The sequence below is a fragment of the Netta rufina genome (assembly GCF_964035555.1).
Source record: "Netta rufina genome assembly, chromosome: 35".
In the NCBI taxonomy this organism is placed as follows: Eukaryota; Metazoa; Chordata; class Aves; order Anseriformes; family Anatidae; genus Netta; species Netta rufina.
In genome coordinates, this window is record NC_140159.1 from 586,745 (window position 1) to 638,582 (window position 51,838).

Sequence of the window (51,838 nt, forward strand, 5' to 3'; positions counted from 1 at the left end):
CAACGGCCAGGTGAGGGGTGATCCCTTTTAAATAGCTTTATTTGCTTCTTGGCTCTTGAGTCAAAACACCCATAGCTACATTGCAGGACCAGCAACATGCCTGCTCCGGTTGCTCCAGCCAGAGCCACACTGTGATATCATCGTGGTGACACTGGGTCGTCATGGTGACGTTTGAGCTGCTGCTCCTGCTCCCTCCCCACACCACGTCCTCCCTTCCCAGATCCCCCTGTGCCCAAACGCAGGAGCTCCGAAGGCTCCCTCGGCTGCCCTGCCTCCCTTCCGTCACTTACTCTTTCCACTGGCCTTGCTGGCAGTAGCCTCTGCTGCAGCCATTTTGCAGCCGTACAGCTGGCAGCGCCTGGCAGCCCCACACTGCCCGACCTGCACCTGCGACCAAGACAGGGCAGCTGCAGGCGACAGAATGGCACCCAGGCATGGCACCCGCTAGACACAGCAGGGATAGCAGCACCCCCTTACAGGTTCATAGTCTCTTAGTTCATAGGTTGATTGTGCTGAAGTTAATCTGTTTTAATAATAAAACTTTTGCAGTTCCAGTTGTCTTTTTTGTATTATTCTTAAATGGGGAAATCTCAGATTGAATTTGTATTTTGTCTCTCAAAAGGAAGTAGAAGCAACTGTTCTAACATCAGTTTGATCGTTTTCCAGAACAGACCAGCTCTCTAGGTTCTTAGCCATAGAGAGTAAAAGACTGGAAAATGTCTGCATGCCACATGCACCGAGGATGCTCTTCCTAATGACTTCTGACGGAAAGTTAGGAGAGAGTAATTAAATAACAGCATTTTAATTACAGAAAACTCAGAAAGGGAATGTCACAGAATCACAGAATTGTAGGGGTTGGAAGGGACCTCAAGAGATCATCGGGTCCAACCCCCCTCCCAGGTTGCCCAGGTAGGCATCCAGACGGGCCTTGAATATCTCCGGAGAAGGAGACTCTACAACCTCCCTGTGTAGCCTGTTCCAGTGCTCTGTCACCCTCACCGCGAAGAAATTCTTTCGCACACTGCTGCGGAACTTCCTGTCATCCATGTTGTGGCCATTGCCCCTTGTCCTGTCCCCATAAACCACCAAAAAGAGGTTGGCCAAATCCCTCTGCCTCCCACACTTAAGATATTTGTAACATTAATAAGATCCTCAATTCACCTTCGGGTGAATGCTTGCAAAGTTCGCACTAAATTGGCAGGCAGTAACAACCCTTGATTTAATTTCTGAGTTAACTTTTACGAAGGAGCTGAGAAACCAGTGGCTTTGGAGAGTCCAAAACTGAAAAAACAGAGACCAGAGTTCAGAAGCTATGAAAAGAGACATATTGAGCCTTTACTCTTATAAGAATATTATAATGGATACAAATTTGAGAAGTATTTTAAATTGTAAAACCCCATTCCTTTAACATACCACATACCATTGCTTTGGATCTTCTGCTGTGAGTCTTGGGGAAAATCAAGTAAAGAGATGGCCTGGTTTCAGCCAGGATAGTGTTCTTTTTCTTCATAGGGGCTGGTATGCGCATTTTGGAGGAAAGTAACTCCAAATCCCAAATATAAACAACTTCTATAGATAGAAATGTGAGGAGTCCAAAGTAGTGAAATCTGAAAGACAGCTAACTTTGCTAGGTTTTCTATGAAAGAGGTCATCATTAATCCAATATTTGAGATCCTTCTATGGAAAGCAAGAAATTTTTTAAATCCAGATGCCAGGTGCCACAAAGAGTAAAGAGATTTGATGTAAGGGTATCTAACAGATTTAAATGTGGGTAAATATTTTGGTACTACCATAACGTCCAGTCATAATCAGTTGCATGCAACTTTTTGACCCTTTTTTTTTCTTTTTTTTTCCCCCCAGTCATTTACCCTCCCACATAGAATGCAACAAAAACAGATTTAGTAATAGAAGTAAGTATTCAGATAACCTTATAAAAATGTTTTGGATATTCCAGCTGGTTATAGGAAAGCACCCAAAGATCAAAACATGCAAAATAGCACAGAGAAGTTGATAAAAGTGCAAGTGAGTCTCAAAAGTGCATGACTGCTTCACATGCAACCAAGAATCGTACAGCAGTGTTCTAGGTGTCTTTGCTGAAGTGCATTGTGTTTCGTCATACAGGATCAGACTGGAGGCTTTGCCTTTGGTTATTCCATTTCACCAAGCATCTCCTCACTTGTCTTAATGTTGGTGTTGTCCAGAGCCTGTTGGCTTTTGATTGTGAAAAGGCATGGAAGACAAGCTGTGGTAATGCAGCTAGAGCTAGGAGCTGCCTCTTCCCGAGTAATGTCATCATGCCTCTGCTGTGACCTTCTCAATTCACTTTTGACCATGTTCCAACATAATCAAAGCATCTCTCCGGCTCATCTCTCTCCTTATCTTCTGCTTTTCCTTCTATCTCTACCTAGTCCTTAGTTTTGAGCCAAAATGCCACGCTGCAGTTTCTCTGAGCTCTTTCCTTACCTGTGTATGTCTTTTTCAAGACTCTGGGGAGACACCCTCAGAACTGAAAGTGCAGTGAATGTGTTATTTCTGGATTGTGGAATGACAAACAAAAGTAGGCCTCCTTTGATTTTCATGACAAAGCTTATCCCGCTTTTGGCTCAGAGAGAGTTCATTTCGTAGTAGCTGGTGTGGTGCTGTGGTTTGGATTTAGTATGAGAATGCTGCTGATAACACAGCGGTGTTTCAGTTGTGACAGAGCAGTGCTTACCCAGAGCCCAGGATTCGTCAACTTCTCGTGCTGCCTTGCCAGCGAGGAGGCTGCAGATGCTCAAAAACAAGTTGGGAAGGGACACAGTCAGAACAGGAGACCCAAACTGGCCCAAGGGATGTCCCATTCCGTATGGCATCATGCAGAACAACAAAACTTTGGGGGTTGCCCATGGATGGAGAGGTGCTGTTTGGGGCCTGGCAGGGTATCAATTGGTGGATGGTAAGCAATTGCATTGTGCATCATGCCTTTTGTAGATATATTATAATTGTAGTTGTTATTGGTTTTCCTCCCTTTACTGAACCATTCAACTGTCTTTATTTCAACCCACAAGTTCTAACTTTGTTGTTTTCCCAATTTTCTCCCCCATCCCACTGGGAGGGTGGGGGAATGAGCGAATGGCTGCGTGCTGCTTAGCAGCCTGCCAGGTTAAACCACAACAGGAGAGTAACACCACTGTATATACACTGCCTCAGAAATGTTTTTAATACAAACGTGTACTGTTTGGGGCAACGTAATTGAAGTCTAGTCTGGCATTCCACCTAGCATGATGTAGTGCTGGCAAGTGACACGACCCTACAGGAAAAGAGCCACAGACTTCCTGGCTGACAACTGTAACATTTTCAGAAAGCATTTCATCATTTAACCATTCTGCTTCCTACCTGGAAAAAAAGAAGTGCTCCTGTAAGTCCTGCACTAGTGAAGTAGCTACAACCAGATGATGGCATGGAGAATGTGAATTATATGGTAAAAAAAAAAAAAAAAGACAAAATGTTAAGTCTTGATGAATCACTGGAGTACTAACTGGTAAGGTCACTGTGTCCTCTTTGCTGTCTTCCTCCTATATGGGAGACCTACAGAAAATAAAAGATGATAACCTGGTAGATAGTCATCTTGCATGTAACCGTACTGTGTTCTGACACATACACCAAAACCATGATCTTCAGTCTTGATTAGTTAAATTCTGTACCAATATTTCTGAAGAGAAAACTGCTTGTTCAGAAATGAATGAGTTCCCCTTGATGTAACACACTCCTGAGTGTTATTTCACAAAAAAAATACTTTGGATTATTAAATTATAAACAAGGGTAATGTTTTAATGTGTGAGATAAACCAAAATACTATGGAAACAGTATTTCTGTGCAAAGTGACAGTTGCCTAATGGATATTTCTTTTCCCCTTTAGCAATGAACAAAATGGGTGCAATCATCTGGCCAAGCTTTTTGTTAGCAATGATGCTGCTACTATCTTGAGAGAGCTGGAAGCAAGTTTTCCTAGAATAAGATAGTTCAGTTGGAAGGGACCTTCAAAGATCGAGTCCAACTGTCTGACCTCTTCAAGGATAATCAAAAGTTAAAGCATATTCTTGAGGGCATTGCCCAAATGCCTCTGGAACACTGGAAGTCATGGGGTGTCAACCACCCCTCAAGGATGCCTGTTCCAGGGTTTGATCACCCCACAGTAAAGAATTGTTTCCTGAAGTGCAGTCTGAACTTAAGCGTTGCAGCTTTTCACCATTTCCATGCATTCTAGCATTCTTGCTTCAGAAGATGTCAAGGCTGTAAACTACTGTTTCTCTTAGCATGGGTCCAGATGGCTCTGGATGCTAACTGGAAGTGTGCCGCCCTGCCAGATGATTTGTGTATGACATTTTGTTTCATTATTCACTGGACTGGAGTAAAGTAAATGAGCTATATCCAGCATGGGGATCAAGCAGTTGCAGAAGATGCGTAGTAATTGGGTACTTTTTTCTCCCAAACCACTGCAAATTTAGAAAAGAGTATGCCTAGACAATCCAGTGTTTGGAAAACTGACTGAAATATGTGGTGTATTAATCTCCTGATGTTGGTGGTTGCCAAGTTTTGTCTGCCTAGAATATGGTAATCAGATATATGATGCTGGGGATATAACAGCATCCTCTTCTGAATAAAGTAAAGTCAAAATTGTGGAAAGACTGACTTGTAGCTTTTTTCTCATACTATCCAAAGTGTATCTGTATTACTATGCAAATAATACTTGTAGTGGTTTAACCCAGCCGGCAGCTAAACACCACACAGCCGTTCTCTCACCCTCCCCCCTCCCTCGCTGGGATGGGGGAGAGAAATGGGAAAGTGAAGCCCATGAGTTGAGATAAAGACAATGTATTAAGACAGGAAGATAATAATAACAATAATGATGATAATATTACTACTACTAATAATGTGTACAAACAAGTGATGCACAATGCAATTGCTCACCACCCGCTGACCGATGCCCAGCCTAACCCTGAGCAGTCCTGCCCCCCTCCCCCGGCTAACCACCCCTATATATTGTTTAGCATGACGTCAGATGGTATGGAATACCCCTTTGGCTAGTTTGGGTCAGCTGTCCTGGCTCTGTCCCCTCCCAGCTCTTGCTGCACCCCCAAGGTGGCAGAGGTGGTCCAAGATATAAGCAGGTAACTGCAAGCTGAGGTGGACCGATGTGGAGAGGCAGGGCACTGTGTGAGGGTGTCATCTGGGAGCCTTGTGGGGAAGGTCTTCTGACAAATGAAATGACAGCAGGTGCCCAAGTTGAGGATAATTGATCAAGTTCCTGCTCAGGCTGTTCGCAGAAGCCCCTTGCAGTATTCAGCTGACTCAGTGGGGTACTAGGGAGCTCAGAGAATTACGGAATAGTTTGGGTTGGAAAGGACCCTAAAGATCATATAATTTCTTTGAAATGATATCCCCCCTGCCATGGGAAGGGACACCTTTCACTAGACCAGTTTGCTCAAAGCCCCATCCAGCCTGGCCTTGAACACTTCTAGGGATGGGGCATCCACAAGTTCCCTGGGCAACCTCTTCCAGTACCTCACCACCCTCAGAACAAAGAACTTTTTTCTAATGTCTAATCTAAATCTACCGTCTTTTTTCAGTTTAAAACCATCACCCCTTGTCCTATCACTACACGCGTTGATGAAAAGTCCCTCCTCAGCTTTCCTGTAGGCCCCCTTTAGGTACTGGAAGGCTGCAATGAGGTCTCCCCGGAACATTCGTTTCTCCAGGCTGAAGAACCCCAGCTCCCACAGCCTGTCTTCATAGAATAGGTGCTCCAGCCCCTTGGTCATCGTTGTGTCCCTCCTCTGGACTCGTCCTAATACGTCATGTCCTTACACTGGGGGCCCTGGAGCTGCATTCACTACTCGAGGTGTGGCCTCCCCAGAGCCAAGTACGGAGGAACTTCCTTAGTCCTGCTGGCCACGCTATTCCCAGTAGAAGCCAGGAGGCTGTCGGCCTTTCTGGCCACCTGGCTCCTGTTCAGCTGGCTATCGATAAATCCCCCTAAGTGACTTTCCAACTGGCAGCTTTCCAGCCACTCTGCCCCCAGCCTTTAGTGCTGCATGGGGTTGTTGTGCCCCAAGTGAAGCTGAAGGCTCCTGTGAGAACTGGTGTTGCTGCAAAAGTCTGAGGCAAAGGCAGCAGTAAGCATCTCAGCCTTTTACTCATCCCTTGTCACTATATTTCCTTCCACATCCAATAAAAGATGAAGGTGCTCCTTAGTCCTCCTTGTTTTGTTTATGTATTAAACAAGCAACAAACAAACAAACACAAACATTTTATTTTCTTTAACAGCAATAGCAGACTGAGTTCCAGTGACCTGCCCCTTCTTCCAAAGGTCATAAACCCTCTTTCTGTTCCTGAGATCTAGCCTCAACTCTCTGTTCAGCCAGGCCAGTCTTATTCCACACCGGCTTCTTTTGGTACATGGGAACAGCCTGCTCCTGTGCCTTTAGGATTTCTTTCTTGAAGAGTGCCCAGCATTCCTCCAGGACAGCCTCCCAAGGGTCTCCGCCAACCAGTCTCCTTAAAAATGCCACAAAGTCTATCTCGGGAGATTGACACTGTCCATGAGAAAGAAATATTACTCCAAGGACAATGTTGTGGTGCAACAGGTCCCCCAGAAGGAGACTGGATCCAGCCGTGGTTTTGTGTTTCAAGGAACCATCAGGGAGCATGGAGTCATTATCCATAAAGGCAGGAAGACGTTCAGGTGAGAGCAAGAAGGGAAAGAAGGTTGAATGTCTACATCCCACAGAGAAAGAGGCACAGGTTTGGGAATCCATAGGACAGTCTGGCGTGCAGAGGATCAAGGGCTGTGGCAAGGCTAAAAACCCCAGTAGAGCCAAGGTCTTTGTCTCCTTCTCTATGGCTGCTGTCTGTGCCACTGAGCATTATGAGACGACATCTTAGCTTTCAAGCTCTTGGGCCTCATTGCCTCCTCACCCACACCTGCAAACCAGGAAAGTGTCGTACCATTCTCCTGCACTTGGCAGTGTGCATCCCCATATCATATTGCCCTAGTAAGAGCACACAGACACATGTGAGGGATAGGATCTCCCTTCCCAGGGGCCAGGGGTCCAGGCTTGGCCATCATGCTTGGTGAAGCACATCAACGTTTTCTAAGCATCAGAGCCACTTTAACATTGCCTTTGTCTTCTTGTCATCGCTTCCTCCAATTTTCTGCTCTAATGAGCTCCAAAGGAGTCTTTGTCAGTAATGGCCCTCAGTGGGACACTCCAAGAAACTTGGGAGTTTGCATCTGACTTGGACTTGAGAGATTTCTTGAAACTCCTCTCCGTGCCTGAGGTTCATGGGGTCATCACCAAACACACCAGAGGAGTCATTAAAATGACCTGGGAGCAGACTGAGCGTCTGCTCATGAGCTGGGCTGGGCTCCTGGGACAGAGAAAATTCCTGGCAAGTGGGCTGGGCACCTCTTAAGAGGCAAAGCTCTGCCCAGGAGCAGCTCCTCTGCAAAGGGCAGCAGGGTTGGGGGCACTGCCTGCAGGTGAGAAGGGGAGAGGAGAGAGTGAAAGAGAGGTGAGGGGCAGGCTGGAGTGGGTCGATGTTGAGATGTCGCTAGAGGAGAAACCATTACCACCCTTGAGACGGTAAACCTCTGGCTACAGGGCTGTAGCTGCCCCTGGAAGGGTCTACAGAACTGTGTGTAGCTCAGACCCCATCAGGTATTTCAGAAGGACTGCCAGGAGGTCTTAGTAGAAACATGTAAAGGGCTGTGAAGCTGGGGGTGCAGGCAAGGGTGCCCAGGGCGCTGTGGGGAGAAGTTGTGGGTGGAAGGGGCCCCCCAGGCAGGACAGGGTCCTGCTGCTTTCCACAAGGTGTTCTGTGTCTCTACTCACATTTGTTATTCACTGTGGTGACAAGGACGTTCAGAGGATGTTCAGAGCACCTCTCACATGAAGACAAGCTGAGTTTTTCAGCCTGCTGTAAAGAAGGTTCTGGGGAGACCTCATTGCAGCCTTCCAGTACCTAAAGGGGACCTACAGGAAAGCTGAGGAGGGACAGTTTGTCAGGGGGTGTAGTGACAGGGCAAGGAGTAGTGGCTTTAAACTAAAAGAGGATAGATTTGGAGTAGATATAAGGAAGAAATTCTTTGCTCTGATGGTGGTGAGTCACTGGAACAGGTTGCACAGAGAAGTTGCTGATTCCCTCATCCCTGGGAGCATTCAAGGCCAGGTTGGTGGAATTTTGAGCAGTCTGGTCTAGTGGAAGGTGTCCCTGCCCATGGCAGGGGCGTGGAATTATGTGGTCCTTCCAACCTAAACCATTCTATGATTCTATGACATTTCTGCTGGGTGCTCTTCCCTAACCCCCTTTCTAGGCATTGCCTGGAAGGGAAGGGCGCTGTGCTTTCAGTTTTCTACTCTTGATTCCCTTGTTGGGGGGATGAAAAGTAAAACTTTAGGTGCTGAAAGCAAAGGATGGGAGGGGGGATTTGGACACCTCCCGGTCAGTCCTTCAGTGAACATGCTTTTCCCCCTAAAAGCCCCCCTGGTTTCCTGGTTAAGGCCATGGGGACCAAGACATAAGCTGCCTCCTCTGCCATCTGAGCCCCAGCAGAGTAGATGCTCCCAAACATCCATCTGTCCCTCCCTGGCCTTGCGTCCCTCCCCTGGCAGGAGCATTGTGACAGTTCTCCTTCTCTCTCCACTCAGTTGTCCTGCTGCTGTTCTCCTTCTCAGGTTTTCTGGGGACAGAGAAGCTCAGCTGCAGCTCAGGCGTGCTTCTTGCAGGTCCTGCCATGCAGAAGTGTCCTTGCAGTCAAGGTGTCCAAGTCCCCTCCTAACCTGTGGGGCTCACAATGCAGTCCTTGGCTTCGCGAGGAAGCTCACTTTCTATTAAGCAGAATTTTGGAGATACACTATTTAAAATTGCACAGCTCCCAGCACTGCCTAGTTCCCTTTCAGGGGAACACCCGAGTATGACCATGAACTAGCTCAAAGAGTTGCCAGCACAAGGCAGTTGAGAGCGAGACAGATGGGGAGAGAGACTCTCCTCACTCTGCACTAAGATTCTGTCCCACTGCCTCCCAGGAATACCAATATAGCACTTGCAGGATGGTGGAAATGCCAAGGCTGTCTACCTGCAAAAAAGGCTCCTCAGGTTTGACCAGGGCAACAGGAACAACAGAAACAAAACAAAATCCCCACAGCGTGGCTCTGCAGTCTGGTGAGTTGGGAGCAGCAATACTGCAAAGGTCTTTGATGTCATAAGCGTATCTAACCAGAAATCACTAATCACTGCTGGGTCCAATGTTCTTGCTGCAAAGCAGAATGGACTCCTCTAGAGCCCATAGCAGTTCCCTGCTCCCCACTGCACCCTCGGGAAACAATAATTCAGAGCTCCATCCAGGAAGTTGGATGAGGTTCTTTGTGGAAGGATGGAGGCTGTAAGAATTTGGTTAGTCTGTCCTCACTTGTCATTGACTTCTCCTCCTTGGACAGGAGCCCATGGTCAGAAAAATCAAATGGTCAACAGCAGCTCTATCACCGAATTCCTCCTGCTGACATTCTCAGACACGCGGGAGCTGCAGCTCCTGCACTTCACACTCTTCCTGGGCATCTACCTGGCTGCCCTCCTGGGCAATGGCATCATCATCACAGCCATAGCCTGTGACCACCGCCTCCACGCCCCCATGTACTTCTTCCTCCTCAACCTTGCCCTCCTCGACCTGGGCTGCATCTCCACCACTCTTCCCAAAGCCATGGCCAACTCCCTGAGGGACACCAGGGTTATCTCCTATGCAGGATGTGCTGCACAGATCTTACTGCTTCCTTTCTTCATCACAGCAGAGTGTTGTCTCCTCACGGTCATGGCCTACGACCGCTACGTGGCCATTTGCCAGCCCCTGCACTACGGGACCCTCCTGGGCAGCAGGGCCTGTGCCACCATGGCAGCAGCTGCCTGGGGCAGTGGGTTCATCAATGCTCTCCTGCACACTGCCAACACATTTTCTCTTCCTCTCTGCCAAGGCAATGCTGTGGACCAGTTCTTCTGTGAAATCCCCCAGATCCTCAAGCTCTCCTGCTCAGACTCCTACATGAGGGAAGCTGGGCTTCTTGTGGTTAGTGGATGTTTAGCCTTTGGGTGTTTTGTTTTCATTGTGCTGTCCTATGTGCAGATCTTCAGGACTGTGCTGAGGATCCCCTCTGAGCAGGGACAGCACAAAACCTTTTCCACATGCCTCCCTCACTTGGTTGTGGTCTCCTTGTTTGTCAGCACTGGCATGTTTTCCTACCTAAAGCCTCCCTCCATCTCCTCCCCATGCCTGGATCTTTTTGTGACTGTGCTTTATGTGGTGGTGCCTCCAGCAGTGAATCCTCTCATCTACAGTATGAGGAACAAGATGCTCAAGAAAGCTCTCCAGAAAATATTGGAACAAACGCTAGTTCAAGATCACTAATGTGCCCATCAGCCTTGTATGGGTCTCCAGGAACTCACAAAAATCCCAGCCTTTTTTTTTTCTTTTTTTTTTCTTTTTTTTTGGTTTCTTTTCTTTTGTCGTTGTTGTTCCTTCTTTGTTATACCTGTGACTAGTAATTCCAATTAAATCATGTTAATCATCTAACTTCATCCTTATCCTTATACCTATAGCATTATTCCTGATCAACAAACCTTATATACATAAGGAACCAGGCTGCTTGGAAAACTACAGAAACCAGGAGAAAATTATCAGTTTTCCCTCTCACCTCTTCCCATCTCCTCTGGAGCTGGGGAGCAGCCCCAGCATTCAGGAGGGGCTGAGTGCTCTGAGCTCAGCTGGCACAGGGAGGAGCAGCCCGGGTGGCCTTTGGAGCTGCCTCTCGCTGCCCAGTGGGTTCTCCCTCTCTGCTGCCTTCCATCTGGGGCTGCTGCTTCCCTGGAGCCATGGCCACAGACTGCAGCAGGATGTGGTCTTGTCAATACTGCTCAATGCAGGCTGCATTCCTGTGCATTTTGGTAATCTCTCGGGTCTCATGGAACTTGGTCATGGTCCTGCTATCTGTAGAGCACCATCCCTGGGGCTGCAGGCAAGGCGGTGCACCACTGCATCAGAGCTGGTCTCCCTGATACTGTAAGAAAAGGGGCTCCTCAGGGCAGAGCCAGGAGACCGGACACCTCTTCCAAAGCTGGTGTCAGGAATATAGCTTAGGAGTTGTCCCCTGGAAAGGCTTCCTGCTTTTCTGAGCATCTCCATGGATTGAAGGGGACAGGCTCACAGTCCCACAGTTGGACCTAGATGATCCTAAATGGTTCTTTCCATAAATAATAACAATAGTAATAGTAGTAATGTTAATAACAATATGTACAAAGCAGTTGGTGCGCAATGCCATTGCTCACCACTCGCTGACCGATGCCCAGCCTATCACCAAGCAGCTGTAAACCCCCCACCCAGCCAGCTGACCACATAATTGTTCAGCGTGACATGATATGGTATGGGATATCCCTTTGGCCAGTTGGGGTCAGCTGTCCTGGGTCTGTACCCTCCCAGCTCCTGCTGCACCCCCAGTCTGCCCACAGGCAGGACAGAGCAAGAAGCTGAAAAGTCCTTGGCTTAGTGTTAGCACTGCTCTGCAACAATTAAAACATCAGTGTGATATCAACATTATTCTCATCCTAAATCCCAGGACAGGGAGTTAAATAGAGGAAGCAAGCAAGCATGGGGCTAGGACATCTTGGTGGCTGAGGAGCATTAGGAGGTCTTTGAGAAAAAAATGGGCAAGTAGTGTGGAACTCATAAGCTATGGCAAATCCCCAGAAGACCAAAATTTTTGTTAGAAGGAATAGGTGGGTGGAGGTGCAAAAAGCTTGGGAGATGCCAGAGTGAGGTACTTAAGCACAGGAGTGGCCAAAGCCTGCAGGAGAACTGTTTGCAGACATGGGACAGCATGGGAGAGCCTGTGGTGTGGATGGCCAAGGGCCTTGGTGGGGCTGGGACTCCCCCAGCAATAAAGATGTCTTTGCTCATCTATGACTGTTGTCTTTGCAACCAGCAGGGATAAGGGGACATGCTTATCTAAAGACTTGCAGCCTCCTTGCCTCTTTCCAGTGTAATCCTGTTTCAGAGCGCATCCCGTCATGGCTTCATCATCAGCGGTGGCCCTCAGGGAAGCCACTAACATGGAGGTTTGTGCCTGCCTTCTTCAGAGGCTTCTTCAATCTTCCTCCAGCAGCTGCAGTTCAGGAACTTGGCACCAGAGAGCTCATGAAAATGCACAAACCCTAACAAGACAAGCCTCTGCATAACTTACCCTAATTCTTCTGCTCTTGTGTGGTTGATTAGGGAGTATCCATGACTATAGTCTAACCGAGAAGATTTCCAAAATAAAGAACAAGAAGTTTTCTTCTGTTTTCCTTTTTCTTTACTTTTCCACTTAGGGAATATGCAATCTCAACCATCTCCAATTCATAGTGATCCGTAGTGTTGCATGATGAAATCTGAATATGTCTTCACCCCAGCCCTCCCATCTGCCATTTCTCTGATCAGTCACCTGGGATTTCCATTAGTCCTGTTAAAATCACAGCTTTTCCCACCCAAGGCTTCCACTGAATGTTTCTGCACCAATTTGTACCTGCTTTGTTTGTGGAACTGGCTGCACACAAACACAGGGTTCCTCTGTCTTACCAGAACAAAAAGAAGGAAAAAAATGATAAAAAGAGATTTGATTACAAAATAAAATGCATTCCTCAGCTCTCTGTTAAGTCCAAGTTGCCTCTACTGAAGTCCATTTTCAGCCATGCCCCACCTCAGTGGAAAATCTCCAGTGAGAAGTATAGGAAAGGACAGACAGGAAGGCAGGTAAAGAGCTGGCTGCAGAGGCATCAGGCAATAACAATAAGAACAGCAATAACAATAAGATAATTACCAGCAACAGTTATCATATTATATTAGCAGCTGCTAAGGTCTCTTCCTATGATGGGACAGAAAAGCTCTGGTTTTGCAAAGCTGTCTTGCAAACGTTTCTCTCTTTTGCAGCGCAGCTGAACAGAGTGATGCTGAGTGGTGGCATTGTTCTCTGCTGCCTGAAACTGTCCCTGCTGCCAGCTGCTTCTCTGTCCCCATGTCTCCTCCCTGACCAGGCTCACAGAATCCATCCCACCCACTAAGCACTGCCTTAAAGACATCTTCTGGCATCAGAACACTGTGCAAAACACATTTCTTTGTGTGAAGAGACTAAGGAGATGCTCAGAAACATGCTAGCAAGAACTGGAGCCTCAGTGTTTTCTCCAGAATGGAGAAAGAAATTCCATCTCCCACTGCCCACGCAGCCATCTGAAAGGAGAAAATCCAAAGCAGACTCCTACATTTTCTGGTACACCCAGTTTTACATTCTTTTGCAGGATAATGTTCCTGCAGCAGGGAAGCCCCGCTCTGGAGCACATCCTCCTCCACACTGCAGAAACCACAAAAGACACCCTGACAGGTTCTGCCCATGGAGAGATGTGACCAGTCTAGGAGACACTTCAAGGAACTGCATTGTCCTGTGGCAAAAGATTTACAGCATAAAGGTCTGTGAAGATTCCTCCTGTGATGAGCTCATCTCTGCTCTCACCATCCCAACTGCCTTTATTCCCCTTCTGCCTTGCTCATCTTCCCTCTGTGCCTGCAGGCAGTGCCACCAGCCCTGCTGTGCCGCGCAGAGGAGCTGCTCCTGGGCAGAGCTGTCTCTCTGCGGTGCTGCCCACTTGCCAGGAGCTCCCTTGGTCCCAGGAGCCTGACTAAGTTCAGCAGCAGAGGCCAAACCCGAAGCATGATTTTGCTGCTCCTCAGGCTCCCTGGAGATGTTCCATAGACCGCAACCCTCTGGCTTCTTCCTTTCAGCCAGTTCACAGTCCACCTCACTACCCAGTCGTCCAGACCACACTTGTTCAGTTTAGCTGTGAGGATGCTGTGGGAGACAGTGTCAAACACTACTGAAATCAAGATATCCACTGCCTTTCCATCATCTATCCACCTGGTTATATCCTCATGAAAGGCTATCAGGTTGGTTAAGCATGCCTTCCCCTTGGTGAAGCCATGCTGACCACCCCTAATGACTCTTTTCCTTGATGTGTCCAGAGACAGCAAGTGGTGCCCTCACTGGTGTACTTGCCGCAGCATGGACTTGTCCATGGCCAGAATCCCTTCAGGGTGAGCCTGCTTTACCATGGCCTTATTCCGTGGCCATCAGAAGCCTTCCTGCTTCAGCACAGACTAATCCACACCACACACTCTTCTGTGTTTTCTGGCACAGCATTATTAACTGCCTTAGAGGCTTCCAGATGTACCTGCCCCAGTGTGGACATATCCTCTGGCCAGCGTGCCTTCAGGGAAGTACCTTCTGCACTGTGGACATCTCCATAGCCACAGACCCTTTGGGGTAGACATGGCCCCACGTGGACTTATGCACAGGCCACAGTCCCTCTGACTCAAGTACCCATGCAAGTTCAAGCCTGTCCATTACAGAAGCACAAGAGCAGCAATGCCCTGGCCATCTGACAGCCCAGGTACGTGGCTATTGCTGCTATCAGAACATTCCTGGGCACAGCAGAGTCAAATGATATGGCAAACAACAAAAGCAAAATATAGTCACGAACAAATATAGGGCAAGCAAGCCCTGTGGCAAGAAAAGGAGCCTGCCAATTCATAGCTAAAGAGCTACAGCAGCTGTTAATTCAGTTTAGCAGACTCTGATCAAATCTGTTGTCATCTCAAAACCATGGAGCTGCACGCTGGGCACCAAAAGGGACTGCTCTGCATTAACCCCCATAGGCAGCTAAGCACCACAGAGAGGTTGTGGAGTCTCCTTCTGTGGGGATATTCAAAACCCACGTGGATGCCATCCTGGGCAAGGTGCTCTAGGTGATCCTGCATGGCAGGGGGGTTGGACTGGGTGATCTTCGGAGGTCCCTTCCAACCTCAGCCGTTCTGTGATTCTGTGACCACACGGCTGTCAGTGGCTCCCCCCAGCAGGATGGGGGATAGAAGCAGAAAAGTGAGCTGAGTCTAAGGGAGCTGAACAGGTAAAGCAAAAACTGCATGCAAGTGAAGGAACAGGCCTCTGCAATCCCACCTCTTTAAGCTGGAGGATAATTGCACTCAGGTGTTACCCTGATAAGACACTGGATACAACAGAGAGCAGAGAATCGAGGGTTGAAGTGCAGTTTAACAGGATCATCACCTTTTCTTAGGGTACCCAAGGAGGGTCTCAGCTCTTCTAGCAGGGATGCAGAGGGCTCATTCCAGCTGCCCTCATGCAGACATCCAGCAGCATTTATATGTCCTTAGCATTGCGGTGTCCTTCCCCTTTCGTATCCTGCCGGAGAGCAACCTGCAGCCCAGGAAGACACTCCAAAGATACAGCTGGATGTCCCAAAGCTGCGTGTCCTGATATCCCAGCTCCTCTCGCTGCAGTGTCTAGAGGAGTCACATCGTCTCCCTGCCCATGCTCACAGCCCCTGGGGCACAGCAGGGACCCTGCTCTGCGCCACAGCCCTGGGCTCTCCTGCCCTGCCACAAGTCTGTGCTCGGCCCCGTGCCACACCTGAGGTGCTGCAGCCCAAATGTGCACAGCCAGGACGAGCTGGAGCCTCATGGCTTGTCCCAGAACAGTGATGATTTTGGGTGAAGGGACATCGGAATTTGGATTAAGGGGTGTGATCACACATCTTGGCCACCTGCGGTGCTGAAGTGGAGGGATGCAGGCTCTGCCAGAGAGAGTGTCAGGGAAGATGAGAAGGTGAAGGTGAAGCTCAGATGCATGGAGCTGCTTTATGCAATTGACAACAGATTGGGTTAGCTTTTGTGATTGAGGAGGAGAGGGGCTCCCTTCCAACCAGATCCTTTCTATGATTCTATGACCCATCGTGTCAATGAACACGCTGGCCCCAACTATCCCATCCTCATCTACTCCCCATGTAACAACCTCTGCAACCAAGTAAAGGGACAGGTGAAAGTTCCTCCCTCTCTTGTGAGAGGTGCTGAGGCACCCATCTCCCAGCCTGATCCATTCCCAAGAGAGATGTGTTGCCTACCAGGGGCTCGTATTAGGAACGATGCAATGAGTCTACCAAGCCTTGTTCTTCGCTCAGACTACTATCCACTGCTGCTCTGCTGGGACTCTCCCTCCACCTCTGCACACAGGCAGAGGAAGCCCCAGAAAAGGGCTTACAAGGGGAATGTCAGACCAACAAGTCACTGAAGGGTCCTTTATTTTGTTTAAATTCACCAAGACTCCTCATGGACGGAGTCTTTGGACTCCTCTAGACAGCCATGCACTGAATGAGAAACGGGATGAAGAATCAGAGACTCACAGAATGTTTTGGGTTGGAAGGGACCTCTAAAGAGCATCTAGTTCTCAACCTCCCTGTCATGGGTAGGGACACCTTCCACTGGACCATGTGGCACAAAGTCCCATCCAGCCTGATGATCTCAACATTTCCAGGGAAGATGCATCCACAACTTGCTAAGAGGCAAAATCCTAATGACATTTTAGTGGACAGTGTCAGGAGAATGAAACCACAGATAAAATAAACACTGAAACCAAAGCAAAATAAAGACAGAAATGACAATACCCAGAAATACGTTAGAATAGGAGCTGTGCCTTTAATGAGCCACGTTATGTGTCTAATGCAGAAGTTGGGAAGTTCATTCCTTCTGAAAAAAATTATTTCATCAGTTTCCTGAGGGCATCCTTAATCTCCTGGTTCCTCATGCTGTAGATGAGAGGGTTCATTGCTGGAGGCACCAATGAGTACAGAACTGCCATCACCAGGTCCAAGGATGGGGAGGAGATGGAGGGGGGCTTCAGGTAGGCAAAAATCCCAGTACTAATAAATAGGGAGACCACAGCCAGGTGAGGGAGGCATGTGGAAAAGGCTTTATGCTGACCCTGCTCAGAGGGCATCTTCAGCACAACCTTGAACATCTGCACATACGACAGCATAATGAAAACAAAACAACCAAAGGCTAAACAGACAATGACCACAAGAAGCCCAGCTTCCCTCATGTAGGAGTCTGAGCAGGAGAGCTTGAGGATCTGGGGGATTTCACAGAAGAACTGGTCCACAGCATTACCATAGCAGAGAGGAAGAGAAAATGTGTTGGCAGTGTGCAGGAGAGCATAGAGGAAACCACTGCCCCAGGCAGCTGCTGCCATGGTGGCACAGGCCCTGCTGCCCAGGAGGGTCCCGTAGTGCAGGGGCTTGCAAATGGCCACGTAGCGGTCATAGGCCATGATGGTGAGGACAGAATACTCTGCACCAAAAAAGAATAATAAAAAGAAGACCTGGGCAGTACATCCTGCATAGGCAATGGCCCTGGTGTCCCTCAGGGAATTGGCCATGGATTTGGGAAGAGTGGTGGAGATGCAGCCCAGGTCGAGGAGGGCGAGGTTGAGGAGGAAGAAGTACATGGGGGTGTGGAGGCGGTGGTCGCAGGCTATAGCGATGAGGATGAGGCCGTTGCCCAGGAGGGCAGCCAGGTAGATGTCCAGGAAGAGCGCGAAGTGCAGGAGCTGCAGCTCCCGCGTGTCTGCGAATGCCAGCAGGAGGAATTCAGTGATGGAGCTGCTGTTGGACATCTGCTGTCTCTGGGCATGGGGGACCTTTACAAGGAGGAAAAAGCAATAACCAGTTAGGAGAGGTTCCTCTGAAAAAATCCTATGCCATTTCTCACAGAAGTCTCCCAAAGTACCTCTCTCCTTTCAAAGACCTTCTCGTGGCTCCCTTAATTAACTGTAGCATGTGCTGGCTGAGGTGGGCAGAGGGAGCAGGGATTCATCTGTGGGTCAGTCCTGTACAGCAGTAGGTTTATGGGAACCTGGGGTGATCTCAAATTAAATCCACTTACAATATCAAAGAGCTTCTCAGTGTTCTTATTCCCAAATCACCCAACAGCAGGGCAGAGCAGAACCTGAGATGAACCTGGGTACTGCTGATAGCCTGGGATTCCTGGTTCAAAACACACACCTCCAAACCCCTCACCCTGTCTTCGTACTCCACTTCCAACCACCACGAACAACAAGGGCTTATTTCAGTTCCCTTCATGCATCTCCCCAACAGCATTTCTGTGGCCTTGGCACCTCCACTGATTCTTCGAGGCTTCCAGCATCACAATCACTCTAATGGAGAACTGTGTCCATTTGGGACGGATAGGATAGGGTAGGATAGGATAGGATAGGATAGGATAGGATAGGATAGGATAGGATAGGATAGGATAGGATAGGATAGGGCAGGATAGAAGAATCAAATCGAATCAAATCAAATAGAATAGTTCAATTGGTAGGGATCTTCTAGTCCAACTGCCTGACCTCTTCAAGGACCTTTTCAATCAGAAGTTAAAGCCATTTATTGAGGACCCTTCCAGCCCTTTTACCAGCGTTGTTGCCCTCCTCCAGACTCTTCCAAGGACTTTTTTTGTACAGTGGAGACAAGGACTGCACATAAAATTCAAGGTGAGGCTGCTCTAATGCTAAAGGTAGTGGGACAATCACCTCAACTGAGCGGCTCTGCTGTGTTTAATGCATCCTAAAATGCATTTTGTGCTCTTCACCGTGAGGGTACATTTCTGACTCACAGCCTGCTGTGAGCCTGCTGTCAACCAGCACTCCCAGATCCCTTGCTGCTGAGCTGCTCCCAAGAAAACTGAAAGCACGGAGTCTGTCTTTATCAGGTAGCCCCTGAACAGCTGTGTGCACCAGAAATGTCACTGCAGCAAATTACAAACGCAAGCAGACTGCTGACCAGACTCTAGGCAGCAGCATGACCCTGCCCTGCCCTGCCAGGGGGCCTCCTTCCACCCGCAGCTTCTCCCTGCAGCGCCCTGGGGACCATACTCTGCACCATAGCCCTGAGCACCCCTGCCTGCACCCCCAGCTGCACAGCACTTCACACTTTTCCACTTAGAGCCTCTGGGCTGGGAGTCCTCAAGAAAGGTCCCAAAATCTGTGGGCTATGCTGCCCTTTGGAGATCCTTCCAGGAACTGCAGCAGCATTGCCCTGCAGCCAGAGACTTACCATTTCAAGAGCTGCAATGTTTTTCCTCCAGTAAGCTCTCTTCATCCTCCCGAGTGCCTTTAACCTTTCTCTGCCTCCCTCCCCTTCCCTTATCCCCTTGGGACCCCCAGCCCTGCTGCACCATGCTGAGGAACTGCTCCTGGGTACAGCTGTGACTCAGCAGAGCTGCTTGCTTGCAGACAGATCCCTCCATCTCAGGAGCCCAGCCTAGCTCAGCAGCAGAGGCTAAGCCCAATGTATGACTTTTGCTGGCCCCTCGGGCTCCCTGGAGATGTCCCTGGGGCTCCAGGGATGACAACTCCTGAAAAGCAGCAGGGTCACCCCTGGGGAACATGATTTGAAGCAGACTGAAGTAATCACCAACTGCCCTGCCCTAAACAAAGGACAGAGACTGGTTCCAGCAGCATGATTTGTGCTACCAGAGCACAAGATGTCCTGGTTCACCTCTGAACACCCATAATAAAAGGATAGAGAAACAAAGGGAGGCTTCTCTGGTTTCCCTTGGTCAGGGCAGTGATTCAACTGAGGGAATGCAGGCATCTTCATTGAGCAACCTGACCTAGTAGCAAGTATCCTTGCCTACGGCTGGTATGTCAGAGCTAGATGATCCTTAAGGTCCCCTTCAACCAAAATCATTCTATGATTCTAGGATCTCATCCCAAATTGGAAGCCCTCAGGCTGAAGCAGGATTCAGCTCCCCCATGCATCCTACACACCCTACATCTGGGATTGCTCTTGGTTCAGCTCAGGTAGACACAAAGTAATTGCTAGTGTGGGCTCTGAGCCCCTGGGCTTTGTTCAACCTGGGGGACAGCTGGTCCCACACAGACGTTTGGTGATGGCTCAGGTGCCAGGGGAGGTCAAAGACGTGTGCCAGTGTTTGCAGGCTCTGATGGAGAACTTTTCTGAGCATCAGCTGAGGGCCAGACAGGGAAGGGGGATGTCCTTGGCTGCCCACAGGGACACCAGACTTGTATATGTAGGACACCTCCGGATGTGCCTTTATCCAATATCTCCTCAAAGCATGCAGAGCTATTGAGCTGACCAAATGCAGGAGAGGTCCAGAAAGACTGCTCAATTCCCTTCCTGCTCTCCAGCCTTGGACACAGCAGGGTTTGCTCTCTTTGTGGTGCTCTCCTTTGCTCTTTATGCTGTGATTTGCCAAACACTCAGCATGTCTAAGCTCACAAGCAAACCTTTTGCATGCATGTGATCCTGGGCCATTGTAAACCATGTTTCCTTGTCACAAGTCTGTACTTGGACCCAGAGCCACAGCTGAGGTGCCCGGGGCTGTGCCCAGCACATTTCTGAAGGGACTCTTCTAGTTAACAGAAGGTGCCTCCTGTTTGAGTTTTTCCTTTCCTTGATCTGGGCTTCAAGTTTACTCTGTTTCATCTGGGTGGCGATGTAAAAACATCTCTCCCAATTAGGGAATGGGCTCAGATACACAAACTGTTACTCTGAGCTTTACCAGGCAAGTGCCTGCACCACATGCCAACCTCCAGACAGCACCAGCATCACCTTTCCAAGCTCATCAGAGTTTGTGCATCTGCCCTTTAGCTCCTGCTCATATGAAGAGGTTGCTCCATGAGATGATTGAAATGCTGATGATGAGCTCAATAGGACCGGGTCTGTGAGCATGGACAGGGTGTAGATGTGGGGATCACAGAATCATTTAGGTTGGAAGAGACCTCCAAGATCAGTCCAACCTCTGCCCTAATACTAGCAAGTCCTCCACTAAACCATAGCACTAAGCTCTACACCTAAATGTTTTCTAAAGACCTCCAGGGATGGTGACTCAACCACTTCCCTGGGCAGTCCATTCCAATGCCTAACAACCCTTTAAATAAAGAAGTTTTTACTAATATCCAGCCTAAACCTCCCCTAGATGACAGCAGAGATAGACGGGGGGTTCCTGGCAGTGCAGACAGTGGTGCTGGAAAATGATCTGGCTCTCCCATTGAGCGTCCTGACCTTTAGGGCAACCACCCTCTGGTGTCCTTAGAGGCACAGTGCTGCTGCTCAGAAGGGCACAGCTCTCCCATAGAACCCCTGAGCTATCAGAGAGCAATTTTGAGAAACTGCAGAGAGGCTAAGGTCATGAGCATGCTTCTGGGCAGCTTCAGATGTATGCCGCTGACGCGAATCCTCTTGTCCTTGGCTGTCACAAAGGGATGAGACTTTCCCTGGGTGTAGCACCCACACAGTCCTTGGTCTGCTCACTGGAGTCAGGAGCCAAGTCCTTCCCCAGCAGGGCAGGTCCATCCTCCTATGAACAAAGTGCTGCAGAGCTGAGGGCTGCTTGCAGTTCCAGCTCACCCTTGTCCTGAGGGGATCTTTCAAGAGGATGAAGAAGGCAGGGACTACATTCTCTGGAGGGAGCTTTTCAGAAGCAGTGCTTTCAATTTCCTAATTGCTGAAGGGAAAAAAAAAAAAGAGAAACGAGAAATTATTTGCACAAGAGACAGACTGCAGACAACTCCAGCTTCCTCTTTCCATCCTTGTCAGATTAGGTCTGGCCTCCCCCTGATAAGCTGCAACCACAGAGATGCCCTCGGACAGTGCCAGACAACCAAGAGGTGCCCATAGGGCAGAGCTGAGTGCAGCATGTGGGGAGGGGGGGGGGAAGAGTCTGTGAACACTGGCACCAAAGAGATGGGGGGCAGAGAAACATCTCCCAGGGACAGCTCCATACAGCAGAGAGGTGGTCAGAAGGAGAGGAAACTCCTAAGAGCAGCATTGTGCCTTGGGGACTGGAGCACCACTGTGTCCTCTCCAGCATGGATGCCTTCCACTGAACAAGACCCCCTTGCCTCTCCTCTCCCTCTCAGCAGGGTCTTCTGCCCTCATGGCCACGATGTTGACCTTGCAGCTGGGAATGCATAAAGTCTGAAGAGGGTTCAGAGGAGGTCTACCAAGACAGGGGTAGGCATCATGTGTGGAGGCCAAGAGGCCTGGGCTTCCTAGGCCTGGCGAAGCACAGGCTTGGCACAGTGTAGTAGTAGCTCCAGACAGCTTGGAAGTTGCTTTCAGAAATGATGGCACATTTTTGGTAGGGGCATGAGAAAGGAAACCAACCATAAACTGCCATTTGGGAGGTCCTGGTCATGAGGAGAAAGAAATATCACTCCAAGGGTACTGCTGTGGTCACTCAGAGGGAGTCTGGATCAGCCCATGGCTTTGTGTTGCAAGAAATAGCCAGTGAGGACAAGCAGATGCCAGTAGAGGTAGGGAGATACTGTGGTGATGAAGTAGGTTGGGTGTCTACAGACTGCAAGGAAAATGGCACCGGCATGGGGCAGGGTAGGACAGACAACGGCCAAGGGCACTGGCAAGGCTGGAAGGCCCTGACAGAGCCAAGGTCTTTGTCCCCTTGGCTGTAGCTGTTGTCTGTCACTGAGGCCTATGAGAAGGCACGTTGTCCCCTTGGCCCTGGAACCTTGGGGCCTTCTTGTACCCCCCGGTGGTGTTGTACTGTTGTCCTTCACTCCGCATCACACACCCCACATCCCACTGTCTCTTGAAGAGTCCTGAGTCATGTGTGGGACAGGAGCTCCCTTCCCAGAGCCCGGGCATCAGGCCTTGGCATCTGGTTGGATAAGGGCTTTACTCAGCATCAGAGCCACCTACATGTTGCCTTTGCCTGACTGGCATCACTGCCTCCAATTTCTGCTCTAACAAGTCCATGGGGAGGTTGTGTTGCTAATGGCCCTCAGTGAGACCCATTAACACTCCAAGAAACTTTACTGTTTCTTCTGGCTTTACCTTCTTGTTCAGCCTGTTCTATCTCCTCTCAGCATCAGAGGTCCATGGACTCAGCACCAAATACACCCTGGGGCTTGTTACAATACAGAGAGCCCTCATGTGCCTTGTTTCTTCCCATCATTTTCTTCAAGGATGCAGGGCTTGTACATCTAATTGGAGAGATTTCAGAAGGGTAGTTAAAGAGGCAGATTTCAATGAACAATTGAGAATAAGGGCATTTCCTTTAACTAATTTATTTATTTATTCAGTTTACTGACATTTCTAACTGATATTGATGCACAGGATCTCCTAAGGAGTTGTGGTCAGCTTGGAAAAGTAGTCCCTTGAGGCCAGACACTCTGTGGGCATCCTTGCTCCTCACCTCCCCAAGCGCTCCATTTCTCTCAGGAGCCGCCTGGGACTTGCAGCACTTCTCCTCCCATCAGACTTCTCCACTCAGGCCTGCAGCTGCATGTGACAGCTCCCTTGCACCAATTGCTGTCTCTTTTCCCCAGAGAACTGCCTGCACACAGGCACAGAAGGGATTCTCTCCATTGCAAACAAACAAAAGTTAAGCGCTGTACAATTCAATAAACTTTAAAACATTCTCCTCAACTGCATGCCACGTGCAAACTGCATCTAACGAGGTTCACCTGGCACAAGGGACAGCTGTACAAGAAACGTTTTACACAGAGAGATAAGCGAGGATAGAGATAAACACAATTAAGGCGTTCACTACAGAGTTCATTAGACTTCTAAAGGATGGCGATAGTTTTTATCTCCCTAAGCTTTTATCAGATAGCTGGGAGGTGTCTGAACAAAAAGCAAAGAGAGGGAGATTCTGGAGAGCGATGGGAAGAACACACGTCCAAGGAGTCTGCTGAAAAGACACCTTCAGACATAACCGCTTAATCATTTTATTTAATCATTTAATATTTTGAACTACATGATCTTTAAGGTCCCTTCCAAGCCCAGCCATTCTATGACAACCAGGAGAGGTGGGAACACCAGAATGATGAGGGTGACTGGACACACAGCATAACAGACAATATTGGTAGTGCAAAGAGAGGGAAAAATCAATATTTCCTGTACAATAAGTGCACTTCTTGGTGATTTCCATTCCGGCATGGTAAGAACATATTGCCGTTCCATAAGCAGAACTCACGTGTTTCAGGTAATGAAAATGTGCTCATATATACATGCATTTATATATATGTGTGTCCTGGTTTCAGCTATTATCATTATTATTCTTATTTTCCTTTCTTTTCTGTCCTAATAAACTGTATTTATCTCAACCCACAAGCTTTCACTACTCTTTTTTTTATTTTATTTTTCATTCTCTCCCCATCCCAAAAGGGAGAGAGGGGGGAAGGAAGAGGTGCGAGGATTGTGTGTTGCTTGTCCCTGTGTCCCTGTGACCCACATCTTACCCCAATTCTGAACATCACTTTCACATTCAAAAGAAAAAAAGTGGACAAGAAATCCACCCCAGGTCCCATACCCACCCTTGAAGATCCAGGATATTAAAGTGAAAGAAAGCAAATGCACACCTAAAAAAAAAAAAAAAAAAAAAAAAAAAAAAAAAAAAAAAAGTAAAACCTGAAATTTTAATGAATAAAAGGTCTTTGGTTTAGATCTTAGTCTTTGTGGTTTGGTTTGGTTTTCCTTTTCATTGACATTTTCTAAATGTTTCTGTTATTATTAGGTTTATCAGGTTAATAATAAGGTTAATAATAAGGTTAGATTAACCTTCCCTGCCCAAGAATGTCCATGACGCCTCTCAGTCTTTGCACAAAGCCAGCCACACTGAGGTATCGACCTCTCTGCATTGATGGAGGAAAGCAAGACAAGCTTCCATGCAACCTTCTGCTTTCCAGCTGAAGAGTCCTTTAAATGTGGAGACAGAGAAACCATGCTCAGCTGTCCTTTACCACCAGGATAGTGCGTGCATTTAGCTTCGGGTACAAAAGAAAGAGAAAAATGGCATCATCTAATAGAGGAGCAGAATGCAGAGAAAAAGAATTAAAACCCCAGAAAAGCCCCAAAAAGCTCCCTGCCCTCTGCCCGGCTGCACTGGTCTTACCTTGCTGGGCAGCTGACCTCCACCACAACTGTTCTCTCTCTTCCCATCCTCGGGAGAGGAAGGGAAGAAGAAAAGGAAAGAAACAACTCACGGGCTGAGATAAGGATAATTTAATTAGAGGAAAAATAGTTATTAAGGGAAAATTGTTACTAATTACATCATTTAAATAAAGGGAAGGAAAAAAAAAAGCAAAGGCCATGTGGAAGTGCAGAGGAAGGAAATTTCTCTTATTACTAAGAGCAGAAAGGGCAGGTGAGTGCTGAGCTGCTGGTTTATTTTTTTATTTTTTTTTTTTATTTTTTTGTGTTCTCATGGATGCACAGACAACATTGCTTATTGGCTCGGCTCTGGCCAGCAGTGGGGCCCTAATGTAACATGGGGCAGTTTCTGCATTCTTGTCACAGAAGCCACCCCTATGGCCCCCTGCTACCAAAACCTTGCGACGTAAACCCACTACACAGATCACCCAGGGGCTCTGAACCTGTCCCCCTCCATCCACAGAGAGCCCCAGAAGAAGCAGGAGGCCTCTTCAGGGAGCAGCTCCTGCTGACCGCAGCTTCGGAAGAGGCCTCCAGCCTCCTGGCCCTGAAGAGCCCCTTTCGGTACGGTGCTGCTAGCAAAGAGGCCAGCTGTGACACACTGGTTCACCTTGATGCCTCCTGTCTACAGCCCCAGGAATGCCACGGAACAGACAACAGGACTGTCACAAGGCACACGGGACCTTAAGGCTGACACAAACGCAAGGGCTACATGGAAGAGAAAGGAGACCAGAGCTGAAAAAAACACGTTCTCCTATTCATGGCTGTATCCCCGCAAGCTCCAGAAAAGGAAGGAAGAGATGGGAATTGATGAAAAGTACTTTACTGCAGGCTTCTGTAATTTGTTTATACAGAGAGGGATGCTAACAACATCAGTACCTGAGCTCTTGGAGGGAGACAAAGCCAGGGAGATATGAAAGAAGAAGTTGAATAAATTACAGTATTTTTCACATACAGTATTATCATAATTACGAGAATACATCAATCAATCAAACAAAAAACAAACAAACAAACAAACAAAACAAAACCGGCTTTGCTTCTTTGTGGTACAGTGGGAAACCTACAAGTCTGATGGCTACGTTATTGATGATGGGATAACACATATCCCAATACATCCCTGAGAGCATCCTTGATCTCCTGGTTCCTCATGCTGTAGATGAGGGGGTTCAGTGCTGGAGGCACCACCGAGTACAGAACTGCCATCACCAGGTCCAGGGATGGGGTCACGAGTCAGAAGGGGGCTTGGGCACCCTGTTCCCATGGACACATCTGTATGGCAGGATTGTATGGGTTGAGTCCCCCATCTCCATCCTACCTGAGAAGAACAGCACCTGCAGAGCTGGGTGGAGAAACAAGGAGAGCTGTTACGATGCTCCTGCTGGGGAGGGACAGATGGACACTCAGGAGACCCTCCTCTCCTGTCCTGGACCCTATGGCCTTAAGGGGGCTCTCCTGGGTGAAAGAGGAGACCCATCAGTTTGTCTGGAGAAAGGCATGCTCACTGAAGTCTGACTGGGGGTCAGCAGCAGAGACCCAGCCCAAAACATCTCTTTTTCTGCCACTATTGTTCCATGGAGATGTCTCTGGGGCTCCAGGCGAAACCATTGTGAAAGACACCGACATAACCACTTATCTCAGCTGGGGAGAGACATTTCTTTCATGCAGTGTCATTGCTTATATCAAAGAATTATGTTTAAGAATGATCTTTCCTAGGAGGGATCCCCTTTACTGCTGCTGAGGAAAGAGATTCAACTGAGTCAAAAAAAGCATTCTAATCTGGGCTTGCCATTCTGGAGGTGGAAGGAGACAGCCCCCTCTCATGCACCACACAAACCCTCAAAGTGGGGTTCCTCTTGCCCCAGTTCAGGCAAGCACAAAATAATTACTTGCACTTGAGCTCCTTGTCTCATGTCCCATGCTAATTAATGGTGATGGAGAGTAGGGCCAGTTGGTCTGATGCAAACACCTGCTGACATTTGTGGAGCCAGTATTGGTTCAAGGCATGTGCAGGTAATTAAGAGCTAAGGGATCATTATTAAGTATGAAAGAGGCTTCCTTTGGCCACCTGAAATAGTAGATGATGCCCACATTTAGGACAAGTGAATCTTGCCTTGTTTGTTATTTTCTGGGTAGCATAGGCAGCTGTCATGATTTTGGCATGATTATTGGCAAATTACCTTTATAGAGGCTCATATGACATTACATTTTAGATGTTTGATGAAAACAGCAGTGATAACACACTGATGTGTTGGAGTAGTGCTCACACAGAGCCAAGGACTTTTCTGCTTCTCCTGCTGCCCTACCGCCAAGGAGACTGAGGGTGCATTAGAAGCTGGGAGGAGACAGAGCCTGGAGCTGAGCAGGACTGATCAAATTCAGTCCATACCGTGCAACATCACGCTCAGCAATAAAAGGTGGGGTAAAGGAGGAAGGGGGGATACTGGGAATGATGGCATTTGTCTTCCAAGAAACTCTTCTGTGTGATGAGCCCTGCTTTCCTGGAAGTGGCTGATCATCTGCCTGGCAATGGGAAGTAGTGAATGAATTCCTTGTTTTGCCTTGCTTGCACACATGGATTTTGCTTTACCTAATGAACTGTCTATGTCTTAACCCATGAGTTCTACCACTTTTACCTTTCTGATTTTCTCCCCATCCCACCTGGGACGAGTGGGTGAGTGGCTGTGCCATGCTCAGCTGCCTTCTGGTGCTAAACCAAAACAGTTCTTTGGGGCACAAAGGGTTTGAGACAATGACAGATCTGAGTGTGGAGACCAGATTTATAGATATCAGAGCAGTTTGGCTCCTAATTGGAAGTCTCCTGTGTTTGCAACAGGGCTTCCTTGCCTTTCTGTATGTATATGAGAGTCCAGTGCTTGTTAGTGGCTGCTTCTGAATCTGCTGTTTGCTCTACTCCTTATCATCTTTCTTTGCTGTGCCTGGGAGCATTCTGATAACAGCCATGGCCATGTGCCCGGACTGGTGGATGGCCAGGGCACGGCTGCTGTTCCTGTGCTGCCTCTACTGGACAGGCTGGAACTCCAGTGTGACTGTGAGTCAGAGGAACTGTGACCTGTGGGTGATTCCACATGGCAGCGCATACAACCCAAAGCATCTGTGTCCATGGACAAGTCTACTCCAGAGCAAAGTATGCCTCGAGGCCTCTGTGGCCATGGAGAAGTCCGTGCCATAGTGGGTACACCTTGCAGTGTCTGTGCCCTTGCATAAGGCCATGGCAGAAGACCTCAAAGCGTCTGTGGCCATGGGTAAGTCCTCAACGCAGCAGGTAGACTTCTGAAGGGAGTGTGGTTTATGGATAAGGCCATGCCGGAGGAGGTACACCTCTAAGAGGCTGTGGCCAAAAGACACTGGATGGAGCAGGGGTGAGGGGAGGAGTTCAATGCAATGTTAAACTCTGTAGCCTGGTCTGAAGGGACCAGGGATGGAGACTGTGATGGATGTACTTCTAAAATGGTTGTAACCCATGATCGGAGTTGCATGTTATAGGAAGTCCAACAGCAGAAATGACTGGAACTGATAAGAGTAGGAACAAGATGCACTCTAAGTAGAATCACTGAATATCCCAAGTTGGAAGGGTCCCACAAGGACCATGGAGTCCAACTCCTGGCTCCACACAGGTCTACCCGGAAATTCAGACCGTATAACTAAAAGTACAGTGCAAATGCTTCTTAAACTCTGACAGGTTTGGTGCTGTGACCATGTCCCTGGGGAGCCTGTCCTGTATGCACCACCCTTCTCGGTGAAGAACCTCTTCCTGATATCCTGCCGGAACCACCTCTGTCGACCTTAAAGACCATCTAGTTCCATCCCCCTGCCATAGGCAGGGATGCCGCCCACTAGGTGAGCATGCCCAGAGCCTTGTCCAGCCTGGCCTTGAACACCTCCAGGGATGGAGCATCCACAACTTCTCTGGGCAACTTGTTCCTGTGCCTCACCACCCTCCAAGTAAAGAATTTCCTCCTAATGTCTAATCTAAATCTCCCCTCTTTTAGTTTAAAACCACCCCCTGTCATTATCTGATTGAACACAGAGTCACTCTCCATCCAAATACCCTTTAAGTACTGAAAAGCTGCAATGAGGTCACCCTGGAGAATTCTCTTCTCCAGGCTGAACATGCCCAGCTCTCTCAGCTTTTCTCCATAGGAGAGGTGCTCCAGCCCTCTGAGCATCTTTGTGGAACTCCTCTGGACCCGTTCTAACAGGTCCACATCCTTCTTGTGCTGGGGGATCCTGACCTGGACTCCAAGTGGGGTCTCACAGAACAGAGCAGAGGGAGACAACCTCCTCCCTTCACCTGCTGGTCACTCCTCTCTTGATGCTACTCAGGATGCAGTTGGCCTTCTGGGCTTCAGGCACTCACTGCTGGCTCATGCTGAGCTTTTCATCCACCAGAACCCTCAAGTCCTTCTCCGCGGGGCTGCTCTTGATGAGTCCTTCACCCAGCCTGTCCTCATGTCTGGGACTGACTTCATCTTGCACTCCCCTCAGCCTTTAACACCTCTCTCCTTCTTGCCCACTCATCTCATGCAGGCAGTGCCCCCAGCCCTGCTGTGCGGTGCAGAGGTGCTGCTGCTGGGCGAAGCATCCCAGGAGCCCAGTCCAGCTCAGGAGCAGAGGACCAGACTTTCCTGTCTCACCACCCCAGCCTTGAGCTGTCCCTGGGGCTCCCAAGGAACCTACTTGGAACTAGACTGAAGTAATCACTTTTGTTCCCTCCTTCAGCTGTGGACAGGCAACTCTTTCCAGTAGTGTCATTTCTCCATCAGAGACAGAGTTAGGTAGGCGAATCACCTTCCCTTGTACCATGACAGACCTGGGCAGTGACAGAAAGATCTCTTTACTCCTGCTCAAGAAAGGGATTCAGCTGAGCCAGTTGAGGTATCTCATCCTGGCTGTGTAGTCCTGGGGCTGGAAGGGGGTTCAGCTTCTTCCATACACGTCTCAGGCATTTATCTGGCCTCCCCTCAAGTGTGCACAAAATACTCTCGTCTAACCTCCCAAGGTAAGTAATAGATATTGTAGGGTAGAAGTGAGCTGGTCAAACACAAACTCAGTGCTAGAGGTGATCCGAGATATTTGCAGGTATCTGCAAGCTCTAACGCAGCATTTCTGGGAGTCAGGGCGGCAGCTGGGGCCTGGTGGGAAATCCCTTTGGCAAGTGAAATGAAAGCAGAGGCACACATGGAGGACAACTGAACCTTCTCCCTACTTGTTATATTCAAAGCAACCTGCAGAGGTATTTATCTGAGGAAATGGAGTCATGTGCCTTAGGTAGAGGTAAATCTATGTTAGTTCACTGTGGGCTGTGCTTTCAACTAGATTTCAGATAGATTTAGACTAGATTTGAAGGGGGAAAGGGATAAAATCAGGCTTTCCAGTCGTAAGCTATGGGATGGCACACCAAAATTTGAGGGACTGTGTGCTAGTGAGGTCCTTCAATCTGCTCCACAAGGCGCTGGGTACAATAAATTACATTTGAAATGTTTCTGCACCGATGTACACAGCACGACAGAGAAGCAAGAGGAGCTAGAAACCTTGGCTCAGTCCCTGCGTTGCAATACATTTGCCATAAGCAAAACTTGGTGGGAAGAGTGCTGTGACTGGTTGTTGTGGCTTAACCTGCCAGGCAGCTCAGCACCATTCAACCCCCCTCATGGGAATGGGGGAAAAGCATCAGGAAAAAAAAAAGGTAAAACTCATAGGTTGAAATAAAGACCATTTAATAGGACGGGGGGGGGGGGGGGGGGGAGGGAAAGGATAATAATAGTAATGATAACAGAATGTACATCACAACTGAATTGCTTACCAGCTACTGACCAATGCCCAGTCCATCCCTGAGCAATGGCAGCCCCCTCCAGACAACTCCTCCCAGAGAAGCTAAGTCATTGACTTAGTAAAAGCTCTGCTCTGCAGCAAAGGAAACGTCATTGGGTTATTTGCATTATTCTTATCCTAAATCCAAACTATGGCACCATAACAGCTACTCTGAAACAAACTAACTCTATCCCAGCTGAAACCAGGACACTGGTGTGCTGCAGTAGATGGTTATAGCCTCTCCAAGAGGAATAAGCAGGGCAGGCAGGTGGTGGGGTGGCGCTGTATGTAATGGAGGGGCTGGACTGTACAGAGCTTGCAGTTGGTGATGATATGGTTGAGAGCCTCTGGGAAAGGACTAAGGGAAAAGCAAGTAAAGCATGTGTTGCTGTGGGAGTCTACTATAAGCCACTCAGCCAACAGGATGATATCAGCATATATATATATATATCATCATTCTATCGGAAATTAGGGGAAATCTGTAGATCAGCTGCCTTTTCCTTATGGGTGACTTCAACTTGCCAGATTACAGCTGATGCAAACTGGTCCAGGAAATTCCTAATTCACACTGATAACTTCTTGGTACAGATATTAAGGGAGACGACTAGGAAAGGTGCCCTCCTGTATTTGCTGCTTTTAAATAGAGATGGTCTCTTTGGTAAAGTGGTGATTAGTGTCTGTCTTGGCCACAGTAAGAGAGAAACAGTCAACTTTAAAATCTTTGGTGATAGAAGAAAAATTGCCACCAAAACGTTGACCTTAGATACTGGGAAAGCAGGTTTCAGGCTGCTCAGAGAACTAGTTAGTAAGGTCTGCTGGGAATCTACTTTTAAAGGTGTTGGGGGTCATCTGTGCTGGTTGCTATGGAAAGAAAGCAAACAAAGACAAAACAAAGAAAAAATGGGAAGAAAAGAAAAAAAAAAAAACTATGGACAAAGATAATCCTGGGTTTTCATGTGAAATTCTGGGAATCATATGAGCAGCAGAGTACTTTATAAATGCTGAAATACTGTACGTTGCCACATTTTCTTCAGGGCGTCCTTGATCTCCTGGTTCCTCATGCTGTAGATGAGGGGGGTTCAGTGCTGGAGGCACCACCGAGTACAGAACTGCCATCACCAGATCCAGGGATGGGGAGGAGACGGAGGGGGGCTTCAGGTAGGAAAACATGCCAGTGCTGACAGACAGGGAGACCACGGCCAGGTGAGGGAGGCACGTGGAGAAGGCTTTGTGCCGCCCCTGCTGAGAGAGGATCCTCAGCACAGCCCTGAAGATCTGCAAGTAGGACAGCACAATGAAAATAAAACATACAAAGTCAACAAAGACACTAATCACAAGAAGCCCAGCTGCCCTGAGGTAGGAGTCTGAGCAGGAGAGCTTGAGGATCTGTGGGATTTCACAGAAGAATTGATCCACAGCATTGCCTTGGCAGGAAGTTCCTCTGTACTTGGCTCTGGGGAGGCCACACCTCGAGTAGTGAATTCAGCTCCAGGGCCCCCAGTGTAAGGACATGACGTATTAGGACGAGTCCAGAGGAGGGACACAACGATGACCAAGGGGCTGGAGCACCTATTCTATGAAGACAGGCTGTGGGAGCTGGGGTTCTTCAGCCTGGAGAAACGAATGTTCCGGGGAGACCTCATTGCAGCCTTCCAGTACCTAAAGGGGGCCTACAGGAAAGCTGAGGAGGGACTTTTCATCAACGCGTGTAGTGATATGACAAGGGGTGATGGTTTTAAACTGAAAAAAGACGGTAGATTTAGATTAGACATTAGAAAAAAGTTCTTTGTTCTGAGGGTGGTGAGGTACTGGAAGAGGTTGCCCAGGGAACTTGTGGATGCCCCATCCCTAGAAGTGTTCAAGGTCAGGCTGGATGGGGCTTTGAGCAAACTGGTCTAGTGAAAGGTGTCCCTTCCCATGGCAGGGGGGATATCATTTCAAAGAAATTATATGATCTTTAGGGTCCTTTCCAACCCAAACTATTCCGTAATTCTCTGAGCTCCCTAGTACCCCACTGAGTCAGCTGAATACTGCAAGGGGCTTCTGCGAACAGCCTGAGCAGGAACTTGATCAATTATCCTCAACTTGGGCACCTGCTGTCATTTCATTTGGCAGAAGACCTTCCCCACAAGGCTCCAGGACGACACCCTCACACAGTGCCCTGCCTCTCCACATCGGTCCACCTCAGCTTGCAGTTACCTGCTTATATCTTGGACCACCTCTGCCACCTCAAAGTTTATCATGAGTTCGTGGCCTCCATTTCCAATAATTCCAATGGGAGCTAAGACACGCAGTTGACACACAGGTGCCTGTTTTGTGCACACCTGAACCGAGGCAAGACAACTCCAACCTCCAGTGGGTTTGTGGTCAATATGGGAAGTAGCAGAGTCTGCAAGCCTACAAACCTGCAATACTGACTCGGCTGACTCCCTTTTCTCATCCTGGGTAAAGGACATGGCTGCTGGTCACTGTCTCACAATGGGACAAGAAAAGCTCCAGGGACACCTCAAGCAAGTGCGGGGGGAGCAGGGAGGGGAAAGAAAATGATGCCTTGGACTGGGCAGCTGATCTCAGCCAGGCTCCTGGGACAGAGGCAGTTCCCAGCAAGCTGGCAGCTCCGCAGAGAGACAGCTCTGTCCAGGAGCAGCTCCTCTGCACATTGCAGCAGGGCTAGGGACACTGCCTGCAGGGGGCAATGGAAGAGAAGACAGCCAGAGATTAAAAGCTTTCTGAACTTGGAATGCAATTTAGAGCTCATTGTGGGAGGAACCTTGACACCCACTCACATGGGAAGTCTCCTGCTGCAGGGCAATAGGGATGCAGTGTACAGACAGATGCCCTAAATTTGCACTTCCCAGAGATTATGGATCTACTCGGAGCTTCAGCTCACCCTCAGCATGTTTTCAAGAGGACTTTTCATAAGTATGATCGAGGCAGCCTTTCCTGCTTGACTCTGCTTCCCTTGTAGCTGCACTTTCAGTTTTCACTTGTTTGTCTTGATGGGAACCGAAATAGAGCTGAGAGGTTTAGAAAAGGGGCTGAGGCTCCTACACCACCATCCTGAAGACAACAAAGAATATTGGGAGAAGCCTTCACCCCTCACCAACCTGGAAATAACACCAGCATCACCTTCCCAGTTTCATCAGGGCTCGTCTGACCTGCTGTTTAGTGCCTGCAAGCATGACGCCGGCCCTGTGCAGTGCCCTGTCCCGGGGAGGTACCTGCAGGGCAGAGCTGAACATGCAGCACGTAGGATGGGGTCTGGGAGCTTGGACAGGGAGCTGAGATGGTGGCAGGGAAACAGATCCTGGCAGGGACAGCGCCAGGCAGCAGCATGGGTGGGCAGTGGGAAGGAACTAGTGTCAGAACTGCTGGGAAGGGGGGATTGTAGCTGCTGCCTGTCACCCACCTCCTGCAGTGCAGCCGCCTTGCTCGGAGCAAGCCCCCTGCTCTCCTCTCCCAGCCAGAAAAGCCTCTGCTCTCACAGCTGGGGCTTCCAGGGCAGAAGCAGCCCCAACTCCAGCACAGCAGAGGTGCCTCTCTCCTGACACATGCCCTCAGAGAAGTCAGGCTTGTTGTGGTTAGTGCCTCTTTTGCTTTGGCATGTTTTCTTTTCATTGCGCTGTCCTATGTGCAGATCTTCAGGGCCGTGCTGAGGATCCCCTCGCAGCAGGGACGGCACAAAGCCTTTTCCACGTGCCTCCCTCACCTGGCCGTGGTCTCCCTCTTTATCAGTAGCATTGTGTTTGCAAACCCAAAGCCCCCCCTCCACCTCCTGCCCATCCCAGGATCTGGTGGCGTCATTTTTGTACTTGGTGGTGCCTCCAGCACTGAACCCTCTCGTCTACAGCATAAGGAACCAAGAGATCAGGGATGGCATTAGGCAAGTGATGCCATAGACATTTTTGTAAGAGCTAAAGCTGCCCATCTGTCCCAGCAATTGTTCCCTGCAAATGCCACACTGTGCCAGAGCTTCGTTTATTCACTGTATTACTGTTTTATTTCTCCTTATCATTTTCCCACATAAATGATCGGATTTGTCTCACTACATCTGAGGAATGGACCTGCTCCTTTGCACCTGGAAGCCATGGAAAAGTCTGTCTAACATGGGCTCAGACCTGACTTTTTGTCCCATCTCTGTAGTAAAATGGGCTCCCTTGTGTGCATTGATCTGGGTTCTTCTTCCAAAGGTGGTGCCAAAACTAGTAAGACCCCAAAAGAGCCTTTTTATCCTTCTATTTGGGAGCACAAAACTCATTGTCTCGTCATGACCTGCTAGACACAGCTTTGGATTTAGGATTGATGTGATGTTGACTAGTGGCAGTGGAGATGGTGAGTGCCACTGGGGGACATATCCAGGGTTTCCCCAAATGGCATGGAAGACACCTGTCCATCAGGAGGACACTATGGGAAGAGAGGGAATCTGCAGGGGACATGTGCCTCAGGTGGGCAGTGAATGGCTCTCCACGAAGTGAGAGACCACTCCAGGTGTGCTCACTTCTAGGAAAATCACTTGATCCAGGTATCCACAGGCAAGTGGGGACCCAGCAGAGGGATGGGAGGCTGGAGAGGGATTCACATCACTCTCATTGGTGTATCGCTGCCTGGATCGCGAGGCATGTCTGGAATATCTAATGCCTTCGGTAAGGCTCCAAAGTCCCTCCAAGCACTTTTCACCTCCAGAGAGCCCTGGTGGGCTCTGTGAGCAGTAGTGGTACCCACCTGGCTAGGTCAGCTTCCCAGCCTGAAGAGTACAGCCAGTGTAGGGTCACCGCAGGGTCCTTCTGCTGTCCAGAGGGTGCTGCACGGCACAGGCTACTCACAGCTCCACATCACCACCCTCAGAACATTTATGAGTGCATTTTTGAAGAAGATTGAGGCACCGTGTACCTGAAAGGCAAGGAGAGAGCGCTTTTTGTTTTCTACTGCTGGCTGGTGAGGGAAGAATTTTGAGATGGGAACTCTCAATTCCGAACAAGGTACTGAAACTCCAGACCTCTTCCACGGAGAGGTGAAAAAAATCTGGAAGTATCCCAAGAAGACACCCAAGCCTTAGAGAACCTATAACAACTTTCCAGGTTTAGCAGGGTTGCTCTCACCTGCTGCATAACCCCTGCATAAACAGCAGTGTTCCTGCGCTGTGCCCTGCTCCTAAGGGTGTCTGCAGGGCACAGCTGAGCACACAGAGGGTGGGATGGGGTCTGGGAGCATATAAAGGGAGCAAACGTGGGCACAGAGACACAGCTCCCAGCAGGGGCGGCTCCAGGGAGTGGGAAGGAGCAGCTCCCAGAAATGCTGGGGTATTGGGACTGAGGCACCTCCCTGTCATCCCCTGCAGTCCGAACACCATCCCTGGAGCAAACCCTGGTCTTATTCTGCTCGTTGATTTGTTGTCATGCAGACCGCTCGTGCTGGTTGTTTTCTCAACTCCTCAATTGTTACTTCTTCTTCCACCTTGTCTTGTACGTTATCTTGCATACTAGCTACTTTATTTCTGTGTCTAGCAGATTCTACTTGCTTCCAAACTGACCTCCCATAATTCCCCCTTTTTGTGTTTCTATGAGCCAAGCCCATTGCACTGATCATAAAAGCTTTTTTTTGTAAGCATTGAAATAGGCATGGTACAACTAACAGAATCACAATTACCAAAATCAGCACTACAAGTGCTCCTCTTATAAATTCTCCCAACCATCCGTCTATTCCCAGGCTTTGCAACCATGATTCCAACCCCCACGTGCTAGTTGTTAATTTGTCTGTGAGCTCCTTGAGTTTGGATAATTGTTGGTGAATCACCTGAGAATGGTCATTTAAGTTCATACAACACATTCTGTTCACACAACAACATGTCCGGCCATGAGGACAAATATCATTCTGAGTGGCCACCGTAATCACCAACCTATTCTCAGCCCTCCTATACATCGGACAGACCCTAGTGGAATGGGCCTGAGGAGGATTCTCAGTAGACAACCCAACCCTAACCCGATTCTTTGCTATCCACTTCCTGCTACCCTTCCTAATCGCAGGAATTACCCTAGTCCACTTAACCTTCCTACACGAATCAGGCTCAAACAACCCCCTAGGCATTGTATCAGACTGTGACAAAATCCCTTCCACCCATACTTCTCCTTCAAAGACATCCTAGGGTTTATCCTCATGCTCACCCCCTTAATAGCACTAGCCCTATTCTCGCCGAACCTTCTAGGGGACCCAGAAAACTTCACCCCAGTGAAATGTTCATCCAGTTCATCACACTCATGACCTTGTGCTAACAATAGGAAATCTATTGTGGCCCTGTTCTGCAGCTTTGCATGTCTAACAGAGTCAGTGTCGGTTAATAATGCACTCAATGCTGCAGAGGTTGCATTGGTTTGCTTAGCCAACCAGCATCCTAATTTGTTAAGCGTTGTTAGCGCTTGAGCAGCAGCAACACCAGGCACGAAAAACAAAGTAGTGATATTTTTATCAGCTTGCCAGAAATCGAGATTGTCTTTGCAATTCTCCTGATAATGCTTAACAGATTGTTAGCATGCCTGTGGTGTTATGTAATATTTAGTATCTGTTATAAATGAGGTCTCAACTCAATCTGAATTTTGTAATATTAATAAAACAAATATTTATAAAAGGTATAGAAGGCAAGTAAACAGCGCTGGGTGTTACGCTCCACCAACACACACACACGAACATCAAACATTCGAAATATACAGAACATTGCTTTTACTAAACCCGAGTATGCCTATACATACGTACAATCAGAAAAGGTAACAAACAATCCTGTAAGTTCCATGACTTTACAGTCTCCATTTTCAATTCCTTTTCTTGATTACAAACAACAGTCTCCATTTTCCATTCCTTTTGAACAATATGTCTCGCTTTAAGTTGTCAAGCAACTCGGTCTTCAGGCCTTAAGTATCCCGTTCTTCCCAGATCGAGGAAAAGCATATCCATCTCCTTTTCAAGGCCAATAAGCCTGGGTCAAAAGGCACGTCCAGGTCACCAGGGGGAGCAACAGCAAAAGCCTGCGATGGCTGTGGCAGCAGAGGGGCCCATGGCGTAGCAGTTGGATCAGTAAAGGAGCCCGCAGCTCCCTCACTGTCTGGCAAGCCACACGTTTCTGACTGTGGTCCCACGCGGCTCTTTAAGGCCTCAGAGACTGCTCGCCAGGTGCCGAGCAATCCCCCCGCAACCTTGTTGTTTTTAGTTGCAGAGTCCCACACCTTGACCTCAGTTTGGCCCCATATTTCAGGATCATAAACTGTCCAATTGTTAATAAGGAGAATGAGCTGTAAGGTTACCAGGACAGTCTTGGTTTCTAAGGACGTATATATAATATACGCAGCTGCCCCATAATGCGCAGCTGCTTACCAGCGAGAGGCAGTTGTGTGCACAGGTCCGCTTCTCTCAGCTCGAGCTTCTCTCCAGCTCCAGTGCGCCCATTTCCAGCGACTTTCTGTATGAGCTTCTCTGAGCAGTTTGCTGAGTCTGTCCGAACCTATCTTCATGAGGCAATCAAAGTGCCTGTCCCCGTCCTGGTCTCCGTTCTGCCAGCCTGTTCCTCTTCATTCCTTCTTTCTGCTTCTTTATTGATGACATAACTTCATTATATCTTGTTGCCTTTTTTTATCTTGAGGGCAGGCTCCCCTCTTATACCCTTCACCCCACAGCAGTTCTTTTCAAAAACAACTTTTCATTGGTCAAACAACTTTGCAAATAACAGCAACAGCAAAAACCCAGAAACTTCCCTGGCTTAAGGGCTGGAGAACAAGAAACCGGAGACTGCATGGAGTCTCCTGAATCACCCTTCTTTGTTCCCTCTAAACTCTTTTGCATTCCTGATGGCCTCATCATTAAGAGTCTGATGTTATCATCAACCACGGGGCTTGCCAACCCCCATGGCCACACTCCCAAATCTCCCCCTTCTTTATTAATATCAACCATCTTCTCGATATGGATTACTACTCCATATATAACACACATTATGGGGAATCATACATCCTTAGAAACAAAGACTGCCCTGGTAACCTTACAGCTTATTCTCCTTATTAACAATCCTTATTAACAAGTTTATGATCCTGAAACATGGAACCAAACTGATGTCAAGGTGTGGGACTCTGCAAATAAAAACGACAAGGTTGCAGTGGGAATTTCTGAGGCCTTAAAGAGCCACATGGGACCACAGTCAGAAACGTGTGGCTTGCCAGACAGTGAGGGAGCTGCGGGCTCCTTTACTGATCCGACTGCTACGCCATGGGCCCCTCTGCTGCCACAGCCATCGCAGGCTTTTGCTGTTACGTCCCTGGTGACCTGGACGTGCCTTTTGGCCCAGGCTTATTGGCCTTGAAAAGGAGATGGATCTGCTTTTCCTCGATCTGGGAAGAACGGGATACTTAAGGCCCAAAGACCGAGTTGCTTGACAACTTAAAGCGAGACATATTGTTCAAAAGGAATGGAAAATGGAGACTGTTAGGTCATGGAACTTACAGCATTGTTTGCTATCTTTCCTGATGGCACGTATGTATAGAAGTAGTCGGGTTTAGTATGTAAAGCAATGGTCTTTACATTTCGAATGTTTGATGCTCGTGTGTGCGTGTTGGTGGAGCGTAGACTCCCCGCACACCCAGCACTGTTTACTTGCCTTCTATAAATATTCCTTTTATAAATATTACTAAATTCAGATTGAGCTGAGGCTTCATTTCTAACAACCTGTACCCCAAGGCTTCCCTTGGGAGCTGTTTTTCACGGGAGGAAGTGGCGCCGTTATCCCATTGCCCCATTCCCATTATCCCATTGTCCCTTCCCGTTATCCCCCCTCCTTTTTTCTCTTCCCCTTATTTCCCCCCCCCCCCCCCTCACCCTTTCCTTCTCTGTCCCCCCTTTTGCATCTCCTCCTTTTCCCTCCCCCTCCCCTTTTTTCTCCCCCCAGTTCTCTTCTTTCTCCCCCTTTTTTTCTCCCTGGTGGCCCCTGACCTTTGGGGGAGGGGGGGTTAAAACTTTGGAGGGGGGGCAAAAATACGGGGGTGGTCGCAGAAAGAGGGGGGATTGCAAAAAGGGGGTGGCGCCCCCTCCCCGTGGGAGTGGGGGGGAGGGGCGAGAGGGGGGAGCTTCCCCATGGCTGCCCCACAGCCAGCCCTGACCCCGCCCCCATCGCGCCCTTTGACCAATGGGAGCTGAGCCCCCCGCAGTCTCGACCAATAGGGAGCGGCGCTGTGGAGGGGGCGGAGATTGCACCAAACGCTTGGGTGCAACCACGTGGGGAGATCTGGGGCTAATTTAAAGGATTTTGGTGCAAGGCGGGGGGGGGGGGGCTGGAGGGCAGTACAAGGAAGGGGTGGGTGTACCGGGGGGGAGATTTGGGCGTAATTTAAGAGATTTTGGACAATCTGAGGAAAGGGGAAAGTTGGGGAGGGTTTGGAGGCTCGGGGGCATATTTGGGGACAATTTAAGGGATTTGGGGCAATCTGAGGGCAGAGGTGAATTTGGGAACAGGCTGGGGAGGGGGAGGTTCAACCCCCACAGGGAGATTTGGGGACAGTTTAAGGGATTTAGGGCAATATGGGGACAGAGGAGGAATATGGGGAAGGGATGGAGGCTCCACAGGGAGATCTGGGGACAATTTAAAGGATTTGGGGCAATCTGAGGAAAGGTGAAATTTGGGGAGGGTTTGGGGGCTCTGGGGGCAGATTTGGGGACAATTTAAGGGATTTGGGGCATTATGGGGACAGAGTAGGAATATGGGGAAGGGATGGGGGCTCCATGGAGATCTGCAGCTAATTTAAGGGATTTGGGGCAATTTGGGAGGAGCACGGGGATTTGGGGCTAAACTGGGGTGTTTTGGGGTTCCAGGGGGAGATTTGGGGCTAATTTAAGGGATTTGGGACAATTTGGGGGGTGTGTGGGGATTTGGGGATAAACTGCGGGGTTTGGGGGCTCCAGGGGGAGATTTGGGGCCAATTCTGGGGATTTGGGGCAATCCAGGTGTGTGTGGGGGGGAGGGGTTCCCCTTCCCCCCTTCCCCTCCGGCCATTTGTCCTCCTCCCCCCCCCCCCCCCCCATTTGTCACCCTCTGGTGTCCGGGGGGGGGAGGGGCTGCCCTTCCCCTCTCCCCCCCCCCCGCGTGGGAGCAGCCGCACGCGCCCGTTCCCACCCCTCCCCCCCCGCCCCCTCCCCTCCCCCCTCCGGCGGGTGCCGGGCACGAGCGGGATCAAAGGGGAGGGGGGGAGGGGCCGCCAGTGCCTCCCAGTGCTCCCAGTACTCCCAGTACGTCCCAGTTCCCCTCCCCAGTGTCCCCGGTGCTCCCAGTGCCCCCTCCCAGTACATCCCAGTGCTCCCAGTACCTCCCAGTTCCTTTCCTCAATGTTCCCAGTACTTCCTAGTGCCCCCAGTTCCTCCCCCATTGCTCCCAGTGTTCCCAGTATGGATTCCCAGTGTCCCACAGTTCCCCTCCTTGGTGTTCCCCGTGTTCCCAGTGCAGATTCCCAGTGATCCCAATGCCCCCCAGTGCTCCCAGTAACCCCACTACCACTCCCCAGTTCTCCCAGTGCCCCCCACTACCCCTCCCCAGTGCTCTCAGTGCGGGTTCCCAGTTCTCCCAGTGCCCCCCAGTTCCCTGCTCCAGCGTCCCCAGTGCCCCCGCTATCAGTTCCCAGTGCTCCCAGTCCCCCCCAGTGCTCCCAGTACAGGCTCCCAGTTCCCCCCTTCCCATTTCTCCCAGTACAGGCTCCCAGTCCTCCCCCTCCCCCCGCCCCGCCCCTCCCCCGCCCCGCCCTCCCCCTCCCCTATAAAGCCCCCCTGGGACCCGGCCCTGCTCCCACCCGCAGCCGCCCCGAGCCATGAGCAGCACGGCCCCGCCGCCCGCCGCCAGGAAGGTAACGGACCAGTTCGGACCAGTTTGGACTGGTTCGGACTGGTTCAGAACGGTTTGGACCAGTTTGGACCAGTTCAGAATGGTTTGGACCAGTCTGGCCCAGTTGGGGATTTGGTTCAGTCTGGGGTTTGGTCTGGTTTGGGTTTGGCCCAATTGGGATTTGTCCTGGTTTGGGTCTGGCCCAGTCTGGGACATGGCCCAGTTGGGGTTTGGCCCAGTTTAGGGTTTGACCCAGTTTGGGGGCTGGGCTGGTTTTGGGTTTGTCCCAGTTAGGACTTCGCCCAGTTTGGCCCAGGTGGGACTCAGCCCGGTTCCGCCCCATTTTACCCAGTCAGGACGTGGCCCAGTTTGTCCTGGTTCAGCTCAGTTTGTCCCAGTTTGACCCCATTCAACCCAGTTCAGCCCCATTTCTGCCAATCTGACTCCCCCCAGTCCCTCCTGGTCCTTCCCAGTCTGTCCCAGCTCAACCCAGTTTGTTCCAATTTCACATTCCCGGTCCTCCCCAGTCCATCCCAGTTCAGCCCAGTTTGTTCCATTTCAGCCCCTCCCAGTCCCTCCCAGTTCAACCCACTATTTTCCAATTTCACCCTCCCAGTCCCCTCCCACTCCCCCCCAGCCCCTCCCAGTCCCTCCCAGTGCTCCCAGTTTGCCCCCTCCTGCCCTGCAGCTCCCAAAGCCGCAGGTGGAGCAGCGTCGCCGCGCCCGCCTCAACCACAGCCTCGAGCGGCTCCGGCTGCTGCTGCTCGCAGCCACCCGTGACCAGGTGAGGCCCTGTTGCGACTATTGGGACTATCGCGGCTCTATCACGGCCCTATTGGGACTATCGCGGCTCTATCACGGCCCTATTGCGACTATCGTGGCTCTATCATGGCTCTATTGCAACTATCATTGCTCTATCGTGGCTCACATGGCCCCTGTCACAGTTCTATCATGATTATCACAATTATCATGACTATCATGATGCTATCACAATGATCACAGCCCTATCATGGCCCTATTGTGGTCCTATTGTGACTATCATGGTTCTATCGTGGCTCACGCAGCTGTCATGGCTCCTGTCACAGTTCTATTGTGACTATCACGACACTATCATGACTATCATGACTGTATCACAACTATCGCAGCCCTATCATGATGATTGCAGCTCTGTTGTGGCTGTCATGGCTCTTCTCACAGTTCTGACTATCATGACTCTATCGTGGCTATCACGACTCTATCATGACTATTTGGGCTGTGTTAGGGCTCTATTGTGACTGCCACAGCTCTGTCATGGTTCTGTTGCAATGCTATCACGACCCTATCACGGCTCTATCATGATCCTATCATGACTAACGCAGCTCTATCACAACCCCATAATGACCTTCAGGGCTCTTTCATGCTCCTATCATGACTATCGTGACAGTTCTAGCTCTGTTGTGTCTGTCACGGCTCTATCCAGTCTCAGTCACAGCTCTGTCACGATTTATTGCCACTGTCACAACTGTTGGGGGGCTCTGTCACAACTGTTGTGGCCCTATTGCAATCATCGGCTCCACTGCAACTCTGTCATGACGATTGGGGCTCTGTAGCGATAGTCCACGCCCGTGCAGCTGCGGCAGTTTTGTCTCCGCGACCCACCCCCTGCGTCATGGCGGCTCTGTCGCGATTGGCGCCACCTAGTGGCTGTCGCGATTGCTGCCGTCTCCCCTAGCGCCCCTGTGGCTCGGTCACAATTATCGTGGCGACCCTGCAGCTGTCGGGGCGCTATCGGGGCTCTATCGCAGGGGCTCTCCGGACATTATTGGGGTGGTATCAGGGGGTTATTGGGACAATTATTGGGGTGCTATTGGGACACGATCGGGATGCTATCGCGATTCTATTGGGGCACTAATAGGGTGTTTTGGGGACACTATCGGGGGGCTATCGGGGCCCTATCAGGGCACTATCGCGATTCTGTCGGGGCATTTTTGAGGTGCTTGTAGGGTGTTATGGGGATACTGTCACGGCACTAACAGAGTGCTCTTGGGGTCGCTATCAGGGCACTATTGGGGGCTATTGAGACATTGTGTCACGACATGCTGGCAGCAGTTGCCGTTGGGGTGACGTCTCCGTGTGTGTGTGCCCCCCCCTTCCCCACCACCCCCTCTCTCTTCCCCCTCCCCCACCCCCAACCCCTCCCCCCAGCGCCTCCGAAACCCCAAGGCGGAGAAGGCCGAGATCCTACAGAAAACGGTGCAGTTCCTGCGGGCCCAGCCCCAAGCAGGTGCGTGCCTCAATTTCCCCCAAAACCCACAACAAATCCCCTCCTGAGGGGGGGGGGGACCCCCCTCCCCATGGGGGATTACCCCTTTCCTGTGGGGGAAATCCCCCGCCATGGGGGATTACCCCCTGCCATGGGGGATAATCCCCCTGTAGCTGCTCCGGGCCCCCCAAAATGGCTGAAGGGGACCACTCAATCCCCTCGGCGGCCATCTTCACGGGGGTCCCCGGGGGGGTGGGGGGGTGGAGGTGGTCACTGTGTCCCTCTCTGGTGCAGACCCCCCGGGGACGGAGGAGCTCTTCCTGCGGCACTACCGCAGCGGCTACCGGGAGTGCCTGGCCCGCGCTGCCCGCTTCCTGCAGGCCGCAGCTGCTGCCGAGCCCCCGCCGACCGGGCCCAGGACCCCCAGCTCGTTGTCACCGCCTGCTGCCGACACCCCCGGACCCTCCGCACTGTGGGCCCGGCCTGGTTGCCGCGGGTACGGGCCCGGCCATCACTGCCATGGGCCTGCTCCGAGGCCTAGCGCGGGGCCTACTCCCAGGCCTGACTGTGCCAGTTGCCATGGAAACAGCACAGGTTGTCTAGGCAACCCCTCTTGTTGCCTTGGCAATCGCGCCGGTTGCCATGGAGACAGCTCCAGGTGCCCTGGTTACCATGGTTACTGGCCTGGTTTCAGGCCCAGTTTGCAGCCAAGCGCGGGGCCTACTCCTAGGCCTGACTGTGCCAGTTGCCATGGCAACAGCACAGGTTGCCTGGGCGACCACCCTTGTTGCCCCAGTAACGGTGTGGGTTGCCATGGAGACAGCTCCAGGTGCCCCAGTTACCATGGTTATGGGCCTAGTTTGAGGCCTAGTTCAGGGCCTACTTTCGGGCCTAATGTGAGGCCTAGTTCGGGGTCCCACCACAGCCCTGTCGGTGGCCCTGTCAGCAGCCCTGAGGACTCATGGCGGCGCTGCACCAAGGAGGGCCAGGGTGCGAGCACTGGGGAACTGCCAGGGCCCCACCATGTCTGGAGGCCCTGGCCCTGAGGCTGGGCACCGGGGGCTCCGCAGGCCCTGGGTGCCGGCCTGGGGGCGAAGGGTTTAGGGGGTACTGGGAGGACTGGAGATTTTAACTGGTATACTGGGAGGAAGGCCCTTTATAACTGGTGTACTGGGAGAAAGACCACTTTGCTGCTGGTATACTAGGAGATGGGAGTGTTTTAACTGGTATACTGGGAGGAGAAGGCTTTATGACTTGGGGCGCACAGAGAGGGTTACTGGGAGGGCAGATGGCCTTAACTGGTATACTGGGAAGAAGGGAGCTTTTCCTTTGTATACTGGGAGGATAGTGGGTCCTAACTGGTATACTGGGAGAGGAGGGCAGGTTCAAACTGGTATGCTGGGAGCATGGGGAGGTTTACTGGGGGGGAGCTGGGTTTCCACCAGTAAACTGGGAGGACTGGTGGGGGGGGCTTCCTCGGCTCTGGAGCTGTCCCAGTTTCCTGTAGTTCGTTCCAGTCCTTCCAGTATCCTCAAATTCAAGGGTTCTGCTCCAAAACGCAGTCGCTGGGGGCTGGTTTTGTGGTGAAAAGGGGGAATTTGGGGGTCTGTTAAACCCGTGTTTCCCAGTACAGGTGGAGTCTAAATGGGGGGGGAAAGGGGGGAGGGCAGCGGGGAAGCGGGGAAATACCCTTTTTTAAAATTTGTTATAACTTTTTTTTTTCCCAATTTCCTGCTTTGTGTCCCTCTCCCCCGTGTTTCTGAAAGACAAAAACACACACGCACAAAAAAAAAAAAAAAAAAAAAAAAAAAAAAAAAAGCAGAATTTAAACTGAAAAGGTGTCGCGTCTCTGTGTGGGAGGGCGCTGAGGGCACAGCGCCCGGCCTCAAAATGGCGGCGGCGGCTTCCCACACCCCCCCTTCCCTTCCAAAAGCCATTTCCCCGCCCACTTCCGGTTCCGTCACCTCCCTCTTCTCTATGGTTCCGGCCGTTCTCGCCGCACCTCTCGCTCGCCTCCGGGAGGAATTGCGCCGCGTGGCTGCGGCAGCCAATGGGAGGCGGCGCTCGGCGGGAGCGGGCCAATGGGAGCGGAGGGGGGGCGTGGCCTCGGGCAGTTGGGCGGTGGCGGCGGCGGGAGGTGAGGGGGCGCCCACGTGGGGCTGGGGGGGGGGGACCCTATGGGGTTGTCCCTGTATGGGGGGGGGTCCCTATAAGGGGGGGGTCCCTATAAGGGGGCCTTTATGGGAGGGCCCCAGAAATGGGGGGGCGCCCACGTGGGGCTGGGGGGAGTTCTATGGGGGAGGGTGTCCTTATGGGGGGGGCCCTTATGGGGGAATAATTGGGGGGGGGGGGGGTCCCGGGGGGAATAAGGAGGGGGGGGGGTTGTATGTGGGGAGCATAATGGGGGGGTCACCATGGGGGGGGTCACCATGGGGGGGGGGTCCCTACAGGGGGAATAATGGGGGGCGTCTTTGTGGGGGGTCCATATGGAGGGATAATGGGAGGGGTCCTTATTGGGGGGGGGGTCCTAATTCGAGGGTAATGGGGGGGGGGGGCTTACTGGGGGGTCTTTGGGGGGGGGGGGGGCGTCCCTTTCGGGACCTCCCCATCACCCCCCCCCTTTTTTTCCTCCCCCCCCCCCCCTTTTAGGACCCCCGAACCCCAATGGAGCCCCCCCCGCGTGCCTCCCCTCCCCCCCCCACTCCCCCCCCCTCCGCCCCCCCCCTCGCCCCCCCCCCTCGTCACCCTGGGTGGTGCCGTGGGAGGGGGCGGGGGGGGGTCGGGGCCCCCCTGCGGGTGCTGGGGGGGGTGGCGGGCCCCCCTGGTGCTGCGGGGGGAGGGGCAGCGGCTGCTGGGGAGCTGGGGCGCTGCCGGCCCCTCCCCCACCTGCGGCACCTCAAAAGGGTGCGGGGGGGGGGCCCGGGGGGTCCGGGGGCGCCGCGGTGCTGCTGGGCCTGGAGGAGGAGCTGAGGGGGCTGGGGGGGGCAGGTGAGAAAGGGGGGGGGGGAAAGGGGGGGTAAAAAGGGGGGGGGAGGGGGCATTGGGGGGGGGACAAGGGGGGGGGAGGGGGGACGTGGGGGGGTGGAGGGGGCATGGGGGGGCTTTGGAGGGGGAGGGGGAAAGTGGGGGGGGAGGGGTTGGGGGGGGAGGGGCATTGGGGGGGGACATGGGGGGGTATTGGGGGGCATGGGGGGGGCTTTGGGGGGGGACATGGGGGGGCTTTGGGGGCATTGGGGGGGGACATGGGGGGGTATTAGGGGGTATTGGGGACATTGGGGGGGAGGGGGACATGGGGGGGGCCTTGGGGGCTTCGGGGGGGGGGCATTGGGGGGGGAGGGGGGACATGGGGGGGGCTTTGGGGGGCATTGGGGGGCGAGGGGGGGGTGGGGTGGGAGACTTTGGGGGCATGGGGGGGGGACATGGGGGGGTATTGGGGACACTGGGGGGGGGGACTTGGGGACACTGGGGGGAGTTGGGGACATGGAGGGGGCAGTGGGGGGGGCGTTTGGGGGGGGAATGGGGGAGTTCTGGGGGCACTGGGGACACGGGGGGGCATTGGGGGTGGGGGGGGACATGGGGACACGGGGGGGGGGTCTTGGGGCCAGCGGACTCAGGGCTGGGGGACGCTGCAGGTGACGAGGACGCCCCCGAAACTGCCACCACAGCCAGCGACGTCCCCACGGAGCAGGGACCCTTGGGTGCCACCGGCGTCACCGGGACCTCTGTGACCACCCCTGTCCCCAAGGACCCGGGACCTTTGGGTGCCACCGATGTCCCCGAGGCCCCAGGACCTCCAGGTGCCACCAACGTCCCCGTGGCCACTGATGATCCCAAGGGTCCCGCACCTTTGGGGTGCCACCAAGACCACTGATGTCCCCGAGGACCCAGCACCCTTGGGTGCCACCAGGACTTTTACAGCCACCGATGTCCCCAAGGACCCAGGACCTTTGGGTGCCGCCGAGGTCCCCATGGCCACTGATGTCCCCAAGGCTCCTGCACCCTTGGGTGCCACCACAGCCACAGACGTCCCCATGGAGCCAACACCCTTGGGTGCCACTGATGTCCCCAAGGCTCCTCCACCCATGGGTGTCACCATGGCCAACGATGTCCCCATGGACCTGACACCTTTGGGTGCCACCAAGGATATCTGCAGCCACTGATGTCCCCAAGACTCCTGCACCCATGGGTGCCTACCACAGCCACTAACACCCCCATGGAGCCAACACCCTTGGGTTGCCACCGATGTCCCCACAGACCCAGCACCCTTTGGTGCCCACCCAGGGATTTTTACAGCCACCGATGTCCCCAAGGGTCCCGCACCCATGGGTGCCACCGTGACCACCGCTGTCCCCACGGCCCCAGCACCCTTGGGTGCCACCGATGTCTCCATGACCACTGACGTCCCCAAGGACCCAGCACCCTTGGGTGCCACCAGGACCACCACAACCACTGATGTCCCCAAGGCTCCTGCACCCATGGGTGCCACTATGGCCACTGATGTCCCCATGGACCTGATACCTTTGGGTGCCACCGACGTCTCCAAGGACCTGACACCCTTGGGTGCCACTGATGTCCCCAAGGCTCCTGCACCCTTGGGTGCCACTGTGGCCACTGATGTCCCCATGGAGCCAACACCCTTGGGTGCCACTGAAGTCCCCAAGACTCCTGCACCCTTGGGTGCCACCATGGCCACCACTGTCCCCACGGCCCCAGCACCCTTGGGTGCCACCGAGGTCCCCATGGCCACTGATGTCCCCAAGGACCCAACACCCTTGGGTGCCACCACCGGCCACCGCTGTCCCCACGGCCCCAGCACCCTTGGGTGCCCCCCATCCCTCCCCCTCCCCCCTCCTCCTCTTCCCCCCTCCCCTCCCATCCCCCCCCCCTCCCCTCCCCCCTTTATCCGTTCTGCTGGGCCCGGGGGTGTCCCCCCGAGGGCTGGGCCCCCCCTTCCGCGTCCTCGTCCCCTCCCGAGCACCCCGGGGTGCCCCGGAGGTGGCAGCGGCCACGGCGGCGGGGCTGTGGCCCTGGGTGTCCCGCGGTGGGGGGGTGGGGGGGCACCCAAGGTGCGACCAGGAGGTGGGCGTCACCGCGGGGGACACCCCTGGGCATGGCGGCGGCGGTGGCGGCGGCGCGGGAGGGGGCACGGGGGGGGACAAATCCCAGCGGGGGGGGGCCGTGGTGGCACCGGGCGGGCGACAACGGGGGGGGCACCCAAGGGTGGTGGCGGCGGCGCACGACCGGAGGCGGGGGGGGCACCCATTGGCGCACGCCACCATGGAGCTGCTGGCGGCGGTGGCCAGGGGCAATTAGAGGGGGAGGGGGGCAATAAGGGGGGGGGGAGGAAATTTTGGGGGAGGGGGGGGGGTTATTTGTGCCGGGGGTGGGACGTGTACCTGACGCGGGAGCCCTGCGCGCTCTGCGCCATGGCCCTGGTGCACGCCCGCGCCCGGCGGGTGCTGTTCGGGGGTGGGGGCACCCCAGGGTGCCCTCAGCACCCCGCTACGGCCTCCACGGGCGCCGCCGCCTCAACCCACCGCTACCGGGTGCTGGGGGGGGTGGGGGCGGCGCAGTGCGGGGGGCTGCAGGGCTTGGATCTGGGGGGGGGGGGGGGGGAAGGGGGGGGGCACACACACTTACCCTGCAGGAGCCCCCCTCAGGGTCTCCCCCCCCCCCCCCCCCCAAAAAAAAAAAAAAAATTGGGGGAGACCCCCCCACCCCCCCCCTCCCCCAGGAACCCCCCCTCCCCCCCTCCCCAGTGTCCTCCCCCCCCCCCAGAAGCCCCCAGCCCCAGAGTCTTCCCCCTCCCCCCCCCCCCAAAAAAAAACATTCAGGGAGAACCCCCCCCAGGAGCCCCCCTCTCAATCTCCCCCCCCCCCCAAAGAACTCTCCCCCCCCCCGGGACCCCCCATTTCCCCCCCTCCTCCCCTGGGACCCCCCCCTCTAATTCTACCCCCCCATTCAGAACCCCCCCTTCCTAATCCTCCCCCCAAAACTGAATCCCCCCCCCAATTTATCCCTCCCTGCCCCTCCCCATGTGCTCCCCCCCCCCCAAAAAAAAAAAAAACAACTGGGGGCAGGAGGTCGTTATTGGGGGGGGGTCATCCTCATTTGGGGGGGGGGCTGATTATTGGGACCCCCATTTTTGGGGGGGGGGGGGGGCCAAAAATAAAACGCGAAGTCAAACGGTGCTCAGCTTTATTGAGGGGGGGGCTGTAATGAAAGAGGGGGCCCTTATTGGGGGGGGGGGGGGCCCTGTTGGGGAGGGGGGGGCTGTGATTAAGAGGGGGGCCTTAAGTGGGGGGGGGGCTATAATTAAGGGGGGGTCTATAATAAAGTGTGAGGGGGGGCCCTTAATCAGTGGGGGGGGGGGCTGTAATTAAGGGGGGGGCCCTTAATCAGTGGGGAGGGGGGGGCTGTAAGTAAGGGGGGGGGCTGTCATTAAGGGGGGAAAGCTATAATTAAACGGGGGATGTAATTAAGGGGGTGCCCCCCCCGCCAGGCGCTGCAGCGCCCCCCCCCCCGAAGCTGACGCCCCCCCAGCCCTCGGCCACCCCCAGGTCCGTGCCCCCCCCGGGGGGGGCATCCCAGGCCCCCCCCCCCCGGCGGCAGCTCCACCCGCAGCTGGGAGCAGCCCGCGGCCAGCGCCTCCTGCAGGGTGGGGGGGGGGCGTTATTTTATTGGGGGAGGCAATTTGGGTGCCCCCCCCCCCCCCCCCAAAAAAAATTTTCCCCTGTGCCCCCCCCCCCCCCACACCTTACCTGCGCCACCCCCCTGCAGCAACAGCTCCGGCACGCCTTGTCCTGGGGGGGGAAATTTGGGGGAGGGGGGGAGATTTTTTTTGGGGGGGGGGGGGGCTTTCACGGGGGTGGGAGGGAGCCTGGGGAGGGTCTATGAGGTGGGGGGGGTCAGTGGGGGGAGTCCTGTTTTTTTTTGGGGGGGGGGGGGGGGGCTTGGGATTGGGGGGTGATCGGTGGGGATTTTTTTTGACGGGGGTGCAGGGGAGGGGTTTGGGGGTACCTGGGGGGGGAAACTGGGGAGGGGGGGGGGTATTTTGGGGAGGGGGGGCCAGGACGGGGGTGGGGTTTGGGGGTGGGTGGGGTTCAGGAGGGGGTCCATGGGGTTGGGGGGGTCCTGGGGTGGCTCTTTGAGGGGGGGGGGGATTGGGGGGGGCACAGAGAGAGTCCCAGACACTGAGGAGGGGGGCACGTGGAAGGGGGTCTCATGCGGGGGGGTTATGCGGTGGGGGGGTCACATAGGAGGAGGGGGGTCCCGGGGGGGGGGGGGGCACTCACCTCGCAGCGGGGGGGGCACCCAGAGCTCCCCCAGGCGCAGGTCCCGGCCCCGCCAGGTGCTGAAGCCCCACGAGGCCACGGCGAAGCCCCCCAGGACCCCCCCCTGGAGGGGGGGGCACGAAGCTGGGACCCCCCCAAGAAAAACCTTGACCCCCCCTCCCCGAGGGGTCAAAGGTCATGGGGGTCATGGGGGGGGTCAGAGGTCACGGGGGGGGCACTCACCGGGTCCCTCGGCCGTGAGGATGACGGGGGGGGGCCGAGCCCCCAGCAGGTCCTGGAGCTGGGCTGGGGGGGGGCAAAATGGGGAGGGACAAGGGGGGGTAAAAGGGGGGGGGGGGTCCCGTTATTGGGGGGGGCACTATTGGGGGGGGGCATTATTGGGGGGCTCATGGGCTTGGGGGGGATTTTGGTGGGGGGGGCTCATTGGGGGAGGGGGGGGGGCTGAATATTGGGGTGCCCATTTTGGGGCAGTCCCTGATGCCTGGGGGGGGGGGGCATTGTTGGGGGACTCCCCTCTTTTGGGGCCACTTCGAGGGGATTCCGTTACTGGGGGGGATAAATAAGGGGGGATCCCCATTTTTATGGGGGGGGGGGGCTCAGGGGGGCTCACCCTCCTCAGGGGGGGGGCTGCGGCCCAGGCTCCAGCGCCGCCCATTCCTGGAGAGAAAGGGCCCAAAGGGGGTGGGGGGGCATTGAGGGGGGGTCCCAAATTTAGGAGGGGTCCCCACATTTTGGGGGGGGGGGTCCCGCTTT

The 51,838-nt window shown here is 52.4% G+C and overlaps 1 protein-coding gene, 1 long non-coding RNA gene and 1 pseudogene across 3 annotated transcripts; 1 reads left to right on the plus strand and 2 right to left on the minus strand.

Moving 5' to 3' along the window:
• The first annotated feature begins 9,502 nt into the window (after positions 1–9,502).
• Positions 9,503–34,987, plus strand: LOC311220595 (olfactory receptor 14C36-like; annotated as a pseudogene). The gene is made up of 3 exons: positions 9,503–10,156; positions 34,346–34,591; positions 34,852–34,987. The product of its transcript is annotated as an olfactory receptor 14C36-like (transcript).
• On the minus strand, positions 16,662–17,576 carry LOC311220603 (olfactory receptor 14C36-like; the record flags this gene model as incomplete). Its single annotated transcript, XM_084304165.1, has 1 exon — positions 16,662–17,576. The coding sequence occupies one exon, from the start codon at positions 17,574–17,576 to the stop codon at positions 16,662–16,664; it is 915 nt and encodes a 304-aa protein (XP_084160291.1).
• Positions 34,988–50,550: 15,563 nt separating the features above from the next.
• LOC311220576 lies at positions 50,551–51,344 on the minus strand. Its single transcript, XR_014619234.1, has 3 exons — positions 51,308–51,344; positions 51,086–51,230; positions 50,551–50,593 (listed from the first exon to the last, which is right to left on the minus strand). It is a non-coding gene; the product is annotated as an uncharacterized lncRNA (long non-coding RNA).
• Between the last annotated feature and the right edge of the window lie 494 nt (positions 51,345–51,838).